General features: G+C 36.1%; 1 non-coding gene across 1 annotated transcript; it reads left to right on the forward strand.

Moving 5' to 3' along the window:
• The first annotated feature begins 37,458 nt into the window (after positions 1–37,458).
• Positions 37,459–37,565, forward strand: LOC147388066 (small nucleolar RNA R71). Its single transcript, XR_015171624.1, has one exon. It is a non-coding gene; the product is annotated as a small nucleolar RNA R71 (small nucleolar RNA).
• Positions 37,566–72,089: the final 34,524 nt, after the last annotated feature.

The following is a 72,089-nucleotide window of genomic DNA, read 5'->3' on the forward strand; positions in this document are numbered from 1 at the left end:
TACTTACTCTTTCCCCTTCTCAATATGATTAACAACAGCGAATTGATAAGAGTGGTACATTGCCTTATCCTTCGTCATCTCAATGTCGATGAATGGCACATCTGGAGCTCTCCCAGCTGGGATAAGATTTTCTACCAGTACCGATATCATTCTCTGTCCCATAATGAATTTGAGTCTTTTGTGCAACGAAGACGGTACAGCCCCTGCTATATGGATCCATGGCCTGCCCAGTAATAAATTGAAGGTTGTCGGTATCTCCATGACCTCAAATGTTACTTCAAAGGTACAAGGACCTATTGTGATGGTAAATCCACTTCTCCCAAGGAATCTCTTCTTGAACTGTCGAAGCCTCAGACAACCTTATTGTTTGGCTTGACATGTGACCAATCAGCGTTGAGTTTCCGGAAGGTCTCAAGCGGACAAACATTAAGTGCTAAGCCATTATCAATCAGCACCCTGGTAATCATCATGCCCTTGCATATGACCATGATGTTTAGTGGTTCGACGTGTCCCGTTCCTTCCGGCACAAATTCATTTTCAATGAAAATAATGGGATTGGGGGCCATTATATGGCCAACTGTCTGTTCTATCTGTGCTGGCGAAGTGGTTACAGGTACATGCGATTTTTCCAAAACTCTCAGTAATACCTCTTGGTGTTCTTCTGACTTTTGCATCAAACCCAGAATACTGATTTGAGCTGGCTGTTTGTTTAATTGGTCCACTATATTATGTTTACTCTTGTGAACGAGCTTAATGAAATCTGCAGCCTCCTTATCTGACACCTTCACCTTATCTTCTTTCTGGTCACTCTCGCTCATTTTGTCATTTCCTTTTACTTTTCTTTTCTCTTCATCTGTCATGCCTTTTGTTGTTTCTTCAATCTCTTCCCTGATGCTTACCCCCTTTTTTGATATTTTTTTGTATTGTCCTGCCCTTGTCATATGACCGATATCAGCCACCATCACTTTCTTCATGGTCTCAATTCCTGAGGTTGTGGTGATGGTGGTCTCGTAGCTCCAAGGAATTGCTTGGTCAGAGCTATGGGGAATGGTTTAGGTGAGTGGATGGTCATTGGAGGTGGGTCAGGTTTTACACTGAGAATGAGGGGTGGTGGTGATGATTTGGATATGGTGATGATAAGAGGAGTTGTGTGAGGAGTTGATGACGTGTATGGAATGACGAGCAGTAGACGTGAGGGTGAAGTATATGGTATATGAAAGGGGGTCGGGTTGATCCCTGAGAAGTTGATAGTGTGTAAGGTATAATAAGAGGAGGTCGGGTCGAATTTTGATGGCTTGGTGGTCCATAAGGTATAACAAAAGGTGGTCGGGTAGTAGTATTTTGATGAGTCGGGTGGATGGTGAGGTCAGACAATCTGAGAGGTGGTAGTAAATTTTGGGATGAGTTTGTTGTGTGGTGGTTGACTGTGTTAACCGCAGGTGCTTTTGATTCCTTTGTTAAGTGGACCCTGATTTTTGCTCCGATAGGCGCTATCAAATCCGAGGGATTGAAGTCGAGTTCTCCGTAGATGACATTTACCTTATGCCCACTCCCCTCTCTATTGTGAGTAGGTAGGGGGTTTTGATTGATATTCTGTTGTTGGGGTGGGTTGGCAGGCCCTTCTAGGATGAGGACCTTTTTATCGATCAAGTTCTGTACTTGATGCTTGAGCTGCCAGCATTCATCTGTGGAGTGCCCTGGTGCACCCATGTGGAATTCACAAAACAGGTTAGGGTTGTACCCTGGCCCTTTTGCAGCCTCAGGATTTGGTGGACGTTTTACCAGATATTCGTCTCTGAGTAAGAGTGACAGTAATTCTGAGAGTGTCATGGGCAATCTGGTAAATACTCTGTTTATCCTATTAGGTCGTGCCTACTGGTTCTGTCCATATAGTGGTGCCTGCTGTGCAACCGGTGGGGGGTTAGCCCTGAATTGGTTTTGGGGTGGAGGATTCTAAGCTGGTGGTACTGGTGCCCATGAAGTTGATGGTGCTGGTGAAGGAATGAAGAGGGGTCGATTCGGCTGTACGTTGTTGACCTGTGTTTCTTCCCTCTTCTTTCTTGGAGGCACAGGCTTTCTCTGTGAAGGGATTCCTGTTGTTGTCCCTAAACTCGTGAAATCAAAGATCAGGCCACTTGTACTAGATTCGAGAATGTGCCTGTGGTGTGTCCCACCAGATGAGTATAGAAGGCATGCCCTAGTGTTGAGATAAACGTGGTGTTCATCTCTTGTTCGGTCATTGCGGGCCTTACTTGTGAGGCAGACTCTCACCACCTCTGTGCATACTCTTTCACCGTTTCCCATTGCTTTCTTGTCATCTTGGCCGTATCATTTCGATCCAGACCCGCATCTGTGTTGAATCGATAATTATGCCAGAATATTTCAGCCAAGTCTTGCCAACTTTTGATAAGCATATGATCCAATCCGGAGAACCATTTGAGTGCTGGCCCTGTCAAGCTTCTTTGAAACAACTTCACCAATAGCCTGTCATCTTCGCCGTATTGGCACATGGATCCGCAGTATAGTTTTAGAGTGACATAGGACACCCCACCCCATTGTACTTCTCAAATTCTAGACATTTCAACTTGGCCGGCAACTATGCATTTGGGTAAAAGTAGAGGTCCTTAAACCGTGTCCCACTCATAGTGTTGAGGCCTTTCATCTTCCTCATTTCTTCTTGCAAAGACTTAATTTGCTGAGCCAATTTTTCGTCTGTTGCGCTCTTATCCTCTATGGCCTGTACTCACATTCGTCATCAGGAATGACCACAGGGGGTGGTCGATTCTGTGGAATATAGAGTGGGGGCCCCTGGTATTCAGGCACTACAGGAGGCATTGTGGTCTGTGGTCCCTGTGGAGGTTGCTCGGGTAAATCCTGATTCGACCCGGATGCATGCTGCTGTATCGTTTGGGCTTGTAGGATGCTGGCGTTGGCTAACACGGTACTTACTATCTTTTCTTGCCTTTCGATTATTTTCAATAGTGCTGTTATTTGTGGATCGATACCTGATGTTTCGGTTATTGGGGGTTATACGGGTTCAGAAGAACTCATGGTGACTGTAGATGATCTCAGAAAGTATGGAAGTACCTTTGGTTGCTCGTATTTCTTTCGCTTGGCCATCTTTGGGTACAGAAGACCAAGCATTACTATCTTGTTTACAAAAAGAAAAATGCATGACGTTTTATTTGTTCGGGTAAAGTTATTTATTTTAAAGTAAACGAGTTTAAAGAAAAGAGTTCTTCGGCTCAGAGCTGACATTAATGTGAAGTTGGCATCAACACGGGACTGGCAAACATTTTGAGAAAATAATTACATCAGTCGGAGCTGGCATCGACACGGAGTCGGTAAAATTAAAAAGATTTCATCAGCACGGAGCTAACATCGACACGGAGCCGGTAAATTTAAAAAAATTTCATCAACACAGAGCTGGCATCGACATGGAGTCGGTAAAACAGATTTCATCAGCATAGAGTTGGCATCGACACAGAGTTAAAAAGATTTCATCAGCACGGAGCAGGCATCGACACGGAGTCAGTAAAATTAAAAAGATTTCATCAGCACGGAGCTGGCATCGACATTGAGTCGGTAAAATCTGAAAATGATTTCATCAGCACGGAGCCAGCATCGACACGGAGCCGGAAAAACAAATGGATAAATGGATAAAATGATACATCAGTACGGAGCTGGCATTGACATGAAGTCGGTAAAATTTAAAAACGATTTCATCAGCACGGGACTGGCATCGACACGGAGTCGGTAAAATTTAAAAATGATTACATCAGCACGGAGCTGGCATCGACACGGAGTCGGTAAAATTAAAAAGATTTCATCAGCACGGAGCTAGTATCGACATTGAGTCGATAAAATATTTTGAAAAAAAATTTCATCAGCACGGGACTGGCATCGACATGGAGTCGGTAAGACATTTTGAAAAGGAAGATTACATTTTGAATTTTGCACACCAACCCATTAAACAATTCATTTATGCTATGATTATCCACAAAGAAACTAAAAGAAATTTTATTGATTTATTGAAAATTACTTGACAAAGAAGATTTTCCTTGAATAACAATTTTCAATAACTCTGTCTTACATTCTTTTATATGGATGCTTGGATTTATATTGATCGTCATCAGGATTGCTAGGACAATTAGGCTTGCTTCTCTTGGTTCTAACAACTAGCTCCTTGAACTCTACTGGTCCATCTGGATACCCTAAGGTGGGCTTGTTCCAAGCCTTCTCAATAAGATGCATTAACTTTTCAGTCAATGGTTCGGGAGAAAAGAATTGTTTGTGTTGAGGTAGTGAAAACTCTATAGATACTCCGTACTGTTCTGGGATCAAGGCAGGTTGGTAAAAAGATGTCTCCTCCAGTCCAATCAAACGGACATAATAGGATCCTTTAGTACCTAAAACAGGGTAGTCCGTCATCCACCAAGGGCATCTCAAACCAATATGATGGGCAAGGCGAGAATCCAACCATTTGTTCCAAGCCTTAACTGAGTTGTGACGTACTAACATGTCTCTATTGGAAAAGTGCTCTGGCCTATACTCGAGGGTTGAAGGAATGTCCACAATTTTAAGACGATCGTAAAGCCACATATAAAATAGGTGAGGGCTTCTTTTGAAATCCCTTCCCTCTCCATTTTTTATGGCATCCAAACCTGAGAAGGTTTCAGCTAGAATGAGAGGTACATGATTGGCTTTTCTAGAGAGTTGGGAAGCTATGTCTATGAAAGACTTAGGAACAGTTTGACCCTCACTTTTTGAGGTCAGTATGTATTGGGCTAAGATTCCTAAACACAATCGATAGTCTCTAGTGGCTCTTTAAGCTACTGGCTTTACATTGATGGAATGACTGCGGGAGTGGTATGGACTCAATAAGGGTACTAAATCCAATCTCCCGTTACGGACTAAGGCCTTGACTTCTTCTTTTGAAATATTTAGGCCTGTGACGAGGTCACCAGAATATCCTGTCTTCAATGAAGGCCTGACTAGAGGACCTGAAGTAGATATCCCCATGATGCCACAATAGTCTTCATGAGTAGGACACAAGTGCATATGTCCAATGTGGAAGATGTGAAGATAGGGGTTCCAACGCTTAGCCATAGCGCGCAAAAGGTTCCAATCTATCTCAACCTCGTGGAAGTACAGGGCGCACCTCAACATGAATTTTTCAAAGTTGAATTTCTCTACGGTGTACATCCCCGTGATGGTTGTTTTGACCAACTGGTCGATTAGGTTATTGCCTGCTGCTAGCATCCTGAGTTGACACAAAAGAATAGTTCAGTACATTTCCAAGGTCCATGTAAAATTACTTTTCTTTGAAAAAATTTTGTTCTTATGGAAAACACCTTCTTGAAAACACTTTTCTTTTTTGAAAATATTTTTTTCTAGAGAACACTCCTTTTGAAAAACCTACTTTCTGGAAAATATTTTTCTTTTGTAAACCACTTTTCGTTTTTGAAAATTTGATTTCCATTTTGATTTAAATGGCCCAGCCTATCATGATTATTGGATCGAGATGAACTAGGTCATTATTGAATTTTTGCAAGAAATGGATTCTTTATTGGGTCGGTGCACTCATTTTAATTTTTGAAAATAAAATTTTGATCCTTGAGGACAATCATAAACTCTGATCTCATCATTCACATCATTCACATACATTAATCATCAGGTTCCATTCAATGAACAACCCGAGAACACCCACGATAAGTTCGAGTCGTGACCTACAGGGAAGGTTTCTAGTCTCTAAGCTTACTACGTGCAATGCATTTTTATCTGGCCACCTTGCCCAAGCATACCTATGTACCTCTCAAGCGTACTCAATCAGACGGTATGTGGTGACTTGGTTTGATATACCGTATAGGTGATAATCTAAAACTTCAACCCATTTCTCTGAAGTCAAAAACAGCCAGTTTGATCCCTAGTTGAGAGGTGGTGCACGATGCTGAGCAAGGGCCCACTTAAATACCTCTCGTCTAGAATACATGTAGTCTATCCCCATCGTACAGTAGGGTACAGCGGGGCAGGATCTCGTTTAGGCACTGGTTTTGACCAAGAAGTGCAATTGATGTACTTGGATTATCTTTTATATACCTACGGGTACGAGTCAAGAGTTGTAGCTTTCACAGATGGTTTTCGCATCCCGCGAGGGGACCGACCACGTACTAGTACTACGTTGGCAATCGGGACATATGACCGTGTGGCTTACAATAGGACAAAGGCTCAGGTCGTTCCAACATGGGTGTATCAATATACCTTTCAGAATCACCCGATCAAACGGTATTGATGCCCCAGTTTTATATACCTCACGGTACGTGATTGGAGTTGTGGTTTTCATGAATGACGTCGTATCTCCGAAGAGACCGGGCCACTTACTAGTGCCACGTTGGCTATTAAGGACATGCAAGCGTGCAATGCAGTAAAGTAAACGTGCTAGTGGTCTGTGCAAATAGGATAGGGTGTGCCCGGGGCATTTTCCAGATGAGTGGGCCCGTTGGCCAAATCAAATCATTTCTACATGGATACCACATAGCTCAAAGAGTACCAAATCTATTACATCCACATTACAATCATGTAAGCACATTAAAATATACCTATAGAGACCATGACCTTTTAGATAATCAGTCCACAAGGATAGCACATTCATGGTTACGCATCAACCAATCGATTTTTTTTTTCAATTTTTTTTAACGAATGAACTAATAACAAAAGGACTTCTCTTTTTATTTTTATATTTTTTAATGATCCAATCGATGATCGCTTTGAATTTTCATTTTGATCAATCAAATAGTGGCGAGAGGAAAGTTTCCAAGCCTGATGTAAGGAACAAGCTGAGCAAAAAAAAAAAAATTTTATTTTTTTTTAATTAATCTTTTTTTTGTGCTCATTTTGAGGCACATTGCCTCTAGTTTTTAGCTTGGGCCAATTTTTTTTTTATGCTCTTTTTTCCAACTCACTTTGTATCGCGACGAGTCGTCAAACAGAAATGCTAGCGTAAACGATAGTAAACGAGCTCCAAAATCGATTCTGACTTGACAAAATGTTGCTGAGTATGTCACATTTGGAAGAAATTTTGTTCTACCCCAAATTGATATGCACTAATAGCTAATCGGAGATCGGACGAGAAAGTTACAATCAGTTTAAGTTCGACCGTCCATTCGGCCAAAAAAAAGAAAATCGACTTTTTTTTTATTTTTTTATTTTTTTATTTTTTATTTTTTTATACCCATTTTGAGGCACATTGCCTCTGGTTTTTGGCTTGGGCCAAAAAAAAATAAATTTATTTTCATTTTTTGATAATATGCATGCTTAAAAGACATATAATCGGATAAATAAAGTAAAAATCGGTTTTTTTTTATTTTTTTTTTTTTTTCAAGTGAGTAAATAAAAAGAAACCTACCTAAAAAATAAATACAACAAGTAATATTAGCTTGCAAATAAAAAAAAAATTGAAACCTTTCTTTTTTTTTTCAAAATGATCGAGTTGACACGAGGGTAGAGTCTTTACACCCCAGTGGAGTCACCAAGCTGTAGACACGTGATTTAGTCATTACGATGACCACATCTACTAAGGTTAGGAGTCACCACCATTCATATTGTAAGTAGGTGTGAATGGTCACCCAATGTGCATTTTTTGAAAAAATGACATTTTTGGCGTTTAGTGACTCTTGGTGGATAAGAACTAATCGAACCTTGAGATTCAGGGTAAGCGGTTCGGTTGGAGAAAAGGGAAGGTATTAGACACCCTTTTCTCCCCACTAAATGGTGGTAACCTCAACTCAACTCGGTCATTTGATTTAAGAAAATGCGAAAAATAAAGTACCACGTGTGTGTATTTGTACCCTAAATAGGGATTTATTTTTGGCTTGATTATAGGATCATCCCATTAAAGGGGATGATCCTTATAAACCTATGCCTTGAGGACCATTCATCCCAAAAATAAAATTAAAGAAAATGAGGGGGATAATAGAAGAGGGAGGAGGAGAGGGTAAAGAAGAAGAAAGGGGGGTGGTATACTTTGAACCCACCTTGATGCTTCGATATTTTCTTTTCTTTTCTTTTCTTTTTTTCCTTCTTCTTCTTTGAATCTTCTTGAGTTCTTAGTGATTTAGGAAAATATAACTTTTTGTATGATTGAAGGAGTAGATAAGAGATGATGAAAGAGATGAGTGGAGTATAATAATTTTTTTGTGAGACTTGGGGGAGAGAATTGATAGTGTTTTTTTTTTTAGTAAGAGTGGGAAGAGAGAATTTTTGTAGTAAAAAGTTGGAGAAATATTTGGAAAGAGGATGAGGGTATTTATAGATGTTGAGGAGTTATTTTAGAGATATAACGGGGTAAAATGAAGATAAGTGATAGAATGGTGTGAGGTTTAAGAGAAAGGTGGGGGTAAATTAGAGATGATTGAAGGGTATTTGTGTAAGAAGGGTAAATGGGTTGGATCTTTCAACTCATTTGGGTTGAGTGTTAGATGAAATAAAATAAATGAGAGTGGTTGAGAGGATGGGATTGTGTAAGAGAGTAATTAATTGGTGAATTGAGTTGAGGAGATGGGATTTTAATTTAAAAAAGGGTTATGTAAGAAGGTGGTTGATGATATTTTGGGAGGGTGTGGGAGATGATGCCATGTGTCAAAATGGGTGGAGATGAAGGGTTGAGATGGGTTGATGGGAGAGGTTGAGTGTTTGACTTGAAAGGATGGGTGTAGGTTTAGGTTGTAGATGTGGGTTTTGTAGGGAATGGTGAGAGTAGATTAGGGAGAGGTATAGGTTAGGGGTGTAGGTAGATTAGATTTTTTTAGAGAAAAGGTGATGGGTTGATGTGGGTAGATTAGGGGAGGTATATATTAGGAGTGTGGGTAGATGTGTTTGATTTGAGAGAAAAGGTGATGGATTAATATGTGGGTAGATGAGGTTTAAAGAAAATTAATGGGGTAGGTAGTTGGGTGAGGGAGGTGAGATGGGGTGATGACATGTGTCATCTTTTGATGATAAAAGAGTGATTGGTTGATGTGGGTTGTGGTTTATGGGTTAGGGTTGTGGGTTGGATAATGAATTGGATATGGTTAATGATTTGTGGGCTTTGTAGTGTTGGGCTTGGGTTTTAGAAATGGTTTTGGATTTTAGGGATTGGTTGAGGGTTATTTTGGAATTCGGAGATGGAGCGGTGAAGGTTGGTTTTAGATTTTAGATTTTAAGTGGTGTGGGATTAGGTTTAGGTTAGGGTTAAGATGAGGAAGATAGCTTTTGAAGAATTGAGGGTTTATGGGCCTTAAGTGGGCTTAGGTTTTTTTCGAATTCGGAGATGGAGCGATGAAGGGATAGGTGTGGTAGGCGTCCCAATTCTCGTTTTTTGATTTTATTTATTTTTTTGTGATTTTTGAAATCATTGGTTTGATCAAAGATGTCACGTGTTGACAAATCGGGCTTTTTAAGGCCCGTCGGTAAATTTTATTGAGAATTCATTATTTTCGATTTTGGGAATGGTGCGGTGAATATTGGGAAAACGTAGGGTAGGCCGAGTCCTTTTGGTGGGCCTCCTAGACCATTGAGAGGTCTTAGGGGCCTCGGTTTGGTCAAAATGTGACTTTTCAATGACTTGGGCTTTTAAGGCCCGTCGGCCCATTTATTTGGAAATCGATATTTTTGAGCCCTTTCGAGAAGTGGCCCGTTCAAATTGAGGTGTCTACACAATGCATTTTTATCTGACCACCCTTGCCTAATTACACCTATATACCTCTCGAGCGTACTCAATCAGACGGTACGTGGTGACTTGGTTTGATATACAATATAAGTCAAAGGCTGTGTGGCAAACGAGACATGTGACTGTGTGGCTTACAATAGGTCAAAGGCTCAGGTAGCTCCAACCTGGCTGCATCGATATTCCTTTCAGAGTCATCTGATCAGACAGTACTGATGCCCCAGTTTGATATATCCCAAGGTACGTGACTGGAGTTGTGGTTTTCATGAATGACGTCACATCTCCGAAGAGACCGGATCACGCACTAGTGCCACGTTGGCAATATGGGACTTGCAAACGTGCAAAACAGTAAATTTGCATGTGGTGTGTGCAAAACAGGGTGGGGTGTGCCTGGGGCCTTTTCTCGAATAAATGGGCCCATGGGCCAGATCAAACCAATCAAACCATCAACATATGGATATCGAATAAATATTGATCAAAAATACAAAAATATCCAAAATATCCAATTCGAAATTAAAGCATGTTTATATCCATTAAGATCATGGCATTTTAGATAATCAATCAATGAACATAACACAGAATAATCGATCAGATCCAATATTGAAACATGCACAAAAAATTCCTTTTTTTTTTTTTTTCTTGGAATTTTAGGAATTTTTTGCATTTTTGAATTTAGGACTCAACAAATTTCTCAATGGGAACTTGGGTTATCTCGACTAACACATTAAGATTTCAAAATTTACAAAGAGTCATTGGGCCCACGTGATTGATAATCCAATGCCAGACTTTCTAAATTTTAAGAAAAATACTTGGATCCAAAAATAATATTAAAAAATAATAGTCTTAGATCCAAGTATATAGAGTCCTAATATTCTACATTAAAAGAGAGAAAATATATTGAAAATTTTTCTTTCAAAATTCATTGCATTGATGACATTAGTTCATGCTACGTGCGAGCTCAATGACCCATAGTAAAAATAAAATCTTACTAAGTGAGTTACGTTATACCGTTGCGGTAAAAAAATCCTTAGTAAAAAATTTTATTTCCAAAATTTGGCGTGGGACCCTCTCATGATTCGTCAAAAAAACTTTATGAAACAATTTTTCTTTGGCAGCAAACACAACACTCACAACCATTTTTGTGTTGTTGCCAGCACATATGAAACACCAACTCTTTTTATTTATTTATTATTATGTTGCTGCTGTCATACACAACATCACACATCTACACACCACTCAATCTCCCCCCTTACTCTCAGCACAACAAACATCGCCCTTTCTCCTTTCTCAGATTTATTCTTCTCAACATAACAGCTGATCTTATATGGCCGCTGCCTTGTTTGCGACTAAAAAGTCAATTCGGAAAATCTGCTCCCAACGACCATCAACCCCCATTGCTTCTCTTTATGTGATCTCTATTACCGAAGAACCCCTCTTCTTCTCCATTTTAGGATTTTCCAACTAAAGATCTCTTCCTCGTATGCTTCTCGTTTCGAGGCAGACTACTAGGAACAAATATGAACAAGTTTGGTCGAATGATCAGTGATGCAATGGGGTCTACAGGAGAAATTCCTACTATAATTGAGAGAACTCCAATCGAGGAAGATGATTCAAAAGCTTAGTCGTAGATTAAAGAGAGATGACTATGGAAGAAGAAGAATGACATTGGCGACTCCCAAACCTCAAGGAAGAAAATCCCATTCGATAATTTTTCATCCTTGAAGCATTCCAATTGAGAAGTTCTGTCAGTGCTATTCAACTTAATGTTTGCCCAACTTAGGATATCAGCATCCATCATTTCCTTTCCTTGGGAATGGAATCTCAAGTTTTTCAAGAGTTGAAGCATATTTAACCTCATCAGCTGCCATAAAAAGGCTGAAAACAGAACTAAGATAAAGTGTACAGGTATCTTGATTTCTAAACAAAACCAAATGAACCTGTAGCCAAATGAAGGAGGCCATCTTTGGCCGAACCAATTTTTCGATTACCCGTCTTAATATCTCCTTCTTCAGCCCTTTTGTAGCTTTTTCTTAAAAAAAGTTGCCTGTTTTCTTTCTCAACCTGATCATCCAACCTAGGGGAGGGAATGTGTTCGAACTACGTTTTGGTTTGATCCCAAAATTCTGGGGTATGTAGGCAAACTAAGAAGTTACTTCAGGCCCAACCACACTAAAAAAATATTCCCTAGAAAAAGATTAAAAAAGAAAAAGAAAATAAAAAATACTGTCAAAATAAAGAAGAAAATCCAAAGAAAAGAATTAAAAAAAATGCCACACAAGGGGCATTTAGGTTTTTGAGCCTCAAGTCTCTTTTCTTTCTTAGCAAACTCCTAAGCCTACCTATGGAAGTCTTCCTAAGTACCACATGGAAAGGTTGAGGAAAATGGCAAGTAAAATCAAGCAGTCACTCTAGAAGTTCAAAAGGGAAGAAAGAAAGAAAAAAACAATTTGCTAGGTTGAAAACCCGAAAGGGCGACTTAGGCAAAAATTAATGCAAGCTCGCAAGGTTGGAAATCTGAAAAGACAATAGGGGCATTCTTTTCCAAATGTGTTCAATCATTGTCAGTGTAAGGTCCTATCGAACTACGAGCATTTTTTGTTTTTAAGCCAGATAAATTCCAGTCCCAAAGGATAAGGAAAATCCAGAATTAAAGGTTACCCTTTCAATAGCTTTTTTTGAAAACCCCTAAGGTTCAAAAAGAAAAAAAGAGTTAAAATGTTGACCTGACCTTCATAAATAATAATGTTTCCTATGGAATGAGATTTTACTCCAATCTTTTTCTCAGACTTACCGAGATTCTTTATCGAATTTTGCTCAGACCCATCGAGATTCGTCTCGGATTATACTCAGACCTGCTCAGATTTTGCTCAGACCCTCCAAGATTCGTCTCGGATTATACTCAGACTTGTTCAGATTTTGCTCAGACCTACCAAGATTCTTTCTCGGATTTTACTCAGACCCGTCGAGATTCGTCTCGGATTATACTCAGACCTGCTTTGATTTTGCTCAGACCTGCCGAGATTCTTTCTCAGACTCGTCATGGTTTGTCTTGAATTATACTTAGACCTGCTCAAATTTTACTCAGACCCACCGAGATTCATCTCAAATTATACTCAGACCTGCTCTGATTTTGCTAAAACCTGACAAGATTCTTTCTCAGATTTTACTCAGAGTCGCCGAGATTTGTCTCGGATTATACTCAGACCTACTCAGACCCATCGAGATTCATCTCGTGCTATACTCAGATCTGCTTAGATTTTGCTTAGACCTACCAAGATTCTTTCTCAGATTTTACTTAGACCCGCTGAGATTATTCTCGGATTTTTGTTTAAACCTTATGCTTAGTTTTTCTCAGATTATGCTCAGACCTTACGCTCAATTTTTCTTAGATTATGTTAAAATTTTTCTCTGTTTTATCTAATTTTAAAAAAAAAAAAACCGTTTCTCGAATTTTATATTGACCTTACACAGTTTTTCATTATTAAGTTTGCTATCCTCCTAGCATGAATGTTCAGAATGGAGATGCGCATTTTCGAAATCATTACTACACAATGGCACACACGTGCACTCACATTACATTTGCATTAGTCAAGGAGAATTTTCCAAAATTCAAAGATCTGGCATTTTTCCAAGGAGAGGTTACCATCAAAGATCAGGACGCTTCGACAAATTGTCGAATCAGGCTACAAAATGGACTGTCACTAGCTTTGGCATTCGAATGTCGCACTATCTAACACAATAGATTGGGCATCTAGTTTGCTTCCACCCTCTGTAAAAGAGGGGCATCTGTAGGTACCCCATTTTTTGCATCTGCCTAATTCGACAATTCGTCATCCGGTTGTTGTAGATTCCTAATGATGAGCATAAAGAACTCGAAGGCTTGTGAGTACTGCTTGATTTCTTCTGTTTCTAATTTCTTTTCATCCCCCTACTCGTTATGACTCGACATAGAAATTTACGCACGTTTAGGATCTCTACATCTTACGCCTAACTTAGCAAGTACATACGCTTAGATTCAATACATTGTTCGATAACTTAGAGACTTCGCTACGCCAGGAAAATATGACATTGAGACTTAGAAATAATCACATAGGGACAGAAAGAAACCTCACGCTAAAATTTTGTAAAAATCTATAAAATCATCAAAATGACTAAAATACCCCTCATAAATTTTGGACCACCGAAAAATCTAGAAAGTACCACCATTGCACTTAGAATGTGATTTCGAGTCTAACGAGACCCAAATCAATAAAAACAAAGAAATTTGTAAAAATCACCAAAATGACGAAAATACCCCTCATAAATTTTAAACATCCGAAAAATCTCAAAAGTACCTCCATTACACTTATAATGTGATTTTGAGTCTAACAAGACCCAAATCGATGAAAAAAGAGAAATTTTAGAAAAATCATCAAATCATAAAATTGACCAAAATGACCCTCAATATCCAACTCTAACATAGTGACCCTGATCCCTAGGAAAATCAAATTCAAACCGAAAATAAAAATAAAATTCAAATAAAAAATCAAGCAAAAATTCAACCAAGAAACCAATTTAAAATTAAATCGAAAATAAAATTAAAAATGTAATAAAAATCACTCAACCAATTAAAATGTAAAAATAAAATTAAAATCCAATCGATTAACCAATCAAAATAAAATCAAATTTCAAATTAAATTTTAATCGAGCAATCAAAATTTAATTTAATTCAAATCAAAATGTCGACTCGAATAAAAAAAATCGAAATCGATTAATCGAAATCAAATTATCTACCAATCAAGACGTATTAGCGAGAAACTACCGTAGTACGAGTAACATGGGATTTCCACCCCATTCTTTAAAAAAAATATAATATAAAAAAAAATTAAAAAAAAGGGAAGAAAAAATAAAAAGAACGTGGGCACGTTTTCTTTCCTTTTCTTCTTCTTTAACACCCTCTTCTCCAATGCCTCTTCTAGCCTACTTCTTCTCCAAGCGTTGCCCTCTCTCCCATCTCTCCATAACTGCACACTCTCTCCATCTCTCCCTCTCTCACGATTTATAGAGAAACCACCATAAAATAGGGGGAGGACGTTTTGATTGGAGGGGCCTTTGATCCAAAGAAAAAACTGCAACCACCAAAAAAACATTTTCTTTTTGTTAGCTGCTATTAAAAACCAGCAACACCTCTATCTAGATCACCACTTCATAGCCCTCTCTTCCTCTCTTCATCTTGCTGCACATAACCCATTCCATTACAGCCCCTTGCTGCCCCTTTTTAGTGGTCCATTAAAAACCATTACAGCCCCTTTGTTGGCTGCCATTAAAAACCAGCAACTTCTCTCTAGATCACACCTTCACAACCCTCTCTTCCTCTCTTTATCTTGCTGCACATAGCCCATTCCATTATAGCCCCTTCCTGCCCCTTTTTAGTTGTCCATTAAACCAGCAACACCTCTCTCTAGATTACCCATTCACAACCCTCTCTTCCTCTCTTCATCTTGTTGCATATAACCCATTCCATTAGAGCCTCTTCCTGCCCCTTTTTCGTTGTCCATTAAACCAACAACACCTCTCTCTAGATCACCCCTTCACATCTCTCTCTTCATCTCTTCATCTTGCTGCACATAACCCACTCCATTACAACCCCTTGCTGCCCCTTTTTAGTTATCCATTAAACCAGCAACACCTCTCTTTAGATCACCCATTCACAGCCTTCTTTTCTGCTCTTCATCTTGCTGCACATAACCCACTCCATTACAGCCCCATTGTTGCCCCCCTTTTTGTTGTCCACTAAACTAACAACACCTCTTTCTAGATCACCCATCCACAACCCCATCTTCATTTTTTTGTCTTGCTGCACTCATGTTCTACCTAACCAACATTCTTCATTGCCTTCATCATCTCCATTACAGCACCTGTAACTTCTCTAGAACGTCTCCTCACAGCCCCATTTTTTCTCCCTTGCTATAACGATTTTTGTTGTGCTTCATCTTCTTCACAACACAACATAGCCCTTCTTTTCCCAACCAGTATCTTCAAGTCACTGCTGCAGCGTAGTTACAGCACCTATAAGCACCACTCTTTACCCTTGTCTCTCGCATCTCCATTGCAACGAGTATTCACAGGTCTTTGAGTCCTACCTGAAGGAGTCAACCTGTTGTTCTCGATTCAATAAGTAAGTTTAATTTTATCGAACAGGATCTGATAGTTCTTTTTATTATGTATTTTTATATTTTTTATAGCAGTAGGACTAGGAGGCTTTTTTATTATTATTTAGGTTCTTACGGTTTTTTACGTCGATAAGGTTAGGATAATTTTTTTTTTGTGTAATCTTTTCTATGTTTTATTTTTATTTCTAATTTTTTTTTATTTTCTTGATTTCGTATGCATTTGAACTAACTCACCCGATTTTGGGGTTTACGTGGTACTAATGGCAATCTTTACGATTCCGAAATATTAGTGGATTGATTTGCCCATTTTTTTGTGGATAAATTGATTCGTTAACTCGCTAATATTAAGTTGGTGGACCGGCTTATTGGGTGTTGATATTTATCAGGTCGATTCGTCGATTTTTAATGTTATCGGACCAAATCATTAATGTTGATATTAATCTACTCATAAGCTTTTTGGTGTACACGAAAAATTAAAAAAAAAATCGATTTTCTCAATAAAAATCCACGAGTCGACTCACTGATTTTTGTGTGCATTTGAAATTCCAAATCGAAATTTGATATGAAATTAGACACGTAAGTCGACTCACTGATTTTGGATGCACGTGACGATTTAAAAAATTGAATTTTATTGATTAAAATTGTTGAGTTGACTTACTGATTTTTTGAACATTGAAAGTTTTAAAACAAAATTTTCTATGAAATTGGGCATGTAACTTACTAATTTTAATACACATGGCAATTAAAAAAATCAAGATTTCTTTGACTAATAACTTGTGGGTTAACTCACTGATTTTAATACATGTGGCAATTCAAAAAATCAAGATTTCATTGATTAAAATTGTTGAGTCGACTCACTGATTTTAATACACGTGACAATTCTTTAGTTAAAAATGTGTGAGTTGACTCACTAATTTTAATACACGTAGCAATTCATAGAATCAAGATTTTTTTGATTAATAATTCGTGAGTTAACTCATTGATTTTAGTATACGTGATAATTCAAAAATCAAATTTCTTTGGTTAAAAATGTGTAAGTCGACTCACTGATTTTAATGCACGTGACGATTCAAAAATCGAATTTATTTAATAACAAACGTGTGGGTCAACTCACTAATTTAGTGCACGTGACGATTCAAAAATTGAATTTTCTTTGATAAAATATTGTCAATGAGCCAATTAATTAATTTTATGTACAAGGCATTAAAAATTGATTTCACATTCCTCCAAAAGTGACTGAATCGATTTACTAAATTTTGGTACCACATAAATCCTATTAAATTATAGGATTCCACTACATAATATTCAAGAAATCATATAATTATTTTAGCCATAGGATTTGTTTAGTAAATCCGATGCAATTTGATGATGATTGGATCCTAATTTAACCTTTAGTCTTTGAATGTTGATCATAAGATACATTTTGGATCGTAGTAGAGACTAATCATCTTTATCAGGCGGGTACGGTGCCTAACACCTTCCGAAATTCCATAATCTAACCTTACCCATTATTCGTGGACCAACCCGATCTATGTTGAAGTTATCTATGGTTCTTATACCTAAACTAGGTGGCGACTTCCTATTCTTTAAAAATCCCTGATTTACGTAATCGGACCTATGGACACGTGATTTATTCAATTTTGAATATATCAACTACTTTTTGGGGGATTTGGAGTCGCCACCATTCATATTTGAAATGGGTGTGAATGGTCATCCAGATTGCATTTTTTTGAAAAATCATATTTTATGGCATTTGATGACTCTCGTACAGATATGGCTCATTTAGTCCAACTTTTGATTCAAGGTAAGGGGGTATATTTAAAGAGTAGGGAAGGTGTTAGGCACCCTACTCCATCCACCATGGTGGTAACATCGGATTCGATCTATTCTTGAAAATAAAAATAAAATAAAAGGAAATCGAAAAATCTAATATATGCCTAAAAGCGCCCTCGATCCGCAGGGTGCGCGGATCCGCTTTTGACCCTTGAGGTTTGAGAGTCGCCACCTAGTTATTACGGTCTAGGAACCGAATATAGACTCGAAACGGATAAAAACGACTAATCTACTAAAGAAAAACTAAGTCCGGGGATCATATTACGGGGTTGGAAGGTGTTAGGCACCAACCCCGTCCGACCAATGTCGGTCTCTACTTATCCCAAATAAGACTACATTGCTAACAAAAAATCTAGATAAAAAAGTAAAAGAAATTTTACCTTCGAACGCAACGATTCGATTCCCTCAGATTTGATAAAACCGCTCCTTGTACCGTTCTCCTTGCTTCGTTCTGTCTCAAGATCTGATTTTTGATCTCCGAGGCAAGGTATCTCTTTCTTAGATCTGGATTCTTCGAATTTTTTTATGGATTTTGGGGTGTTTTTGAAGGGTTTCTACGTATTTTTCAGGCTAAAATCAATGTATGGGTGTTAGGTAAGGAGTTGGGACTTCAAAATTAGGGTTTATGGGAGGCTAGGGAAGTTTTTTGACCTACTTCTCTTAGGATTTATTATTTAATACGAAAATAAGGTGTGAGGACCCCTATTTATAGATTTTTTTAAGGGTTGGTTTAGATAGAATTCGTGTTTAATTATAATTTTTTAGTTAGAGTTATATTTTAATTAGAATTGTTTTAAGTAGAGTTATATTTTTATTAGAATTGTTTTAGGTAGAGGTATATTTTAGTTAGAATTCTATTAAATAGAGTTATTATTTAATTAGAACTCTATTAGGGTTTTGACTTTTGGTCTTATTTGATTGACTTTAAGATTTTGACTTTAGTCTTACTTGATTGACTTTAATATCTTGACTTTTGGTCTTATTTGATTGACTTTAATTTTGACTTTAGTCTTACTTGATTGACTTTAATTTTGACTTTAGTCTTACTTGATTGACTTTAATTTTTTGGAGAACCCCCCTCTATTATATATCTAATTCTTTGGACCCCCAAATGGAGGGGTCCTTGAAAAAATATCTTGGCAACCCTCAACAATTTTGCCTAAGAGCCTGATTGATCAATTTTTTTAGTTTAAAATTTTAAATTAATTTTATTAATGTTCAACTTTAATTATTTAATGTTTTATTTATTAATTTCAAAATTTTTAATTATAAAAATTGTAAAATTATCGTTTTACCCTCGAAAAGGACTTTTTGCGTTTCAAGTCGGTTTTTGATGTTCTAGGATGTTTTAGAATCAATTTTTTGTAAGGAATTCAATGGAAATATTGGTTTGTGTCATTTATAAAATTTTTGTGTGGAATGGTTGTGAACTTTATGAGGGGTATTTTCGTAATTTTGTCGAATTTTGTGAAAATTGACGAAATGATTTATTTAGTTTCAATTTATTGTTTTATGTGTTCGAAAGGGTTTTCCTAAGCATAATGTAGGCTCTAGGGTTGTTTTGATGTTAGGGGTATTTTGGTAATTTGGTCATTTTTTAGTGATTTTTATCGTAAAGCTTCTTTTTTGTCTGCAAGATGATGATTTCTATGTTTCTAGGGTCATATTTTCCTTGCGTAGCGTGGTTTCTACAATTTTGTCAGTTCAAGATACCTCATTCGGATTTCTGAAACACATTTGGTAACGAAATAAAGCAATAGAATAAGGTGTTGTTTGTTAAACTGAAAAAAAATAAGTGTTGAATAGCATTAAGCGCTGAAACTTATAAGCGCTGAATTTAAGTACTGAAAAATTTGTTTGTTTAGATGCTGAATCATGTTTGTTACACATTGTTGAAACTGGTAAATTGTCTTTGTTACCCTTCCAATCATATTATACGTTGTTTGCATGTTTCAAATGCCTATTTCTAATCAAACACAATAAAATATATTATTTCTTATAAAATTAAAATACAATTCATTTTTAAATAATAAATAATACTCAAATCTTCAAATTTTAAATAATAATATCTATTTATAAAAGCCCACAAATTTCAAATTAAAAATAATAATGTCCTATAAGTCACTAAAATTTGAAATCAACATTAGAAGAACTTAATTTTGGATGAATAATTTTCGATGGAAATGAAGGATGTGTAATTATAAAAGCACCCTATGAATTAATAAGGGCAACTCACACCATAGCCAATTTTTTTTGTTTTATATGGTTAAAGTTTTTGGAATGAGTAAATTTTTAGTGAGGATGATCTCTATATCATAGAGATCATCCTCACCAAAAATCAGTCCATTTTGAAACTTCTAACTCGTCAAAAATAATTTACAAAAAAAAAAGGGACGATTTACGGTTCTTGAACTTGTTTTGATAGAGTTAGAAGTTTCAGGATGTGTTGATTTTTGGTGAGGATGATCTTCTCATTGTAGAGATCATTCTCATAAAAAACCTACTTATTCCAAAACTTTTAACCCGTATAAAACAAAATAATTTAGTCATGGTGTGGGTTTATTAATTTGTGGGGTGCTTATATACTAATGAAGAGATTTTCCTCACCAAAAATCAACTCATTCCAAAAAATTTAACCCATATAAGACAAAATAATTTAGTCATGGTGTGAGTTTTTTAATTTGTGGGGTGCTTATATACTTATCCATGGGATATAAGATGTAATATCCTTTTAAGAATAAGGGCATACTTGTCCATGCTTAAAAAAACGAAGGGCATACTTGTCCGTGTTGAAAAAAGCGAAGTGCTTACCACTTCAGCACTTTTTTTCAGCATCAAAATAGTGCTGAATTTTTTTCACTTATTTTCAGCAATAAGCGCTGAAAATATAGAGTAAACAAACGCGATATTTTGACAAAAAGTGCTGAATTTAATTTTTTTCAGCAACAAGCGCTGAAAGATAACGCAAACAAACACTGCCTAAACTTCCATCATTGGGAATCGTTGCGATCGGGTTGATGAGTTGATTAATCAGGCAGTGTAAAAATGGGGTGTCTACAGATGCCCCTCTTTGGTAAAGGGTTGAAACAAACTAGATAGCTAATCTATTTTGGTAGATAGTGCGATATCCGAATGCCAAAGCTAGTGACAGTTCATTTTGCAGCCTGATTTAGCAATTCCTCGGGGGGTTCGGATCCTCGAGGGTAAAACTCTCCCCGAACTAAAAAAATTCAGGTCCTTGAACGCGAGCTCTCTCTGACGGCGTCAGATCCTTGAATTTTAGAAAATTCTCATTGACTAATGTAACAACTGTGTAAGTGTGTGACTTAAAATTTGAGATAAATTTCAAAGACTTTAAGTTGGAACTGAGTAATATCTGAACATAAAATGAATATAAATTGAGCATAAACTGAGCATAATTTGAGCATAATCTGAGCATAGACTAAGCATAAACTGAGCATAACTGAGCATAATTTGAGCATAATTTGAGCATAAACTGAGCATAATTCTAAGAAAACCGTCGGCGATAACTGAGCATAATTCTAAGAAACCCTCGGCGGTAACTAAGCATAATTCAGAGAAAGCCCTCGGCGGCATCTGAGCTTAGTTCCGAGAAAACCCTCGACGGCAACTGAGCATAATTCCGAAAAAGCCCTCGGCGACATCTAAGCATAGTTTCGAGAAAACCCTCGATGATAACTGAGCATAATTTCAAGAAAACCCTCGGCGGTAACTGAGCATAGTTCCGAGAAAACCCTCGGCGGTATCTGAGCATAGTTCTGAGAAAACTCTCGGCGATAACTGAGCATAGTTCCTAGAAAACCCTCGGCGGCATCTGAGCATAATTTCGAGAAACCCTTGGCGATAATTGAGCATAATTCCTAGAAAACCCTCGACGGTAACTAAGCATAATTTTGAAAAACCCTCGGTGGTAACTGAGCATAGTTCCAAGAAAACCCTCGACGGTAACTGAGCATAGTTCGAGAAAACCCTCGATGATAACTGAGCATAATTTCAAGAAAACCCTCGACGGTAACTGAGCATAGTTCCGAGAAAACCCTCGGCGGTATCTGAGCATAGTTCCGAGAAAACCCTCGGCAGTAACTGAGCATAGTTCATAGAAAACCCTCGGCGGCATCTGAGCATAATTTTGAGAAACCCTTGGTGATAATTGAGCATAATTCCTAGAAAACCCTCGATGGTAACTAAGCATAATTCTGAGAAACCCTCGGTGGTAACTGAGCATAGTTCCAAGAAAACCCTCGACGGTAACTGAGCATAGTTCGGAGAAAACCCTCGGCGGTATCTGACTGAGTAAAAATGAGAATGAAGGAATAAATCTAGGAAAGAACGATTGAAAATGAATCTGGAAAAGAGGGGTTGAATCTGGGAATGAATAGATCTGGGACAGAATGAATGCCCTATCTCCTATGTGAGATCCAAAATGCATTTGTTTGAACCTCTAAGTTTTATCCAAAAGTTTTATTAATTTAAAACCAGAGTTTTTATTTCTTTTGAACATGAAGAGTTTTTCGAAAAATTGTTATCAAGAGGGTAACCTTAAGTTTGGGGTTCCCATTATCTTTTAGGATTAATTTTGCTCAAAATAAAATGCCCCTAATTTGACAATAAACATGGCATTGGAGATAATTGAACTCATCATGTAATAAAAAAAATGCCCCTAGTATAAGCGGGAAAAGTTACATATTAAAGAAGAAAGAAAATGCCCTTGTATGAAGGTTTGAAATATTTGATTACCACAAGCGCAATAAATACTCAACTTTTAATTTTGATTAATTTTTATTGAAGGCTTTGAGTCAGACTCAAGAGAACAAAATTATTTCCTTTTGAGACTCATCATAGAATTCACCCTTCTCTCCCTTGGTTCACTTGGGGAAGTAAAAAATTTCAGATCGATCGTAGACGAGATACTTGTGGCTTCTGAGTCTGTGCCTGGTTTAAGCTAAGTATTGAACTGGATTATTCGGACTTCTGATGTTTCAGCTCGGACTGCTCTTAGTTTTTCTTCTGTTTTGTTTTGTTGCTCTAACTTTTTCCTAGATCGCCTTTTCAGGTTTTCAATCTAGCGAGTTTGCTCTAACTTTTTCCTAGATTGCCTTTTCAGGTTTTCAAACTAGCGAGCTTTTTTTTTTCCTTTGCTCTGATTGTTACCAAAGTTGTCCTTTCGGATTTTCAACCTTGCGAGCTTGCCTTAATTTTTGCCTAAGTTGCCCTTTTTGAGTTTTCAACCTAGCAGGCATTTTTTCTATTTTTTTTATTTTCTTCCTTATGGAATTGCTGTCTGATCATGCTTTGTTATCTTCCTTGACTTTTCGCACGGTACATAGGAGGACTTTTATAGGTAAGCTTAGGACTGCGCATAAAAAGAAAGGGATTTTGAGGCTCAAAAACCCGAATGCCCCTTGTGTGGCATTTCTTTTATTTTGCCTTGAATTTTCTTCCCCATTTTAAAGAATTTTTTTTATTTTTTTTATTTTTTATTGTATGGGAAAATAGATTTTTTTTTTTATTTTGATGTGGTCGGGCCTGAAGTAACTTCTCAAGTTGCCTACGTACCTCAGAACTTTGGGATCAGACCAAAACGTAGTTCGAATCTTCCCTCCCCTAGGTTAGGTGATCGGGCTGAGAAAGAAAAAGGCATAACTTTCTTTTTGAAAAGGCTTCAAAGGGGTTGAGAAAGGATATATTGAACTGGGTAATAGGAGAATTGATTCGGCCAAAAATGGTCTCCTTAAATGTAGTACCGTTTGATTTGGTCAAGGTTGGTTGGTTTTGGTAATTCGATTCCATCATGATCTTGAAGCCTGACAGCTTTTCCTAGTAATATTTCTTTGATAACGAACGAACCTCCCCAATTTGGTTTGAACGTCCCTTTAGGGTCGACTATAGGTACCCGATTCTCTTTGAGTACTAAATCCCCAACTTGTAAATGACAGGCCTTGATCTTTTTGTCAAACGCACGGGCGACTCTTCTTTGATAAGCTTGCACATGATACAAAGCTCTTAGTCATTTTTCTTCGATCAAATTTAATTCTTCATACCGTTGACAAACCCAATATGCTTCTGACAACTTTCCAACAAGACCCTGAGAGACGGAATTTCCATTTCAACTAGCAAGATTGCTTCCATGCCATACACTAAGGAGTAGGAAGTAGCTCTAGTAGAGGATCGAATTGAAGTTCGATATGCCCATAGTACAAATGGTAATTTTTCTGATCAATCTCGATGTGATTGACACATTTTCCTGATGATAGTCTTAAGATTCTTATAAGCTGTTTCGACTACTCCATTAGTCAGAGGACGGTAAGGAGATGATTTGTGGTGTGAGATTTTGAACTTTGAACACAATGTAATAACCTCAGCTTTGAAGTGTGACCCGTTACCAGAAATCAACTCCGAAGGTACCCCGTATCGACTGATGATGTTTGTTTGGATAAACTTTGCAACTCGAGATGCAGAGAGGACAACATAAGAGGCAGCTTCGACCTACATAGTAAAATTATCAATAGCAACTAGAATGTATTCATGCCCGTTTGATGCCTTAGGCGATATTTTCCCAATAATGTCAATTCTCCAAACTGAGAATGGCCAATGGTGGCACATGTATGAGATTTGCATGTATTTGGCATTTGTGGTAGGTTTTGACCATGTGATGACAATCTGTTTCCAACGTGGGTCAGTAATACCCTTGTCTACTAATTTTCTTAGCTAACATTTTCCCACTCATGTGAGGGCCACATTCTCTTGAATGTAGTTCAACCATTATCTGTTCAGCTTGATCTTCATCACCACACGACAAATGAATCTCATCATAAGACCTTTTGTATAAACTTCCTGTGCACAGGATGAATTGAGATGCTAATCTTAGTAGGGTTTGTCGTTCCTTCATCGATGCTTCTTCCGAGAATTCTTATTTTTTCAACACTCTCTTTATATCTGTGTACCATGGCTTTTCATCGGGTAGTCGAGTAGCAATGTTGATCTGATGGTAGTATGCGGGTTTCTTTGACTTTGACAGTGATCGGCCTCAATTCCATAGTAGGGGGTAAATGGATCATCGAAGATAGGGTGGCTAAAGAGTCAGCAAATTTGTTATCTTCCCTTGACAAATGTTAGAACATGATAGCTTTAAACTTACTCACTAAGTTTAATAGATACTCATGATAAGGCTTCAACTTTTTGTCCCTAGTCTTCCATTTTTCCAATGACTGAATCCCCAAAAAACTTTAATTTCTGTAATGCCCAGGTTCAAAGCAGCTTTGAGCCCCACGATGCATGCCTCATCGTGTTATTGATGTTCAAAAAGGCTAATTTAATAGCGACAGGAATGTGGCATCCTTCCGAAGAAAACAGGACTGCCCCTATTCCATACCCAATTTGATTGGCGGCTCCATCAAAGTACAACTGCCATGTTTGGTTCTACGATTCTTTTTTAACACGCAAGATGTTCTCATCTGGGAATTGATCAACAGGCCTTATTCCTTCTACTACAGGGTGATCTGTCAACTATTCTGCTACAGCTCTCCCCTTGATAGATTTCTATGTAACATGCGTGATGTCAAACTCTGATATCAACAATAACCATCGCGCGATTCTCCCTGTCAACGTCAATTTTTCGAAGAGATACTTGAGAGGATCTATCCGAGATAATAGGATAATTGAATGAGATAGCATATAGTGCTGGAGTCTCTGAGTAACCCATACCAATGCTAAGAAAGTTTTTTCGAGGGCCAAATACTTTCGTTCATACTCTAACATCTTTTTGTTGATGTAGTATATAGCGTTTTCTTTGCGAGTATCTTTGTCATACTGTGCAAGCATGTATCCCATAGCTTCTTCTGTGACTGACAGATAAAGAAAAAGTGGTTCACCCGGTGTAGGTGGAACCAAAATAGGTGGGTTTAAGAGATACTCCTTGACTTGATCAAAAGCCTTTTGACATTGCTCATTCCAAACTGTTGGTTCATTCTTCTTGAAAAGCTTGAAAATAGGTTCGCAGACGTTGGTGAGTTGAGCGATGAATCTGCTAACATACTGGATTCTGCCCAGAAAATCTCGAATTTGCTTTTCAGTCTTAGGTGGTGGCATCTCTTAGATAGCTTTAATCTTCACAGGGTCTACTTCGATCCCTCTTTGACTGACTACAAATCCTAATAATTTTTCAGAAGTTACTCCAAATACGCATTTCTGCGGGTTGAGGCGGAGTTGGTACTTTTGAATCCTTGTGAGAAATTTTTCTAACGCAACAACGTGCCCTAGTCGTTCCTTGGATTTGACTATCATATCGTCTACATAGACTTCGACTTCCTTGTGTATCATGTCGTGCAGTAAAGTTGTAGTTACTTTTTGATAGGTGGCTCCAATGTTTTTCAAACCAAAAGGCATAACCTTATAGCAAAAGGTTTCCCACTGTGTGATGAACGATATTTTTTGCATATCTCGAGGATTCATTTTTATCTGATTGTACCCTGAAAAACCATCCATGAAGGACAACAAAGCGTGCCCTGCTGTACTGTCTACTAGAACATCTATGTGTGGTAAAGGAAAACTGTCTTTTGGACTTGCTTTGTTCAGGTCTTTAAAGTCCACACACATTTTGACTTTTCCATCATTTTTCGGTCCCGGAACGACATTGGCAATTCACTCAGAGTATTCTACTACTTCCAAGAATCTAGCGTTAATCTGCTTCGTAACTTCTTCTTTAATTTTCAGAGTCCATTCTGGCTTCATACGTCGAAGTTTCTGCTTGATTGGTCGAACATCAGGATATAATGGATTCCGATGTTGAACAATGTTTGTGCTTCGGCATATCCTCATAAAACCAAGCAAACACGTCTTTGAACTTTTTGAGCAAATCTACTATCCATTTGCGTTCATAGGGAGATAAAGTGACCCCTATCCGAATTTCTTGGGGACTTTCTTTTGTTCCGAGGTTGATAACCTCTACTTCGTCTATTAGAGGTTGAGCCCGACGTTCCTCTTCTTGTTCAAGTAACTTGATTATTTCAGGGGGAGGTTCTTCGTCAGAAGACTCTCCCTCCGAAGCCAGATTATTAGTTAAATTATTATTGTGCTCGGGGTAATAAAAAATTTCTTTCATTTCATTAAAAGAGATGAGGTAACAGGACTCATTGCAGACTTGACAGACTCACTTGACTCAGCAGGAAAAACATACTCACTAGAAATAACAGACTCAGTAGAAATAACTAATTTATTCAACTCAACAGAAATAAAGGACTCAACTGGCATGTCAGACTGAACAGGACTAATTAGACTGACAGACCCAATCTTGACGTGCAACACAGGACTAATTACATGATAGTTAGAGAGACACCCAACAACGGGTTTGATTACAGACTGAGGATTTGGGATCCCCTTCTCAACTGACAACACTAGGATACTGTGATCTTCAATGAATAGCTGATCAATGTTGAGGGAGTCCAGATCGAGTTGTCAGTCTTCAATTTTCTTCTCTTTAACTTCTGTGCTTGCTTCCTTTTCAGGCCATTCCATGCCAAAGAAGATTTCAAACCCTAGTAGATGAGTACCTGTGATGTGATCAATGAACAGCTCTGGGAACCCACAGTAACGGAAGTCTTCTCCTTCTTTCACAAAATAGTCATTGAGGGTCTTTCGATAAGGTTTCATTTTAATGAGATCCGTGGCGTGCTTTTGCCTTTTTGTAATTGCCTTGTCCCACTTTTTCTTCCAGTATTGGGCCCAATCTTCCTTAGTAGGCTTATATCCTAGCCCGAATATGCCAACGACTTCTTTAATCACTGGTGCATCTTTGATACCTTGTTGCTTGCGATTAGGCCATACCCAGGAAAAATCTCATTTTTTTGAACATATTAGCCATATAACAGTTAGAGGTGTTCTCAATAGGAAAATATTATTTAACCGAGTGATCCCATTGAATTGAGCAGATCTTCTCGAATTTGAACCCGCTAAGTTCTATTCCCTGTTATTCTGGTTGAATCTCAAACAGTGGCTCATTCTTGGCCTCAGTATTATTTACGATTCCTACAATTTCAGCATCTCCATGAAGAGTAATCACTAGCCCATCCTTGATAAACTTGACCTTTTGGTGTAGCGTGGAAGGGATGGCTTTGATTTGGTGTAACCATCGTCTCCTTAACAGTAAATTGAAAGAAGACTGGATATCAATAACTTGAAATTCCATAGGAAATTTTACTATGCCTATGGACAATCGAAGGTGCAAAATTCCTAGTACATCCCTCTTGGTACTACCATAGGCCCTAATGATGTGTATGATTTATGCTAGCAAGTGCACTAATCGTTTCAAGTAATAATATAAGATATCGTTCCCATGAGGATTAAGTTACTAAGTACCAAAAATAATCACTTAAATTACTATTTGATGAATCGTGAATTGTAGAATTGCAAATTAAAATAACAATGAAACAAGAAAGAATGGATTCTTATGGATTAAAAACCTAGGGTTTTCGACTTCACTATAGATACTCCTATGTAATTGATATTCAAAGTAATTCTTATTTTGCCTTATTTGGAAGTTTAATTCCCCATACTAACTAGTGTTTTCTCTCGAAATACACTAGATTACTCATTTAAATATTAACTCAACACATCTCTATGTGAATTTAAATACCAAATAGTCATAAAATCTGTGGAATTATTATAAATTGAATTACTTACCTCTTAGAACATGCTAAAGTACCTCTACCGTTCATTCATTCTAATGTGTTCTATTTTATTGATCTAACCTAGATTCTAATTCTCATTATAAACCTAGATCAATAAATCAATCAAAACTTTGGCCTTCAGCATTAAACTCAAAATAGACACACAAATAAGTAATTGCAAAACAAGAAATTGAATTTGAATAAAACAACTACGAAATTGTATCTGAGTTATATCTCAACCCTAGAAACGAAATTTAGTTCATAATGAAATACGAAACAGACATCTTGAAATTAAACATAGAAGAAAGGAAGAATAAATCAGTAAAATTTGAGATTGCGGTAGCAATCACTTGATCTCTCCTCCCTCTTCTTCTCTAGCCTCCAAGATATCCATAAATCCTAAAAAATCAACTACTTATATCCTCCATACGTTCTGAATACAATTAGGGTTAAATCCCCTTTAAATCGAATCTAAACGATATGATAACAACATGATACAAAGTGCAGAAAAGGAATCGCGCCGCGCGCCACAGTAGGAATGTACCCACCGCTGCGGCGGCTATCTTTTCTCTTGGGGCCTTTGTTGATTTAAATACGAGCACCGCGGCGGACATGTATCCACTGCTGCGGCGGCCTCTGCCTCTTGTACGCCATTCTTCGAAACTTCATCTTTTCTTTCGATTTCACCCCGAATTGCTTCCTTTTCATATTATTGGCCATTTATTACCTAAAACAATAAAAAGAATGATTACTAAATAAAATCACTCTCAAATTAACAAAATGTCAAGTAAAATTACATAGAATAAGTCGTTACAAACCGACTTATCAAATTCTCCGAAACTTAACATTTGCTAGTCCTCGAGCAAAAACAGAAATAAACCTAAACTAGAATGAATTGAATCAAAACTAACTTCAGATTCTTTAACTTTCAAGAATAAGTTTCATTTAACAAGTACAATTCATAATAGTGTCTCAAAAATCACTGATAACATAAAGCGTCAAGAATTTATTGGACATTACAAAAGCTAGAAAAATCACCCAAACTTTCATCATATTCAAATCATCAATTCTCTGAAAAATCCAAGTAAGCAATCTCTAAAACAATCAATTCTACCACCCGGATAATTTTATAAAAACAATGCAAACAAATTTGACCTCTAAATAGTAATGAAACATCAAATCTCATAAGCTTGGCTTTCTTATCACTCTCCACTAATGTAAACTCATCATGCCACCTCGGATCAAAAGGTCTTAATTAAGCTTGTAATGTCAGGTTTAGGTATTGGCTCAAAAAGAAGGGATAGGATAATTCAAAGAATGAGAATACTCACAATCGAACAAAATGTAACATTCTAAAGAGCTTAAGAATACTAACATCAATATCACAACTTCACTTTTCATACTTTCCTTCTTTCTTCTGTGCTATAACACTTTTCGCACACTTTCACCACTACTACCATCAAATTCTTTTTTTTTTGCAAACAAAATAAATAAATACAGAACACTTTTCTTCAAACTTGTATTGCTCCTTCATTTTTTTTCAAGACCCCCTAACTTATCTTTGATTATCACCGGGGTAAACAACATTTTTTTCTATCCTTTTCTCCCTTAACAATAGATTTTTGCTCTTCAATCTCAACAAATCACACACAAGTGAATATTCTCATTAAAGGTAAGGATAAGTGTTTAGGCTCAAAACCAGGTAAGAAAATAAGTTTAAAGAAAGAAAATTAAAGTAGGCAAGAAAAGCTCAAACGGTCCAAAGATAGCCTAAATCATTTCCTAAGCAACATGAAAGTCTAGGATTTCGCCTCGAGCGACAATCAGCCAAGTTCTAAAATCTGTTGAGGCCTATTTTTCATTCACAATTGTCTAAATAAAATGTCTCTAAGTAGCAAAACAAGATCATTATTCAAAATTACCATACTAGACCAACATTTAATATTCAATTCAAACAAAACAAATGTCTAAGTTATCCTCAAAGTCTAAGTAATATCGAATTCCAACTCAACAGCCACATATCACAGTAATCAAGTTATCATCATTGACTTTATGAATTAACTCGAAAACAAAAGAAATGCTCAAAAGTTGAAAATTTATTGCAAAAATTTTAATACAGAAAACAAATAAAAGAATAGAAAAGAATAAAAAATTTGAAAAATAGAATAATGAAAAGAATGATAGTATGACTTTAATGCAGCTAACAACTCAAAGAATAAAATAATCAAATTATTTGCTCCCCCCAAACTTAAGTATCTTCATTGCCCTCAATGAACAAAAGCAAACAAACTAAAGTAAGGAAATTAAGGGATAGAATAACTCCCTTCTCGATTTATCTCAGGTACAACGACATTTTCTCCTTTCTTTTCAAGCAGTATCCTAAAAAGAAAAAGAAAAGGCCACACTTGCAACCAATGTTAAGTAGTTAACTCACACAAAGAAAACTGATACTTAGTTCAAATATCCAAAATAAAACAAAACATAACTAATAAATCCAGAAAATAAAACTGAAATCTAAAACAGAAAAATAGATAGAAAAGTAAACGAAATAAAAATAGAGACTACATCTCCTCCTCCTCAGCTGCTCTATCACCCTCATCTCCATCTAAGTCCTCTGCTCGAGAAGACTCCAGTCCCTCTCCATGTGACTTTCCTGGATAAACTGGCATGTTAGGAAACTGTGACATGTCCAATGCTATCCCCACTACTAACTGCCTCATCATCAACTCAAGAGTGTTGTTGCAAGCATACTGATACTCTGTAAACTGCTGGAGTTGCTCGCCTTGCTGATTAACCCTTTCTTCCAACCTCTACATCCGCTCAGCCATAGTGAGAGATCTGGAGGAGTGTGGTCTTGCTTGTTGACTCTGAACAACTGGTGCCATTCTATCAACCCCTTTCATACCTTGCACTTTACTGTCAGAAAGTGCAGTCATAGAAGCTAAAGTCTCCTCATTTGCCCCAAATTGGACCCCAACAGCAACACACAAAGCAATGATCAAAGAAGGATAAAATAATGACATGGAAATGTGCTTATAACACTATATAATATGAGAATATATGAATTTCCCCACATCAATAGATTTTCCAGTCGCAATGCAGTACAAGAGAATTGCCCTTTCCTTATTAATATCACTAAAATGCTTTACTAGCATCATTCTAGCCGCCAGAAAATAGTACGAAGCCTTACAGTCCTTAGTGAGTCCAATGCTCGGAAATGTCACTAGTTTTTCTTCTGCTAGCTTCTATTGGGTACCTGGTACAACAATCTCTTGCAATATCTCTTGATAATCTATTTGTCTCCTAATGAATCTATTATAATCATTTTGTAATATCAGGTAATTTGAAAATTTTGTTGATAGCCTCCCCACTAAAATCGACCTGTTTTCCTCTAACAAACATCTTCCTATGGTCATGTTCAGGAACATTGGCATAGAATTCCCTCACAACTGGTACTATTACAGGCTTAGGTTGTGCACAAAACGTTTCCCATTTCCTCTCTTCTAGAATCCCCCTAATACGAGGATATCCTACAGCTGTGACAGTTAATCCCCTTTCTGCTATGGGATTTCTACCAGTTACCGATTCATAGAACCTATTCTGTGCATCTTCACTAACAAATTTTTTTTATCATAAACAACCTTAGATTTCCTCTTCTTAGAAGTACTTGATGAAGTCATTATATCCCAAATAAAATTCTTCTAATCAGAAATCAACCAAACACAACTTAAATCAAGAGAGAAGAAAACCCTTACCACTTTTGCAAACCTCAAACCTCTTCTTTAAATATCGAATCCAAACTTCAATGCAATCACCTTCCTTTCCCCAAACTTAGTAGCAATCTTTCATTTTTCTGAAAAAAAAACAAGAATAGTGAGAGTGATATGAAAAAATAAAAGAAATTTTTTGGATTTAAATAGAGTTAGGGGAGGTAGAAAGTTGAGGAAGATGAAGAGGTGAAGGAAAATGAGAGGTTTTTGGAGAAAATGAGAGAAAGAAGCAGAGATAATGTGAGAGATTTGAACCAAATGACGGGTTTAATCTCTTAAAATTCCAATTTCGTAACTCGCGCCGCGGCTGGTAAGTCATTTCCGTCGCGGCTTCTGCCCTAATTCCTTCAATTTGGACTTGGCTTCTTTTCTAATTTTGAGAAACCGTCGCAGCGCACATGTACCCACCGTTGCGGCGGAATTGACTGGACAGCACTGAAATCGTTTATTCACCTGAAAAATAAAACCAACATAATTAAAATCAAAACAAATAACATAAAATAAATCCTAAACTACCCAATAAAATAAAATAACAACTAAAACTAAAATAAAATAAACTAATGAAATCCTAAATCCTTGAAATTTTAATTTTGGAAATAAATCGGGTTGCCTCCCGAGAAGCGCTAAAATTTAAGTCTTTAGCTAGACTTTCTTGAATCTTCACTTCAGAATTGAGAGTAAAATGGACACCCTCTCAGTATTAAAGTTCCCTCTAAAGTACTGCTTCAATCGCTGCCCGTTTACTATAAAAATCCCTTTCAACGGATGCTTGACTTCTATTGCCCCCGATGGTAAGACCTTGTTGACAGTGAAAGGACCGGACCATCGTGATCTTAATTTTCTCTAAAAAAGTTTAAGTCTTGAATTGAAGAGGAGCACTTGGTGTCCTTCTTTGAATTCCCATTTGTGAATGTGCCTATCATGCCATATCTTCGTCTTTTCCTTATAGATCCTAGCATTCTCATAAGCCTCGTTCCGGAACTCTTCCATCTCATTTAGTTGTAACAGTCTCTTCTCCCCTGCAGCCTGTAAATTGAAATTCAAGAACTTAACAGCCCAATATGATCTATGTTCCAACTCAACTGGGAGACGACAAGATTTTTCATAAACCAATTGATATGGAGACATTCCAATAGGTGTCTTGAACGCTGTCCGGTAGGCCCATAAAGCATCATCCAATTTGCTTGACCAATCCATCCTTGAAGAATTGATTGTCTTCTCTAGAATCCTCTTTAGCTCACGGTTGGATACCTCAACTTGACCACTTGTCTACGGATGATAAGGTGTAGCCACCCTATGTGTCACTCAATATTTGCTTAGAAGTGAATCAAATTGTTTGTTACTGAAGTGTGATCCTCCATCACTTATGATAACTCTTGGTGTTCCAAATCTTACAAAAATATACTTCTTCAAAAATCTCACCCCCACCCGAGCATCATTGGTTGGCAATGCTACAGCTTCAACCCATTTGGACACATAATCTACAGCAACCAAAATAAAACGATTAGAGAAAGAAGATGGAAAAGGACCCATAAAATCAATACTCTAAACATCAAACAATTCAATTTCCAAAATATTTGTTAGAGGCATCTCATTTTTCCTAGATATATTCCCAACCCTTTGACATTTATCACAATTGGCAACAAAATTATATGAATCTTTAAAAAGAGTAGGCCAATAAAATCCTGATTGTAAAATTTTTGCTGCTATCTTGGTTGCTCCAAAGTGTCCTCCAACTTCGCGAGAATGACAATGTTGAAGAATACTTTCCATCTCCTCTTCCGGCACACATCTTCTAGTTATACGATCACCACACATCTTGTAAAGGAATGGATCATCCCATATGAAATACTTAATATCTGAAAAGAACTTCTTCCTCCTTTGGTGGGTGAGTTCGGTAGGCACAATCCCCCTAGCCAAATAGTTGACAAAATCAACATACCATGGGACTTCTCCAACTACAAACAGCTGCTCATCCAGAAATTTATCATTAATATCCCTATCAACTTCTTCATTTGGCTGCACATGGTCCATCCTAGAAGGATGATCTGTAACTACATTTTCGATTCCTTTCTTGTCCTTGATTTCCAAGTCAAATTCCTGCAAAAGTAAAATCCATTTTAGCAACCTTGGCTTTGCATCTTTTTTAGCAAATAAATACCTCAAAGCCGAATGATCGATGTAGACAATCACTTTAGAACCTATTAAATAAGATCAAAATTTGTCAAAAGCATAAACAACTGCTAAAAGCTCTTTTTCGGTAGTTGCATAATTCAATTGAGCCTCATTAAAAACTTTGCTAGCATAGTAAATCACATGAAAGACTTATCTTTTTGCTGTCCTAAAACAGCACCTATAGCATATTCACTAGCATCACACATCAAAGTAAAAGACAATTCCCAATCGGGTGTAGCAATAACAGGAGAAGATATCAATTTCACTTTAAGAGTTTCAAAAGCATCTAAACATTCTTTGGAAAAATCAAAAACTGCATCTTTTAGCAACAATTCACAAAGAGGTTTAGCAATTTTAGAAAAATCTTTAATAAATCTCCTGTAAAATCCTGCATGTCCAAGAAAACTTCTAACTCCCTTAACATTGGTAGGAGGTGGAAGCTTATCAATTACATCAATTTTTGCTCGGTCCACCTCAATTCCTTTAACAGAATTCGATGTCCCAACACAATTCCTTCTTTTACCACAAAATGGCATTTTTCCCAATTCAAGACCAAGTTTGTGTCAACACATCGCTGCAAAACCAAAGAGAAATTAGAAAGACAATTATCAAAAGAAGAACCAAAAATAGAAAAATCATCCATGAACACTTCAATGTATTTTTCAACCATATCGAAAAAAATTGATATCATGCAACGTTGAAAAGTAGTAGGGGCGTTGCACAATCCAAATGGCATTCTTCTATAAGCAAAGGTTCCATATGGACATGTAAAAGTGGTCTTCTCTTGATCCTCCGGTGCTATTGAAATTTGATTATAGCCTGAATATTCATCTAAGAAACAATAATAGTCATGCCCGGAAAGTCTCTCCACCATTTGGTCAATGAAGGGCAAAGGAAAGTGATCTTTTCTTGTGGCATCATTGAGTTTTCGATAATCTATACAAACTCTCCATCCGGTCACCGTTCTTGTGGGTATAAACTCATTGTTGTCATTCTTCACTACGGTTATACCACCTTTCTTAGGAACCACTTGGACCGGATTTACCCATGAACTATCCGAGATTGGATAAATTATACCTGCATCCATAAGCTTCACAGCCTCCTTTTTCACCACTTCTTGCATGAAAGGATTTAATCTTCTTTGAGGTTGCACCAATGGCTTGTAGCTCTCTTCCATCAAAATCTTGTGCATACAAATAGATGGGTTAATTCCCTTGATATCATCAATAGTCCATCCAATAGCTTTCCTATGCTCCCTTAAAACCCTCAATAACTTTTCCTCCTCCAAATCATTCAAAAAAAAGTTAATAATAACAGAATAATAACAAGACTCTTCTAAGAAAGCATACCTAAGATGTGATGGCAATTGATTAAGTTCAAGTTTAGGAGGTTCCTTTTTAGCTGATGGTTCATTAAAATGCACAGCTCCCAACTCTTTAAATTTAAGCCTTTTTGGAAACTCACAAGGTGGCAAAGCATCCAGATTATTCACACATTCAATTATATCTTTATCATCACTTAGAGTTCCTAAAGTTCTACCATTTAATATGCAATTTTCCAAAGGTAAGGGAGGAAAAAATTCATTAAAATTTTCAGCTACTACCCTATCCAAAACACTTATTGCAAAACATGCATCAACATCGGAAGAAAATTTTATAGCCTCAAAAATATTAAAAGTTACTTGTTCATCTTGAACCCTTAAAATCAACTTACCTTAATGAACATCTATGAGAGTTCTACCTGTAGTGAGAAAAGGTCTTCCCAATATGAGTGGAACATCCTTGTCTTCTTCCATATCCAAAACGATAAAATCAACAGGAAATATGAATTTGTCCACTTTTACCAAAACATCCTCAATAATGCCTCTAGGATGCTTGATAGATCTATCTGCAAGCTGCAAGGATACCGTAGTAGGCTTCACTTCTCCTAAACCGAGTTTCCTGAAAATAGAGAGAGGCATCAAATTAATACTTGCACCAAGATCACATAAACTCTATCAAAATTAAAATCACCAATAGTGCAAGGAATAGTGAAACTCCTGGATCTTTTAGCTTTTGGGGAAGCTTTCTTTGAAGAATAGCACTACATTCTTCCGTGAGCATAACCTTCTCATTATCCACCAATTTCCTCTTGTTTGATAGAATTTCCTTCAAGAACTTAGCATATTTCGGCATTTGCTCCAGCATATCTACAAAAGGAAGATTAAATGTAAGCTTTTAAAAATATCAATAAATTTAGAAAATTACTTATCTAAATTTTGCTTTCGCAATTTTTAAGGAAAAGGAATGGGATTAGAAGATGGTTGTGGAATAGGTTGTTGAATAGGAGCGGTAGCATCTTGATCTTTAGGAAGAGCAGTTTTATCCTTATTTGCTTGCTTGCTACCCCTCTTTGATTGTTCTAACTCCTTCCCACTTCTAAGAGTTATAGCTTTCACATGCTCCTTGGGATTCTTCTCAGTATTACTTGGGAGTGCTCCTTGAGCTCTTTCCGTCAATAGCTTGGAAATCTCTCCAACTTGATGTTCAAGGTTGCGAATACTTGCACCTTGATTTCTGAAATTGGCTTGGGTATCATCAATGAATGCATTGGTCTTTTGCATGAATTGGGTGAAGACCTCTTCCATGGTTGGTTTTCTCTCTGAGATTGAAAAGAAGGAGGCGGTTTTTGCATATTCGCATTGTTGCTCCATGAGAAGTTAGGATGATTCCTCCACCCTTGATTGTAGTAATTGGAGTTAGGATTGTATTGTCTTTGATTGTTGGCCACATAATTCACTTGTTCAAAGAATTTGCTTCATATGGGCCTTGACACTCCAAAGTAGGATGATTCCCTGCACAATTATCACAAACTACATTAGAAACTGCAGCAGCAACATTCATTTCTTTAAATTATTATTTAAAATAGCAACTTGAGCAGCCAAATTAGTAAAAGCATCAATGTCATGAACTCTGGCTGTCCTTTTCTGTGCATTCCTATCAGATTTCAGGAAGTTGTTACTAGCCATGACTTCAATAAGTTCATATCCTTCATCCAGTGTCTTGTTGAAGAATGCTCATCCACTTGCTGCATCCACCATGGTTTGAGTGTTTGAGAGCAAACCGTAATAAAATGTTTGCACTTGCATCCATAACAGTAGTCCATGGTGCGGGCACTTCCTTAAGAGATCTTTAAACCTCTCCCAAGCTTCATAGAGTGATTCTTGATCTTGCTGTAGAAAATTGGTTATATCGTTCCTCATCTTCGTAGATTTTGCTGGTAGAAAGTACTTAGTCAGAAAGGCATTAACCAGCCCATCTCATGTAGTAATGGTTCATGAAGGTAGCGAGGTCAACTATGCCTTAGCCTTGTTGTTCAATGAGAACGGAAACAAACGCCATCTTATGGCATCATCGGTCACCCCATTGTGCTTGAATGTATCACAAATTTCCAAAAAATTTGCAATATGCAGATTTGGATCATCATTAGCCACCCCCCAAACTGAACCGAAGATTGTATCATCTGAATGATGGCAGGCTTGATCTCAAAATGTTTGCTTGAATAGGTGGCCTTCGAATGCTAGAGACACCCCATTAGGAATAGAGTAATCCTTTAGTGCTCTATTCGGGACTGCATCTCCACCACCACCATTATTCTCTTCTTCCGCCATTGCTAAAACTCCTTGTTTAGTTCTTTGCTTGCGCTCCCTATTTAGCCTTCTAAGTGTCTTATTGATATCAAGGTCGATTGGCACTAATCAAAGCTACTTGTTCATCTCATACACTAAAAAAACTAAAAAAAGAAAAACGAATAAAGTAAGAATAATAAATAAAAATCAAATTAATAAAAGCAATTGGTATTAATATTAGTAATCTTTAATCCCGGCAGCGGCGCCAAAAACTTGATGCGTATGATTTATGCTAGAAAGTGCACTAATCGTTTCAAGTAATATATAAGATATCGTTCCCACGAGGATTAAGTTACTAAGTACAAAAAATAATCACTTAAATTACTATTTGATGAATCGAGAATTGTAGAATACAAATTAAAATAACAATGAAACAAGAAAGAATGAATTCTTATGGATTAAAAACCTAGGGCTTTCGACTTCACTACAGATACTCCTACGTAATTGATATTCAAAGTAATTCCTGCTTTGCCATATTTGGAAGTTTAATTCCCTATACTAACTAGTGTTTTCTCTTGAAATATACTAGATTACTCCTTTAAATATTAACTCAGCACATTTCTATGTGAATTTAAATACCAAATAGTCATAACATCTGTGGAATTATTGTAAATTGAATTACTAACCTCTTAGAACATGCTAAAGTACCTCTACCGTTCATTCATTCTAATGTGATCTATTTTATTGATCTAACCTAGATTGTAATTCTCATTATAAACCTAGATCAATAAATCAATCAAAACTTTGGCCTTCAGCATTAAACTCAAAATAGACACACAAATAAGTAATTGCAAAACAAGAAATTGAATTTGAATAAAACAACTACGAAATTGTATCTGAGTTACATCTCAACCCTAGAATCGAAATTTAGTTCATAACGAAATACGAAACAAACATCTTGAAATTAAACATAGAAGAAAGGAAGAATAAACCAGTAAAATTTGAGATTGCCGTAACAATCACTTGATCTCTTCTCCCCCTTCTTCTCTAGCCTCCAAGATATCCATAAACCCTAAAAAATCAACTACTTATAGCCTCCATACGTTCTGAATACAATTAGGGTTAAATCCCTTTTAAATTGAATCTAAACGATATGATAACAACACGAGACGAAGTGCAGAAAAGGAATTGCGCCGCGCGCCGCGACAGGAATGTACCCACCGCTGCGGCTAGCTTTTGTCTTGGGGCCTTTGTTGATTTAAATACGAGCACCGCGGCGGACATGTATCCACTACTGCAGTGGCCTTTGCCTCTTGTACTCCATTATCCAAAACTTCATCTTTTCTTTCGATTTCACCCCGAATTACTTTCTTTTTGTATTCTTGGCCATTTATTACCTAAAATAATAAAAAGAACGATTACTAAATAAAATCACTCTTAAATTAATAAAATATCAAGTAAAATTACATAGAATAAGTCGTTACAAACCGACTTATCACCTAACCATTGATTAGTGGGTTTGAGGTCTTCAGCCTTAAACCAAAGACAAGTAGCCATCTTCAAAGGGCAAACATTCAGTGCGTTCCCGTTATCAATTAAAACCAGAGGTACCCTCATCCTATTACAGTCAACTATGATGTGCAACGGCTTAGTGTGGCTTGCCCCTTCTTTTAGGAGATCTGAGTCAGAAAAAGATATGATATTCTCCACGTAAGTTGTCCCTACTATACTAGCCTGCTGATCTGGAGAAGTATCAAGGGAGACTTGGGCTGAGTTTAGTACTTTGAGAACAGCCTCCCTATGAGTAGTAAAAGCCATAAGTAAATCCCATACTAAGATATTGGCCCCTGATTTCTTCAACTGCTTGATCATGGCGTTATCTTCTTTGATATTTTCTTTGATGGGATCTTCTCCTTCTTCCCTTGCCAAGGCTGCAGGATTATCAACGCAAAGTTCTTGTGGTTTAAAAACTCTTTCTCCTCGAGTCATATGTCTAACTTCATCACAGGAGAGGGAGAAAGGCTTATCTTCTTCAGTCAACAAGTATGGATCTTTATCTGTCAAAGATATAGGGCTTTTCAAGTTCATTTGAGCCAACAGATAACTAGTGAATGCGGGACTACTGTAGCGAGGCGGGGATAAATAATACGTATCATCCGAGGTTAGATCAAATGGTTCACAGTTCGTAGTAAAAACCTCATCAGTAAAAGCTATCCCGACAAGGGGGTGACTAGGCAGTTTGAGTTGGATTGGATGGATAAGAGAGACAGGATCGAATGAAAATGGGGTACGGAAAATCATACTCAGGGTTGGTGAAGGTTGATAAGTAGGTAGTAGATTAGTGGTGACATTTGGTGGGCTAGGAATTGTGACCTTTTTGTTGTCAATAAGGTTTTGAATGGCATGGCGCAAGGTGATACATCGATCCGTGTGATGGCCAGAATTTTGATGGAACTCGCAGAACAAGTTAGAATTGTGTCCAGCTGGCAAGGGATTAGGTAAAGTTTGGGGTTGGATAGGGGTAAGAAGCCCTTTTTTCATCAATTTACGAAGAGCTACAGTAAGACTCATCCTTAGCTTGGTAAACTGCCACTGAGTTCAAGGTTGACTAGGGTGAACCTGATTATTAAACCGGGGCGGGGGTTGAGCTGGGGTGGCTGACGTGTTGGCTATGTAGACATGGTTGGTACTAGGTTTGGGAACATAGGGTTTCTTAGATTTGTTATCCGAGGGGTTAGAAAGAATCCCATGGAAAAAGCATCCTCGAGTTGGCTTCCGACTTGTAACAAAGACTCAAAAGTAGGGAGATATTGGGCCACTAGGTGTTGAGCATATCCTTATGAGTGGTTGTCTAGGATAATCGCTACTTGTTCTTTCTTCCGAAGGTCTATCCCACATTTGGATAGCCTTGGCCCTCTAGCGACCAATGAAATCAGTGAATGTCTCCCCATTTTTCTGTTTAGTTGCCTCCAAATCCCTTCTTGAAGTCTCAATCTTGGTACTGTACTTATACTGGTGCTAGAAGGCCTTTGACATGTTCTCCCATGTACCCACAGTAACTGGGTCTTGAGACATCAGCCAACGTAGTGATCCTGATAGAGTTCTTTGAAACAATAACATTATCTGTTCGTCGCTGAGCCCCATAGTGCGCATGTTGGTAACATACACCTTAAGATGTGTTTTCGCACACCCTATCCCACTAAACTTGTCAATTTCCGACATCACAAATTTCTCTGGCAAATGGATTCTAGGGATGCAGTTTAGAGCTTCAATGCCTGCTGCAATCTCATCGATACCCTTTATACTCTTCATAGTTGACTCCAATTGAGACATTCTATTAGATAACGCCGAATTTTCATCAATATACTCTTCGTCTCCGTCAAGTTCGAAGACTTCACATGGGCGTTTCTTTTCTACCTTTTTTCCCTTTGGGTCATCTAGGGGGATTGCTCGTTGATTCCGAGGTCTATTCTAACACTTTCACTTTACCTTTTATACTGTTGATATCATTGGCAAAGGCTGTCAAGATCTTACGGATCTCTTTGAGTTCAGATTCTGAAGCCATCTTTGCTCGTTGACTTGGTACTGTAGCTCGTTTTAACCGACTGGACTTACGACTCCAACTAGGAGGTAGATGCTTGAGTTTGGGTGCAATGATAATCCTATATTACCCCATCAAAGGTAGATTTAGTCAATTTCAGTATTACCTCCTTGATAACATTTTAAGGAATCATTTTATTGAGGTTTGTGCACTAATCCATTAATTAATCCATTCACACAATGAACATTTAAAAAGGAAATAAATATTTATTCAAAAGAAAAATAGTTTTATTGAAAATGATTGACAAAGACATGTTCTTATTAAAACATCTTTCAACAAATTAGACTTGAACCATTTTTACATGGACGCTTGGCTTTGTTTTGATGGTCATCAGGATTGCTGTCAGGCTTGATCCTCTTAGCTCTAACAACTGGCTCTTTGAATTCTGCTGGTCCATTTGGATACCCTAAGGTGCATTTGTTCCAAGCCTTCTCAATGAGTTGCACTAACTTTTCAGTCAAAGGCTCGGGGGGAAAGAAAGCTTTGTGCTGAGGTAAAGATAACTCTATGGGTACATCGTACTGTTCTAGGATCAAATTAGGATGGTAAAAATATGTTTCTTCTAAATCGATCAGACGGACATTGTAGGATCCTTTGGTTCCTAGAACAGGGGGATCAGTCATCCACCAAGGGCATCTTAAACCGATATGACGGGCAAGGCGGGAGTCTAACCATTTGCTCTAAGCCTTGACTGAGTTGTGACGCACTAACAGGTTTCTTTTAGAAAAGTGCTCTGGTCCATACTCGAGGTTTGAAGGAACATCTACAATTTTGAGACGATCACATAGTCACATATAGAGTAGGTGTGGGCTTCCTTTAAAGCTTTCCCTCTCAGTGTTCTTTATGGCATTTAGACCTGAGAAAGTTTCTGCTAGGATAAGAGGTACAGGATTGGCTTTCTCTGAAAGTTGAGAGGCTATATCAATGAAGGACTTAGGGATAGTTTGGCCATCACTCTCGGAGGTCAATATATATTGGACTAGGATTCCTAGGCACAATCGATAGTCTCTAGTGGCTCACCAGGCTTCTGGTTTCACATTGACGGGATGACTGCGGGAATGATATGGGCCCAATAAAGGTACTAAGGCCAACCTCCCGTTATGGACTAGGGCCTTGGCTTCCTCTTTAGAAATGTTCAGTCTTGTGGCGAGGGTACCAGAATATCCTGTCTTCAATGAGGTCCTGAAGTAGATATCCCCATGATGCCACAATAATCTTCGTGAGTGGGGCACAAGTGCATATGTCCAATATGGAATATGTGAAGGTAGGGGTTCCAACGCTTAGCCATAGCACGTAAGAGGTTCCAGTCTATCTCAAACTCGTGGAAGTAGAGAGCACTCCTCAACATGAATCTCCCAAAATTGATCTTCTCTACAGGGTGCATCCCTATGACGGTTGTTTTGACTAACTGATTGATTAGGCTAGCATCCTGGTTTGACACAAAAAGATATTTTAATACTCTTCCAAGGTCCATGTAAAATATCAATTTTCTTTTTATTTTCTTTTAGAATATATTTTCCTTTTGGAAAATCTTGTTCTTATGGAAAATATTTTTTCTAAAGAACACTTCTTTTGGAAAATATTTTTTTCTGAAAAATACTTTCCCTTCGTAAACCATTTTTCTTCTTTGAAAATTTGATTTCTATTTTGATTTAAATAGTCTGGCCCATCATGATTGTTGGATCAAGATGGACTGGGTCATTATTGTAAAATGATGGATTCTTTATTGGATCGGTACACCCATTTTAATTTCTAAAAACAAAATTTTTGATTCTTGAGAAAAATCATACACTCTGATCTCATCATTCACATACACTCATCAATCATACGGTTCCATTCAATGAACAACCCGGGAACACCCAATAATTTCGAGTAGTGACCTATAGGGAAGGTTTCTAGACTCTAAGCTTACTACGTGCAATGCATTTTTACCTGACTACCCTTGCCCAAATACACCTATATACCTTTCGATACGTGGTGACTTGGTTCGATATACTGTATAGGTGATAATCTAAAACTTCAACTTACTTCTCTGAAGTCAAAAATAGCCAGTTTGATCCCCAGTTGAGAGGTGGCACACGATGCTGAGCAAGGGCTCACTTAAATACCTCTCGTATAGAATAGACATAGTCTATCCCCCTCGTACAATAGGACACAGCGGGGCAGGATCTCGCTAAGGCACTGGTTTTGACTAAGAAGTACAATTGATGTACTTGGATTATCTTTTATATACCTACGGGTGCGAGTCAAGAGTTGTAGTTTTCATAAATGGTTTGGCATCCCACGAGGGGACCGACCACGTACTGGTACTACGTTGACAATTGGGACATGTGACTGTGTGGCTCACAATAGGTCAAAGGCTCAGGTCGCTCTAGCCTGGGTGCATCAATATACCTTTCAGAGTCACCTGATCAGACGGTACTGATGTCCCAGTTTGATATACCCTAAGGTATGTGACTGGAGTTGTGATTTTCATGAATGACGTCTCATCTCCGAAGAGATCGGGCCACGCACTAGTGCCACGTTGGCTATATGGGACGTGTAAGTGTGCAAAATAGTAAACGTGCATGTGGTGTGTGCAAAACAGGGTGGGGTGTGCCCGGGGCCTTTTTAAACAAATCAATTCATGGGTCCATACAAGCAAAGGTATTAAATCATACAAATAAATGAATATAATAAACAAGAAAAACCATCCATATGGTTCAATTCGAGACAAAGCGCACATCTCCTGTATATATCAATTTAGAATTATGGCAAATCAATAATGAATATTGCATAGAATAGTTGATCAGATCCCAATATTGCAATAGGCACAATTTTGTTTACAACTTTTATGGTTCAATCAAAGGTTACTTTGGGTGACCCTAAGCAAATTGAGATTCCAAATAATATTGAACTAAGAATGGGGATGATAATTGTTGAAATAGAAAACCATGATCATCCTTAAACAAATTGAAATTATATATATATTTTTTTTAAATCAATTTTTTTTAAGAACAAAAGGAAACTTACACAAAAAAAAAATTTGAAAAAAAAACTATTACTAAAAAAAATTATTAAGAATTACCCAAAAAAAAAAAAAAAACTGTTGCTTTGCTATCATTGAAAGAATTTACGAATATTAGTCATTTAAAACAAATGGGACAAAAATTGATATTACTAGCAACCCAATGTTTACTTATAACACACCAATTCTTTTTGGGGAATAAATAATCGTTCTTATGGATTGGTGTGTCACAAATGAACATTGGTGTGTTAATAATAGCTTGAGATGAACCGGATAGCCACGATTTTCACTAATTAAGTTAAGTAAATATTATTTAAAAATGTACTTACTTAATCGTGATTTCTCGTATGATTCCATGATTTTTACCCTTAGAAATTTCGAAACATAAAACAAATGAGAAGAGTCCAAACTCCAAAGTCTCCCTATTCAAGTGATCCTTAAATCAAACCAACGTCGAATGGTTTACAAATCTGATATCTGATATAAGAGACTCAAGAAAAAATGTCTGTGAAGGTTCAACTGATCGAAGGGTGGGAACAAGAAAATATAAAGGTCTTGATGGACAAGATATCATCATCGTCGATTTTCAATCACCAAATCAACCGGATTGATTTTGATGATGCTGAATTAGCGACAAGAAATATTTCTACCATCCTCTCCATCGTCAACACCTTCAACAACAGATCGAGATTCTTTGCAAATTCTAAGAGTTCAAAAATTCCAGAATCTCATTCCGTGAAAACAGATCCATCAAGATCAATCTATTTCATATCCAATAAATTTCCTTCGCCTCTCCAAACAATTGTTTAAAAACAACCAAAAGAAAAACAAAACCCAAAAATTCAACACTTCTATGTGTGGCGCTGGGTTCATGTTCGAATGTTCCATATACGTTATGATTCTGACAAAATCGATGAACCAAGATCCTGGTTTTTGGTTTTAAATTAATCTACCCATCTTTAAATCAAAAGAAATCGAGACTCTCACGAAAAATCGGAAGATTTTTAAGATTATCTTATCAGAGAACAAAAAACTTGAAAATTTCTATTAAAAAAAAAACTCCTTTTAAAGAGAAAATCGATCTACATGTCTCGATCTTACAAGATCCAGTCATGTCCTTAAGAATTCTTGCCAATCCAAATCAGCACAAACTCTACACTCTACAGCCGAGAACAACGTCGATTTTCATGGGAACAAAGCCGATTAGATTTCGAGATGGTCGTTGATTTGCAGCTCCATACTTCTCCATTAGAGGAAACCGATCGAGTTGATCACTATCGACTGGATTGAAAGGCCAAAATTGATCGGTCTTTGATTCGGTTTGGTTGAAGAAGATGAGTTTAACAAAGGAAAAGTAAAACAAAAAAAAGGCTTATTTTAAAATGGGGTTTAAGATAAAAGAAATGTTTTTTACTCAATGCACCCCACTTCCATTGTTTTAACCATTACTGTTGCCAATAGCACAACGGATTTTTTTTATTTAAAAAAAAATAAAAATTTCTTGCTGTCAACGGACAGCACAATTCTTTTGTCAAAACAAATTGATTATAAAAAATAAAAATAAAGGTCACACACCTACAAAAATAAAAATAAAAATTTTAAAAAAGAAAAATCGTCCATGGATAGATCATCGCAAAAAAATGGCAATCTCCCTACTTCAACAATCATTAATCCGTTCTTAATAACACCAACTTTTTAAATTTTGCGTCATTAGGATCACCCTAAACAAACCTCGTTTGAACCACAAAGATAATGTTTGATAGAACCATAAGAATAATATGCCAAAATATCAGATATTCAAAGTCCAAACGCACAATCAATAATCAAACAATAAAAAATAAATAAACAAATAAACAAACAACATAAACTGAACTAAAAAAAAACAAAACTAGGTGTAGACACCCCATTTTTTGCACTCGCCTGATTAATCAACTCATCAACCCGATCGCAACGGTTCCCAATGGTGGATGTTTATTCCAATACTTTATTTTGTTACCAGATATATTTCAGAAATTCGGATGAGGTATCTCGAACTGACAAAACCTTAGAAATCACGCAACGTCAGGAAAATACGACCCCAGAAACATAGGAATCATCATCTTGCAGACCAAAAAGAAGCTTTACGATAAAAATCACAAAAAAATAACCAAATTACCAAAATACCCCTAACATCAAAACAACCCTAAAGCCTACGTTACGCTTAGGAAAATTCATTCAAACATATAAAACAACAAATCGAAATCAAATAAATCATTTCGCCAATTTTCACAAAATTTGACAAAATTATGAAAATGCCCCTCATAAAGTTTACGACCATTCCGCACAAAAAATTTTATAAATGACACAAACCAATATTTCCATTGAATTCCTTACGTAAAATTGATTCTAAAACATCCTAGAACATAAAAAATTGACTTAAAACACAAAAAGTCCTCTCCGAGGGTAAAACGGTAATTTTACAATTTTTATAATTAAAAATTTTAAAATTAATAAATAAAAATTAAATAATTAAATTAAAATATTAATAAAATTATTTTAAAATTTTGAACAAAAAAATCGATCAATTAGGCTCTCAGACAAAATTGTTGACGGTTGGCAAGATATTTATTCAAGGACCCCTCCATTTGGGGGTCCAAAGAATTAATATATAATAGAGGGGGATTCTCCTAAAAAATCAAAGTCAATTAAGTAAAACTAAAGTCAAGATATTAATGCCAATCAAGTAAGACTATAGTCAAAATTAAGTCAATCAAGTAAGACTAAAGTCAAGATATTAAAGTCAATCAAGTAATACTAAAGTCAAAATCTTAAAGTCAATCAAATAAGACCAAAAGTCAAAATCCTAATAGAGTTCTAATTAAATAATAACTCTATTTAATAGAATTCTACCTAAAATATAACTCTACCTAAAACAATTCTAATTAAAATATAACTCTACCTAAAATAATTCTAATTAAAATACAACTCTACCTAAAATAATTCTAATTAAAATATAACTCTAACTAAAAGAATTATAATTGAATACTAATTCTATCTAAACAAACCCTTAAAAAAATCTATAAATAGGGGTCCTCACACCCTATTTTCGTATCAAATAAAAAATCCTAAGAGAAGTAGGTCAAATAGCTTCCCTAGCCTCTCATAAACCCTAATTTTGAAGCCCCAACTCCTTACTTAGCACCCATACTTCGATTTTAGCTTGAAAAACACCTAGAAACCTTTCAAAAATACCCCAAAATCTATAAAAAAATCTGAAGAATCCAGATCTAAGGAAGACATACCTCGCCTCAGAGATCAGAAATCAAATCCGGAGACTGAACGAAGCGAGGAATACTATACAAAGAGTTACTCTGTCAGATCTGAGGGAACGAGAACGTTGTCTTCGGGAAGGTATAAATTTCTTAATTTTATTTATTTATTATTACTTAGGTCTTTTAGCGATGTAGTTTATTTAGAAATTAGTAGAGACCGGCGTTTACCGTGCGGGGTTGGTGCCTAACACCTTCCAACCCCGTAACGTGACCCTGGACCTGTATTTTCTTTCGTAGATTAGTTTATTTGTCTTTTAGAGTCAAAGTTCGGTTCCTAAACCGTAATAACTAGGTGGCGACTCCCAAACCTCAAGGGTCAAAAGTGGATCTGCGCACCCCGCGGATTGAGGACGCTTTCAGTGGCGACTCCATTAGGGATTATTGAGGATCAGACTTGAAAAGTCCCAAGTATGGGAGCATTGCCAGTAGGACCTAGTTTTTTATTTTATTTTTAGTTATTTATTTTTTTATTTTTTTTATCATTCTTTTGGATTTATTGGTGATCATTGATTGGGATGTTGAATATTTTTGTTTGGCACATCTTTGTTATGGTTCAATTTGGGGTCATTCAGAATGACTCTAAATAATGCAGGATATTAAAGGTTAATGACATAGGGAATGACCCATTTTTTTATTTGAATTATTTTTGGTCTGTATTATCCTTTATTAGTATCTTTTAGTTCAATTTTGGATACTTTGTTTTGGCACTTTTTTTTATATGGTTTAATTAAGGGTTACCTTTTGATGATTCCTAAATAATGAAAGATTCAAATTGACATAAATTGAGGATGGAATGATGGTGGTTGAGATGAGAGTTTTTTTATTTTTTTAGATAATAATAATTTTGGATGATTTTTTAGCATGTTACTAGGCATAGGCAGCGAGTTGTGAAAAATATTATTTGTGAGTGATGCACTAAGAAATGAAAAAATTGCTGTTTTTAATGTTGTTCATGATGAGGAGAGAATTCCAAGAAAAAAAATCAGAAAAAAAATCGCAAAAAAAAAAAACTTTTACCCGTGGTGTGCCATTAGTAGAAATCTATTTTTACTGTTGTTTATCTCCTTCTCCAAAATAAAAAAATGAAAAACAGCAAGAAAAGAAAGGGACTTCTCTCTCTCTCTCTCTCTCTCTGCAAATCCGAGCCATCTCAGAACGACAGAGAGACTCCTCCTTAATGTTTTTAAAACTCTAGGGTTTCCCTCAACCTCATCCACTTCGATTTCTAACTTTCATTCGGTTTCTAAAACCCTCAATCACTGGAACCGAATCCCAACCAAGATTTATCGATATGAACTTATTCGATCTGCAAATGGATTTACAAGAATCATTGTTGTTAATGTTTGCAAGTAGAGATGGTTCCTCGGGTGATGAAGATGGGGTTCTATCTGTTATAACTGGACTCGCTAAAGATGTTGTTTTGTTATCCCAGCCAAGGAGGTTGGCGGAATGTGTTGATGCCTTGATTCAACTATTGCAAAAAAGGAAGATGATCCAAAGGTTCTTCATAACATTACTGTTGTAAAGTACTTTCGTGATGGTTGTTCTGACCCAAAAAAGCTACTTGAAGTGCTCAATAATGTTAAGAAAAGAAGTGAAGATCTTGCTCGTGCATCTGCAGAAGAGTTGGAGTTAATTAACAACATTGCAAATAGTGTTGGTTTAGGATCTAACGGGGGGAATCCTTGCTGCCCTCTCTGTTGCGATGAGGTGAAGGGGAGAATACATTTTGTTTTCTTTATGGCCACACCAATTTTGACTAAGCGCTACATGGTTTTTTTTTTTTTTAAAAGAAAAAAAAGAGTATTGTGAAAATGTTGGCAGCAACACATAAAAGGGAAAAAAATGTTTTTATTTTTGTTTGTGGGTGTTGTGCTGGCAGCAAGAAATTTTTGTTTTATAATATTTAAAAAATAAAAAAATAAAATAAAATGCTTGGGCTAGTCTTACTAGTTTAGTAAGGTTTCTTTCTTACTAAGGATCATTGACTTCGCCACGTGACACTCAAAAAAGTGATCCAATGCCACATGTTTGTGATGAATGAAATTCTAAGAACCTTTAAAAGAACATTTTCATTTTTTTTTTTAATTTCATTTTTAATTTTGATTTTAAATTTGAGATTTCATCACCATCCATTTTCAAGAACTTGGATTTAAGACTATTATTTTTTAATATTATTCTTTGAACTAAACATTTTTCTTTCGAAATCTAGAAGACCATGGCATTGGATTATCAATCACGTTGGCTTAATGCCACTTAGTAAAATTTGAAACCTTATGAGTTATTCATGTTAGACTATGTTCACAAAAGATTTGCCATACATGTCTTTCAAAAAAAAAAAAAATGGTTATCACTTTTAATCTCCGCAATTATCATTTTATACTCAACTCGATATTCTTTGAAATCTCAATTTGTTTTGGGTTGCCCAAAGCGATCCTTGATTGGACCGTAAATATATAAAAAAAAATTCTTTCGTGTGCCTGTTTTAATATTGGATCTAATTGATTATTCCTTGTGCTATATTGATTGACTGTTCATCTAATATGCCATGATCCTGATTGTTATACCTTTTGATAAACATGCCTTGATCTTAATTTTGATATAATGGTTTTGATTAATATTTGAGTGATAGTCCTATGATTTGATCATGCCCATGGGCCCATTTGTTTGAAAAAGGTCCCGGGTGCACCCCACCCTGTTTGCACACACCACTAGCATGTTTATTTTGTTGCATTGCACGATTGCATATCCCTAATAGCCAACGTGGCACTAGTAGGTGGTTCGGTCTCTTCGGAGATGCGACGTCATTCATGACAACCACAACTCCAGTCATGTACCTTAGGGTATATTAAACTGGGGCATTAGTACCGTCTGATCATGTGACTCTGAAAGGTATATCGATGCACCCAGGCTAGAGCGACCTGAGCCTTTGACCTATTGTAAGCCACAAAGTCACATGTCCCGATTGCTAACGTAGTACTAGTACGTGGTCGGTCCCCTCGTGGGATGCCAAACCATTTATGAAAGCTACAACTCTTGACTCATACACATAGGTATATCAAAGATAATCCAAGTACATCAATTGCACTTCTTAGTCAAAATCGGTGCTTAAGGGAGATCTTGCCTTGCTGTACCCTACTGTACGAGGGAGATAGACTACGTGTATTCTAGACGAGAGGTATTTAAGTGGGCCCTTGCTCAGCATCGTGCGCCACCTCTCAACTAGGAATCAAACTGATTGTTTTTTACTCTAGAAAAGTGAGTTGGAGTTTTAGATTATCACTTATACGGTATATCAAGCCAAGTCACCACGTATCGTCCGATTGAGTACGCTCGAGAGATATATAGGTGTACTTGAGCAAGGGTGGCCAGATAAAAATGCATTGCACGTAGTAAGCCTAGAGTCTAGAAACCTTCCCTGTAAGACACGACTCGAACTTATCGTGGGTGTTCCCGGGTTGTTCATTGAATGGGACCTTGTGATTAATGAATGTATGTGATGATGTGAATGATGAGATCAAAATGTACGTATGAGATCAAAATATTTTGTTGTCCTCGATGATTAAGGTTTTGTTTTACCTGATTAAAATGGGTGCACCGACCCAATAAAGAATCAATTTTTTGTAATAATTCATAATGACCCAATCCATCTCGATCCAACAATCATGATGGGTCGGACCATTCAAATCAAAATGGTATTCAACCTTTTTATTGAATTCGGGCTTCCATCCATTTTTAAAAAAAGATGTTCTCAAAAAAGAAAAATATTTTCCAAATGAAAAATATTTTCTAGAGAAAAAATGATTTTCCAAAAGAGAATATTTTCCAAAAGAAAAGAAAATGAAGGAAAAATGACTTACAAAACATCTAGTTTTTTCAAGGAAAAATGATTTACAAGAGATCTATTTTTTTCAAGGAAAAATGATTTACAAAAAAATCTATTTTTTTGCATGGACCTTGAAAAATTACTAAAATATGTTTTCCTAAAAAATGATTGTAAAAAATAATCAAATTTGTGCAATAAAATTATTTTCCTTCTGAATAATCATTACATGAATGAATTGTTCAATGGATTGGTGCACATAATTCGATAAAATCTTAGGGTTCATTTAAAATGTTATTAAGGGGGTAACACTGAAATTGATCATATTCATATTTGATGGGGTCTCAAGGTTATCATTGTACCTAAGCTCAATCGTCCATCGTCTAGCTAGGGTTATAAATCTGGTCAGTTAGAACAAACGTCAATATCAAGCCAACAGTCATAAATGACCTTAGGATTTCTCAACATCGCCCAGTTATTCCCTAAAGATCATAGTGCTTCAATCCTACCGGTTGTAAGCAATATCTCAGTCCTCAGTCCTAATCAAACTCGTGTGGGTACTTGTCTTAGTTTTCATGAGTCATTTGGGTTAGTTCGAGTCTTTTTTTTCAGCAAGGTCATGTCTTCTTTAGATTGAGTTTACTCTTTTTCTGTTAAGTCGAGTTAGTTTATCGAGTTTATATAAGTGTCTGTCGCCCCATCTAAAATTGATCAGATAAAGGAAATTTTTGAATACCTCGAGCGCATTAATGAATTAACTAATAATCTGATAGATTTCTTTCTTGAACAAGAAGATAAGATTCGGGATCAACCTTTAATCGAGAAAACACAGGTCTTTGACCTCGAAACAAAAAATAATTCCTAAAGAGATTCAAATAGAAACCATCTTATCCCTAGAGGAACACAAGGGGATAATGAATTTTCTCAGAAATTTCAAAAGACTTGTTCTTGTGGGCCTATGAGGATATGTTAAGTGAAAGCTTGGGTATTGTCTAACACAGAATAGATACTAGCTTGAGAAAATGAGATCAAGGAAGATGTTACAAAATGTATTAGTGCTACACTTCTCAAAATGGTAGAGCTCCCAGAATAGATTACCATTCTCAGATTAATGAAATAGTTGAAACGGTATTGATCTCTGATAATGGGTTATACATCAAAGCTTAGGTTATCACTTTGTGTTTAAAGTTCGAGATTCGACATCACATTATCTCTCTACCGTCCTCAGATTAATGGAAAGGTTGAAGCAGCCAATAAAATATTTCAAAACAATCATCAAAGACATGTGTCAATCACACCAGGATTAGTTAGAGAAGTTACCATTCATACTAGGGACACATCATACTTCAATACAGTCTTCCACTGGAGCTATTCCCTACTTTCTAGAGTATGACATGGAAGAAATCTTATCAGTTGAAATGGAAATCCCATACCTCAAGGCCTTCAAGGAAAGTCAATTGTTAAAAATGGATTGGGTTAGTCAATGGTATAAAAAATTAAACTTGATCAGAGAAAAATGACTAAGAGCTTTGTACCACTTGCAAGTTTATCAAAGAAGAATCGCCCGTGCGTTTGACAAAAATATCAATGCCTGTAAAACCCCAAGTTTTCAATTCGTATCTCGAGGAAAAATAAATAGTGGAATTTTAACAAAGTCTTGAAAGTGAGACTTTGGGGTAAAACTTTAGGATTTTTCTGATCATTTTTAATAGAATCTGACCTTACCATTGGATTCAAAATGATCGAAAAACATATTTTAACCAGTAAGCACGCTTAAATGCGAGTCCGAATATAAAAATTGTAAAATCCTCGATTATCGAGTCGGACCAGGTCAAAATAGTGAATTTTTACTAGAGCAAGAATTATTAACATTAGATTACACCATTGGATTCATAACAAAAAATTATTGAAGATGGACTATTTATTTATCATTTTTCGAGATCAGAAAGTCGAATTATCGTCAAAAATGAAAACGACATCAATTTTAGGGGTCACCTCAGGATAAAAATGTAAATTTTTGTTAGAGATAGAATTTGTAGAAATTGACTACACCATTAGATCCAGAATGAAAAATTAGGCAAATTGACTATTTATTTGTCATTTTTGGAGTCCGGACGGTCAAGTTATTGTCGATCGAAACAATAGCCAAAATACCAATTTCGTCCCGAGACCTTATATAAATAAATTTTTTACTTTCTTTTCACTATTTATCTTCTCCAACCCGTTCAAAAACCAGCTACGTTTTTCTTAAAAAAGTATTTGTTTTTCTCCTGATCTTCTAACGTCGATTCGTCGCGAACCGTTCACCATCGACTCCGACGCAGAAGGGAAAAACGTCCGCAGCCTCATTATCTACAAAACCCACCAAAATTCCTTTCGTTTTCTTGTCTTTCTCACCCTGTATCGTCAAAAATCAGTCGTATTTTTATACGGAGATTTCGTAACTTCGACCTCGGATTTCATCCGTTTCGGGGTCAAACCGTCCTCCATCACGGAAGGGAGAAATGACGATCACATCGAGATCTTCAAAACCACCGGGCCGATTTTGAAAATCAGCGGCTTCGAAGTTTGATCCATCTTGATTTTCGTGTCAATCGCCTCAGTTTTTGTGCTCATGCTTCGATCCTTTCGCCTAGAGATTGTAAGGAACTCTCAATTTCTATTAGTAATCGTAGATTGTGAAAATTGCATTTAGGATTTTATCGGAAAAATTTTAGATGTATTTCCAAAATATAGAATTATTTTGTTATTTCAAAAATTCACGCTAGAAATTGCATGTTTGATATGTTTAATTGTATTTTTAACAAATTATACATGAGTAGGGTACTTTAACGGGTTATTTCCATAAATTGGGTCTTGTGCACTGTTCGGACCCCGTTTTGATATAAAATTTGTATTCTTTTTCAATATTATTAATAAAAATAAATTCTATAGTTGGAAAATGTGATTTAATATTCAATGAACTCATATTGAGTTGATGAATATCAGAAAATGGATATTTTATTGAAGAGATTAAAAACTGGAAAAATCGAAAAAAGGGAAAAAGGGTATGAAAAGATAAAATGTCAGAGTCACACTCGAGGGGTGATGTCTGCATTTTACGTTGTTGTGTTGTGTGTAGGTTGGTGAACAGATATCCAAGGATAATATTGTTGGTTACATATTTATTTAAATTTCTATTAACGCGAGGCGCTGTTTACCTTTCCGCTATGTTATTTATTTTAGGTCGGGTGGCCATACTTGCATGATAGGAAACTGGATATCCATTCTCAACCTCGTATTATTAATTTCTCTTTTATTTTCAAATGAAAGTAATATATATATATATGTAGCTATTTTGTGAGTTGTTAAAGAGTCTGTAAATGCCTGAAGGGATAGTGCGTCATATCATCCGGAGTGGTGTACTATCCTGGGATGTACGGTAGGGACCACCAAGCTCATACGTGGTATGGGACGCGTATGAGAGTGGAGTCACAATTGGAATCCGGGTTTATTCCTCTTTATCTTTACCAGTGAACTTGTAATGTAAAGGTGGTCATATACAAATGGTTTGTATATTTGAGAATCACATGCACGCCTGATAGGCATAGACAAAGATGATTAGTCAGTGATCACTAACAATCTATAGTAGTCGAACGTTTTGATACATCGAAAAGAGACCCAGTGCTCAAACGGCCAGCCTGAGCAGGATAAATGGTCAACCAAGTGTGGTAAGTGCAGCGACCAGCCACAAAATCAAGAACTAAAAGCCAGAGAAGAATTGTAACATTATGTCCCGACTGGGAGCGATCCAGTCGTGAATCCCAACTCTCTAATTCCAATACTCCACCATAGTGTATAATGTAGCTGTTGCCTTATTTTGATATATAAAATGAAATGCATGTTTAAGGTTTCTATTTGGTAAATTAGATTTGTTTAAAAAGAGAATATTATAGTAAGTACTGCTGATCGATATAATATGAGTTTTAAAATATTTAATTGCTCATCCCTGGTTATATGTACTAGTTAATCGTAATTTCTTTTGTAAAATTTTGCAGATTTTAAAATGATTTAGTATGATATTCATTCATGTTAGAAGATATTATTGGCAAAAATTGTGTTCTTCCTTACTGGGTAACCATTGTTACTCACCCTTTCCTTCTCCATTTTTTTAGTTTCAAATCCGGAGCTTGGCGAAGCAGGTGTAGATCACGAGTGAGAATCATTTGGTGGGTCAAATAGACAACCAGAGTTCGTCGCTTGGTGAGTATTGGGATTATAGCCCTAGTGGTGTCGATTGTCCAAAAGTAATAGATTTTGTTCTAAGCGTTAGAACTTTTGTTAGAGTGAGAAATATTTGTATAATCCTGTATTCTGGTTATTCTTCTACACTCTGATATTTCGTACGTTATTAGATATATATAGGCTTCCGCTAGTATTATATTTTGTATATATATATGCAGGATTGTATGCTGTTTATTAGGTGCAGGTTGAATCGTCTTGAAATGCTAACATAAATAGAAGAGACCATGCTGAAATTTCGAGGTGCCACCTAGTACCTCGAGATCTGACATGGGGATTTGTGTTAGCGTTTGGCGGGACGCCACAAGGCTTGTCACTTACAAGTCGGGGATTTCGTACTCAAAAAAAATCGGGCACCTATTTTTGACCCTAGAGAGAAGTTCAAACCAAATTGGGGTGGATCGTTCATCATCAAAGAAATATTACCCGAAAAAACTGTCAAACTTTAAGATCATGATGGAATTGAATTACCAGAACCAACCAATCTTGACCAGATCAAATGGTACTACTGTAGACACGGGATTTCGTCATTATGACGGTCACATCTACGATGGTTTGGAGTCGCCACCATTCATTTTTGTAAGTGGGTGTGAATGGTCACCCGATGTACATTTTTTGAAAAAGTGACATTTTGGCGTTTAGTGACTCTCGATGGATAAGGTACGGATCAAATCTTTGAGATACGGTGTAAGCGACTCGGTTGGAGAAGAGGGAAGGTGTTAGGCACCCTTTTCTCCCCACTAAATAGTGGTAACCTCAACTCAACTCGGTCCTTTTTTATTTAAAAAGATGTGAAAAAAAAATGTGCCACGTGGGTGCATTTGTACCCTAGATAAGGGTTCATTTTCGGCTTGATCATAGGGTCATTCCATTGATGGAAATGACCCTTATAGACCTTTAGCCTTGGGGTCCATTCATCCTAAAAAATAAAATGAAGGGGAGAGGGGTGATAGAAGAGGGAGGAGGAGAGGGTGTAGAAGAGAGGGGGGGATTGCCTTGAACCCACCTTGTATCTTCTTTCTTCTTTTCTTCTTCTTGAGTCCTTAGTATTTTATGAAAATACAATTCTTGTATGGTTGAAGGAGTAGAGAAGAGATGATGAGAGAGATGATTGGAGTATAATAAAAAAAAAATTTGTGTGACTTGGCGGAGAGAATTGGTAGTATTTTTTTTTTAAGAGTGGGAGGGGAGAATTTTTGTAGTGAAAGTTGGGGGCCATTTTTGAGAAGAGGAGGAGGGTATTTATAGATGTTGAGGAGTTATTTTAGGGATATAATAGGGTGAAGTGAAGAAAAAGGATAGAATGGTTAGCAGTTTGAGAGAGAAGTGGGTGTAATTTAGAGGAGATTGGAGGGTATTTAGGGAAGGGGGGTTAAATGGGTGAGTTTTGACCCAAATGGTTTGGATCCTACCCAACCCATTTGGGTGGAGTGTTTGGTGAGGTGAGTTTAAGATGATGGTTGAGATTAAATGGTATTTGATTTAAGAGAATGGACAATTTAAAGAGGTGGTTGATGATATTTTGGGAGGGTGAGGGAGATGATGCCATGTGTCAAAGTGGTTGGAAATGAAGGGTTGAGATAGGTTGATGAGAGAGGTTGAGTGCTTGACTTGAGAGGATGGTGTAGGTTTAGGTTGTAGATGTAGGTTTTGTAGGGAATGATGAGGGTAGATTAGGGGAGGTATAGGTTAGAGGTGTGGGTTGATGTGTTTGATTTGAGAGAAAAGGTGATGGGTTGATGTGTGGGTAGATGAGGTTTAAAGAGAATTAATGGGGTAGGTGATTGGATGAGGGAGGTGAGATGGGGTGATGACATGTGTCATCTTTTGATGATAAAAGAGTGATTGGTTGATGAGGGTTGTGGTTTATGGGTTTGGGTTGTGGGTTGGATAATGAATTGGATATGGTTAATGATTTGTGGGCTTTGTAGTGTTGGGCTTGGGTTTTAGAAATGGTTTTGGGTTTTAAGGATTAGTTGAGGGTTATTTTGGAATGGATTTTGAGGGTATAGGTTGGTTTTAGATTTTAGGCTAGGGGTAAGGTGAGAAATCGATTTAGGAAAGTGTTGAGGGCTTGTGGGCCTTAGGTGGGCCTATGATTTTTACAGATTTGGAGGCAGAGCGGTGGTAGTAGAGAAGGGGTAGGCATCCCAAGTCTCACATTTTTAATTTTTTAATTTTTTTTAGATTTTTGCAATCATTAGATTGATCAAAAATGTCACGTGTTGGCGAATCGGGCTTTTTAGGCCCGTTGGTGAAATTTATCAAAAATTTAGTGTTTTTTATTTTGGAAGCGGAGCGGTGAATATTGGGAACGCGTAAGGTAGGCCGAGTTCTTTTGGTGGGCCTCCTAAACCATTGAGAGGTCTTAGGGGCCTCGGTTTGGTAAAAATGTCACTTTTCAATGACTTGGGCCCTTAAGGCCCGTTGGCCCATTTATTTGGAAAATCGATATTTTTGGGTCCTTTCGAGAAGTGGCCCGTTCAAATTGAGGTGTCTACAACTACATTTAAGGAGGCCATCTTTGACCGAATCAATTTCCTGTTACCTAGTTTAAAAGTACAATATCTCCTTTCTCAGCCCTTTGTAGTCTTTTTTCAAAAAAATAAAGTAAAAAAAAAACCTTTTTATTCCTCAGCCCTATTACCTAACCCAGGGGAGGGAAAAATTCGAACTACGTCTTGGTCTGATCCCAAAATTGTGGGGTACGTAGGCAACCTGAGAAGTTACTTCAGACCCGACCACATCAAAATAAAAAAATAGATTTCCCAACAAAGAAAAAATCTAAAAAGAAAAAAAATTCAAAAGAAAAAGAAATATTGTCAGAGTGGGAAGAAAATTCAAGGAAAAAGAAAATAATTTAAAAAGAAATGCCACACAAGGGGCATTCGAGTTTTGAGCCTCAAAATTCCTTTCTTTTTATATCCAGCCTACCCATAAAAGTCCTCATAAGTACTGTGCGAAAAAGTCAAGGAAGATAGCAAAGCATGATCAGACAATAACTCCAGAAGTTTAAAATGGAAGAAAAAAAAATGAAGCCTACTAGATTGAAAATCCAAAAGGGCAACTTAAGCAAAAATTAGGGCAAAGCTCGCAAGGTTGAAAATCTGAAAGGACGACCTTGGTAACAATCAGAGCAAAGAAAAGAGAAAAAATTGTAAGCTCGCTAAATCGAAAATCTAAAAAGGCGATCTAGGCAAAAGCTAGAGCATGCTCGCTAGATTGAAAATCTTAAAAAAGCAATCTAAGTAAAACTTAGAGCAACCAAAAAATAAAAGAAAAGGCGGTCCAAGCCGAAACATCAGAAGTCCGAATGATCAATTTTTAATACCCAGTTTGAACCAAATATAGACTCAGTGGATATAAGTATCTCGTCTATGATTGATCTGAAGAGTTTCATGTCCCTAAGCAAACTGACTCAAAATCTTCAATATAATTAATCAAAATTAAAAGTTGGATCTTTATTGAGCTTGTAGTAATCAAATATTTCAAAGCTTCATACAAGGGGCATTTTCTTTTTCCTCTAAATATGTAGTTTCTCCCATATACTAGGGGCATTTTTTTGCATGATGTATTAAATTATCTCCAATGCCATGTTTATTGTCAAACTAGGGGCATTTTATTTTTGAGCAATGTTAATCCTAAAAGATAATGGGGACTCCAAACTTAAGGTTACCCTCTTGATAACAGTTTTTCGAAAAACCCTAGAGGTTCAAAAGAAATAAAAATTCTGGTTTTAAATTCATAAAACTTTTTGATAAAACCCTTAAGGGTCAAACAAAAGCGTTCCTGATCTCATATTTTGGTTTTTGCCCAGAGAATAACTTATTTACCTTGAGTAGGAGGTATGTGTTAGTACCATGTTTTGTCAATTCCAAGATTAGTCTTGTGTTGTCATGTTGTAATTACTGGAAAACATTATTCGTATGCATTGCTCAACGACAAATCCATAATATATCAAAACCAATCAAGGACAAGGGACATCTTCACCCATGGAGCATCAGAACAGATCTATCTCAAGGGAAACAGAAGCTGTCGGCAGGAGTGAAGGATCCACCGCCAGCCACCGACTGAACAAAATGGGATATCTTTTATCTGTGGCAGAAGCACAATCTTGTCGGTCCCACCGATAGAATAGTCATCGATTCCACCAATGAACATCTGGTCGGTCCCACTGCCATCCACCGTCAGAACTAATTGAGAAATCATTGTTCGGTGGAAGAAGCATAGTTCTGCCGGTTCCACCGTTACAATGCTCATCGGTCCCACCGATGACTCTTGGAGGTTCCACTGACAAAGCTGCCGAAAATGTTCAACGGTATGATTTTCGATGGTTATGTTTGGTTGGTGCCACCGAAAAGATTCAGGTGCCACCGACAGAAAGCTGTTGAGAGCTGTTCCTATAAAAGAAAAGCTCTAGACTTCATCTTGGTTGATCAACATCTTCTAAATTCAACCCAAGCAAATAAGCACACTTCAAAAGGCTTAACGAAGTAAGAAAAATCGTGAGGTGAAGTCGAAACCATGCATATCAAGCTACCTCATCTGAGTTGATCAAGCTTCACTTACTCCATCTTTCAAGAGTTTACATTCTAACATTGAGCTAGACAAGGAGCCATTGATGAAGGAAGTAATGAAGAATTGAAGAATAACAAACTCACCTCAATCGTCATAACTGTGAGTTTGATTGTTTGTATTTTAAATTTCAAAAATACTCTTGTAATAGTTTACTTGATTTCTTCTTTAAAATCAAGCACTTAATTGAGTTGCGGACTCAAGTTGAGTGATAAAGGTTACTGAGTTCCCGAAGTATAAAACTCAGGCATTTTAAGTGGATATGGTCCACTCAATCTTAGGGTTGCAGAATTACCCCGAAAAATTCTATGTGTGGTTTAAGGTGAACCAAAAACCTCAGTTTTAGTAAACACCAAAAGAACCATCAATTTGGGTTCTCTTGGAGTGGACGTAGGCACAATTTTTGAACCACTATAAATCGCGTGTCTCATATTTTTGTCTCAAATTTCCTTATCTTCATGCTAATCTGAACGCATATAATGACTGATCATAACTTGCATAAATATCTTGTTTCATGAATGATTTGGTGAATGCATCCTAATTAACAAACTCATTAAAAATTCAGTCACTCTTAAGTGTTCACATTTAGAAGAATTTTTAAATAGTCTTATTCACCCCCCCTTTAGGTCTCTACATTGTTAAAGCCTGTAATTTCAATTGGTATCAGAGCGGGTTACTCTAGAAAGGTCTAACCACCTTGAGTGATCTGTGACTTTGCATTATGTCTAGAGCTGATAAATGGTCCTCGGCTCGTCCACCTATGTTCGAAGGCATCAAGTATGCTTTTTGGAAGAATAAAATGATGATATACCTCCCGTTTACATCATCGAGGTAGATGGTGTAACTACCTCCGTTCCGAGACCATCAAGAAAATGGACAGAACAGGACAAAATAGACAGTAGCAACAATTACGAGGCTCTTAATGCCATTACGAGTGCCATTGCCGATGATGAGTATCAACGGATATGCACATATCAGTCGGCCAAGCAAGCATGGAAAATTCTAGAAGCCGCTCATGAAGGCACGAGTATAGTGAAAAAATCTAAACTTCAACTCCTTCGCACCCAATTTGAAAATATTAAAATTGAGAAAAGTGAAAGGGTCCAAGAGTTATACGCATGTCTAAGTGACATTTGCAACTCTATGTTTTATGTATGGGAGACTGTCCCTCAAGGTAGGATTTGTGCAAAAATCCTAAGATCCCTGCCTAAGAGATTTGCCTCTAAGGTCACCTCAATTGAGGAATACCGAGATGTGGAAATAATGACCGTTGAGAAACTTATGGGGTCTCTCACTACCTTCGAACTCCATCTCGAAGGCCGTCCCTCAAAAGGAAAGACGCAGGTCCTGAAGACTTCCTTTTCAAAGTCCATGTCCAAGCGACCATCTCGTATCGGGTCTCAATCCTCTTCCCATGATCATAAGAAGATATTGATTGAAGAGGATAAGGAGACTGAATCGGATGAGGAAGACATAGCCTTGTTAGCTTCAAAGTTTCAAAAGTTCTTCAAAAGAAGAGGACCTGGTAACACTAGTAAACGTAATCATCCGATAGATAGACATGCGCCTATAGGTAGAACCGTGTCGAAACCAAGGGAAGACACTGAGTGTTACACATGTGGTGGTCGTGGTCACTACTCAAATGTGTGCCCCACTAAACCCAAATCCAAAGGTCTCTCTAGACCTAAGACTAAAGGCACAACAATGGCTGCTAAGGCTACTTGGGATGACTTTGAGGAGTCAGAAGAGCTAGGTTCTCTTTCAGATATTGAAGACCAAGACACTCTTCGGATTCTTATGGCTGCCACCACGGTCTGTATTCCGGATGGGGATAAAATTGAAGGAGGACTGGACTGTGAAAGTCAAAATCACTCCCTAGTCAACTCTTCCTTTGATGAAGAAAGAGAAGATGAGGACAGTGATGAACTTGAGCTTCAATCTGCATTTGACCAACTATTCGTTAGTCATGTAAAACTAACCAAAAATCACAGTCAAGAGAAACTCCAAAAGGAACAGTGGCATGCCCAATATGAGCAAATCAGCAAGGAAAAACACTCCATAGGCCTTGAATTAGAAGATATTAAGATTCAACTCTCTACTGTCTTAGAAAGACAGTCTAGCTTGCTCTCTACATCTGAGACAGTCCTGATTGAGAAAGGTGAGATGGTAAAAAATCTTCAACAACTCAAGAATCTCCTTTCGATGGCCAACTCCACAATAGCTCGTCAAAACTTAGAATTAGTAAATCTCCGTGATGAAAACAAAGTTCTTAAGTTTGATGTCAATGAACTGCAAAAACAAAAGACTAGACTTGAGTATAACTACACTCATGGAAGCTTGGAGTTACAAAAAGTTCTAGGGGTGCAAAAATCCTATAGAGATAAAGGAGGACTAGGCTATGATAGGTATACTTCCGTATCACCTCCATCTCCTTCTGTGTTTGTGCATGGAAAGTCATCAACCACTAAGAAAGACTCCAAGAAAGTTATCACATGCAATTTCTGTGGTGGAACTGTAGACACCCCATTTTTGCACTCGCCTGATTAATCAACTCGTCAACCCGATCGCAAAGATTCCAGATGATGGATGTTTATTCCATTATTTTATTTCGTTACCAGAAATGTTTCAGAAATCCAGATGAGGTATCTCGAACTGACAAAACTGTAGAAATCACGCTACGCTAGGAAAATACGACTCTAGAAACATAGAAATCATCATTTTACAGACAAAAAGAAGTTTCACGATAAAAATCATTAAAAAATGACCAAATTACCAAAATACCCCTAACATCAAAATATCCTTAGAGCCTACATTACGCTTAGGAAAACCCATTCAAATACATAAAACAACAAATCGAAATCAAATAAATCATTTCGCCAATTTTAACGGAATTTGACAAAATTACGAAAATGCCCCTCATAAAGTTCATGACCATTTCATACAAAAAATTTCATAAATAACACAAACTAATATTTCCATTGAATTCCTTATGAAAAATCGATTCTAAAACATCTTAGAACATTAAAAACCGACTTAAAACGTGAAAAGTCCTTTTCGAGGGTAAAACGGTAATTTCACAATTTTCATAATTAAAAATTTCGAAATTAATAAATAAAATATTAAATAATTAAAGTGAAACATTAATGAAATTAATTTAAAATTTTGAACTAAAAAAATTGATCAATCGGGCTCTCATGGAAAATTATTTAGGGTTCGTGAGATATTTCTTTAAGGACCCCTCCATTTGGGGGTCTAAAGAATTAAAGATATAATAGAGGAAGGTTCTCCAAAAAATTAAAGTCAATCAAGCAAAACTAAAGTCAAGATATTAAAGTCAATCAAGTAAGACTAAAGTCAATTAAGCAAGACTAAAGTCAAGATATTAAAAGTCAATCAAGTAAGACTAAAGTCAAAATATTAAAAGTCAATCAAATAAGACCAAAAGTCAAAACCCTAATAGAGTTCTAATTAAAACACAACTCTACCTAAAACAATTCTAACTAAAACACAACTCTAACTAAAAAAACTCTAATTAAACACTAACTCTATCTAAATCTACCTTTAAAAAAATCTATAAATAGTGGTCCTCACACCCTATTTTCAGATCAAATCATAAACCCTAGGAAAAGTAGGTCAAGAAGCCTCCCCAACCTTCCAAAAATCCTAATTTTGAAGCCCCAACTTTTTACCTAACACCCATACTTCGATTTTAGCTTGAAAAATACCTAGAAACCCTTCAAAAACACTCCAAAACCCATAAACAAATCCGAAGAATTTAGATCTAAGAAAGAGATACTTCAACTTGGAGATCAGAAATCAGATCCGGTGACAGAACGAAGCGAGGAATACTGTACAAGAAGTTGTTCTATCAGATCTGAGGGAAAAAAAATCATTGCGTTCGAAAAAGATAAGTATTTTTTTATTTTTTGTATTGATTAGGTCTTTTTAGCAATGTAGTTCTATTTGGGAATTAGTAGAGACTGGCGTTTGTTGGGCGGGGTTGCTGCCTAACACCTTTCAACTCCACAATGTGATCCTCGAACTTAGTTTCTTATTTTTCGTAGGTTAGTTTATTTTGCCTTTTAGAGTCAATGTTCGGTTCCTAGACCGTAATAACTAGTGGCGACTCCCAAATCTCAAGGGTCAAAAGCGGATCCGCACACCCCGCGGATCGAGGGCGCTTTCAGTGGCGACTCTGCTGGGGATTATTGAGGATCAAATTTGAAAAGCCCCCAGTATGGGAGCATTGTCCAGTAGGACCTAGTTTTTTATTTTATTTTATTTTATTTTTAGTTATTTATTTTTTTATTTTGATTTTTATCATTCTTTTGGCTCTATTAGTTATCATTGATTGGCATGTTAAATATTTTTGTTTGGCACATTTTTGTTATGCTTCAATTTGAGGACATTCAGAATAATCCTAAATAATGCAAGATATCAAAGGTTAATGGCATAAGGAATGACCCATTTTTTTATTTGAATTATTTTTAAGTCTGTATTATCCTTTATTAGTATCTTTTGGTTTAATTTCGAATACTTTGTTTTGGTACTTTTTTTTATGGTTCAATTTCGGATACTTTGTTTTGGCACTTTTTTTTATGGTTCAATTAAGGGTCACTTTTTGATAACCCTAAATAATGAAAGATTTAAATCGACATATAAATTTAGGATTAGATAATGTTAACAGTAAATTGATGAGATATGAGGTGATAGTTTTTTTATTAATAAAAAAAAGAAAATAAAAACAAAACGTTTTGAAAAAAAAAAAACAATTAAAAAAAAAAATTAAAAAAAATTTAAGGAAAAAAAAAGAAGAAAACATTTTTCAAAATTTTTTTAAAAAAGAAAACATTTAAAAAAACAAATAAATAAATAAATGTTTTAAAAAAACAACTGTTTTTAAAAAAAAACCATTCAAAAAAAAGAAGAAAACGTTTTTAAAAAAAATTAAAAAAATTTAAAAAAAATTAAATATAACGTTTAAAAAAAATAATAAATAATAATAAATGAACGTTAAAAAAAACAAAAACTGTTTAAAAAAAAAAAAAAACTTGAAAAAATAAAAAATGAACTTTTAAAAAAATAAAAAAATAAAAACGTTAAAATAAAAAAAACAGTTAAAAAAACAAAAAATAAAAAAAAAATAAAAAAATAAAAACGTTAAAAAACAACAAAAAAAAGTTTAAAAAAAAAACATTAAAAAAAAATAAAAATGCTTAAACAAAAAAATAAAAAAATAAAAACGTTAAAATAAAAAAATAAAAAAAACAATAAAAAAAATAACAAAAAAAAAACATTAAACAAAAGTAAAAAAATAAAAACGTTAAAAAAAAAAACTTAAAAAAATTTAAAAAAAACAATGTTTTTAAAAAAATTTAAAAAATTTAAAAAAAAGTTAAAAACAATTAAAAAAAAAAAACAAAAAACAAAAAACAAAAAACGTTAAAAAAAATAGTTAGAAAAAATTAAAAATTAAAATTTTTAAAAAAATGTTAAAAACAAATTAAAAAATAAAAACGTTAAAAAAAATAAAAAAAGAAAAACAAATAACGTTTTTAAAAAATAAAAAAATAAAACGTTTAAAAAAAATTTAAAAAAAAATGTTAAAAAAAATAAACAATAAAAAACGTAAAAAAAAATTAAAAAAACGTTAAAAAATTAAAAAAAAAACATTTTAAGAAAATATAAATAAATAAATAAATAAATAAAGACATATTTACAAAAAAACATTGAAATAAATAAATAAATAAATAAAAAACGTTAAAAAAAGTTAAAAAAAATAAAAAAAACTTTAAAAAAAATTTTAAATTAAAAATTAAAATTTAAAAAAAAAACATTTAAAAAGGAAAATTTTAAAAAAATAAAACTTAAAAAGATTGTTTAAAAAATTAAAAAGAAAAACTTTAAAAAAAATTTAAAAAAAAAATTTGAAGGAAAATTAAAAAATTATTAAAAAAATAAAAATACTATTTTTTAAAAAAATATATTAAAAAAATCAAAAATCAAAAACAAATAAACGTTAAAAAAAAACTTTTGAAAAAAAAAAAAAACATTAAAAAAAATTAAAAAAAAAAAACGTTTTAAAGAAAAAAAGTGTTAAAATAATCAAAAAAAATTAAAAATTTTTTTTAATTATAACTCTTAATCTCAACAATTATCAATATACCGTCAATTTAATATTCACAGAAATCTCAAATTATTTTGAATCGCCTAAAAGGGACCCTTGATTGGACTATGATAAAAAAAAATTATTTTGATTAAAAAAAAATAAAAAATTCACTTCCATGCTTATTCCAATGTTGGATCATATAGATTATTTTTGTGCTATAAGTTTTTGCCTATCTAACATGCTATGATCTTGATATACATATCCTTGATGTACATGCCTTGATTCGATCTTGATGTTATGAATATCGTGTGTATTTTTTGATCAATAATTGGAATTCACACTCTTGTGATTGGGTCTGGCCATAGGCCCATTTATCTAAAAAAAAACCCCGGACACACCCCACCCTACCTTGCACATGCCACATGCACGTTTACTGTTTTGCACACTTACACGTCCTATATAGCCAACGTGACACTAGTGCGTGGCCCGGTCTCTTCGGAGATGCGACGTCATTCATGAAAACCACAACTCCAGTCACGTACCTTAGGGTATATCAAACTGGGGCATCAATACTATCTGATAAGGTGATTCTGAGAAGTATATTGGTGCACCCAGGCTGGAGCGACCTGAGCCTTTGACCTATTGTGAGCCACACAGTCACATGTCCCGATTGCCAACGTAGTAGTACGTGGTCGGTCCCCTCGTGGGATGCCAAACCATTTATGAAAGCTACAACTCTTGACTCGTACCCATAGGTATGTAAAAGATAATCTAAGTATATTAATTGCACTTCTTAGTCAAAACCGGTGCCTAAGCAAGATCTTGCCCCGTTGTACCCTACTGTACGAGGGGGATAGACTACCTCTATTCTAGACGAGAGGTATTTAAGTGGGCCCTTGCTCAGCATCGTGCGTCACCTCTCAACTGGAGATCAAACTGGCTGTTTTTGACTTTAGAGAAGTGAGTTGAAGTTTTAGATTATCACCTATACGATATATCAAACCAAGTCACCACGTATCGAGAGGTATATAGGTGTATTTGGGCAAGGGTGGCCAGATAAAATGAATTGCACGTAGTAAGCTTAGAGTCTAGAAACCTTCCTTGTAGGTCACGACCCGAACTGGCTATGGGTGTTCCCGGGTTACTTTATTCAATCCAACCAACAGGTAAGTGGGCGGACCGATCCAGAATAATCAAACAGAACCCGTAATATCGGTCCGACCCAATCGGTGAAATGTACCGATTAATTTGAACCACGTAAACCAGTTGGCCCAATTGACAAATGGATCAAACTGATCAATACCAAATCAGTTGGATTAATTGGTTTCACCTTTAAAGATCCAGACCACTTTGTATAGAAAGATTCGATCTTAGGATCAAATTAATTTGTCTGATCAAAGGTTTAATCCCAATCAGGGGTAGACTCGCGTCTAACCTTTCTCATTTTCTTGGTCACTATAACTTATAGTGTATTTGGATTCGGTATTTCCCACCAGAGGACTAATTTATATCAAAATTTTAATCATGTGGTTAAGAGTGAAACCTTCAGAATCAATGGTTAATCTTAGGTGCCCCTAAATGTTCTAAACCCTCATCTGTGTTATTTTGAATCCGTTAAAAGAGTCGTCTAGTCAAAGTACCAATGTTAAGTCCAAGTAGTCCATCCACCCAGAAGGACCTTCTCTCTTTGTAGATAATTGTTCCTGAGTTTTCTTTGAGTTTCAATCCATTTTTTGTCAGTCTTTAAATCTAGTAGTCGAGTTTATCAATCTATGTTTTTCAATTCCAATAAAATATAGAAGCTTCTGATTATCATGCGTGTAATAATGATTTGAGCATAATATCTAACATGAGAAATGACTTAAAGCTCACTAACTGAACTTAATAAATATTAGAATTAATGAGTACACTCAAGAAGTGCAAATTGGTGATACATTATCCTCAAGAGAACATGAGAGAATAGTAAACTTATTTGAGAAATTCAATAATATTTCTTGCATGATTTCATAAGATATATGGATAAATTACACAAAAACATAGATCAAGTCAAGAGTGATTTCAAAGTCAGAGATTATCGGTCAAAAATGATATAGTTGAAAGCATCGACAAAGATGCTAAGACTTATAAGTGGATCTACCATGTTTCTCACTCAAAAGAGGAGAGTTTCATTCATAAGAGAATAAAAGATTTTCTCGAAGTTTTAGAAGAGTTGAATAGTCAGAAAACTCAAAAGAAGACTGAAGAATATTCATTCTCAAAAGAAGACCTTACTCGACAAAGCAATCCAGATATCAAATTCTTGAAACTTTGACCCAGTCGAGCAGCATTCATCAAAGGAGGCCTCCTTTGGTCGAATCATTTTCCTATCTTACCAAAAAAAAAATATAACCTTCCTTAGCCCCTCGCAGCTTTTAAAAAAAAAATCAATCAATAACATTTTCTTTCTAAACCACACCGACCAACCTTGGGAGGGAATCTTAGTATGAACTACGTTTTGACCTGATCCCAAAAGAGAAAAAAAATATTTGGGGTACGTAGGCAACCTGAGAAGTTACTTCAAGCCCGGTCACGCAAAAAAAAAAGTGTATTCTCTTAAGAAAAGTGTCATCACATATGGAAATGTTCGAAAGAAAAGAATGCCGAACTAGGGGTATTTGAAAAAGAGAATCTACATAATTGACCAAAAGAGAGTAATGTCGAACTAGGTGAGTTAAAAAAAGAGTCAAAAAAATTGACAAAAAAGAAAAAGAATGCAAAACTAGGGGCATTAGAAAAAAAAAAGAATAACGAAAAAAGAAAATATTAGACTAGGGGCATTTTGGGAAGTTGAGCCTTATATCTTTTCTTTCTAAACCATATCCTAAGCCCACCTATTAAGTCCTCCTGAATGCTAATTGACTCGGTTAAGGTACAGGGAACTGAGAAGTTGTCGAGTTGGTTATACAAGATCATCAAGAAAAAAAAGAGAAGCCCGCTAAGTCGAAAACTCGAAAAGGCGATTTAGGCAAAATATAGGGCATAACCATAAAAAAGAAAGTCTGCTAGGTTGAAAACCTGAAAAGACGACCTAGGCAAAAATCAAGGCATCATCAGAAAAAGAAAAACAATACCCGCTAGATTAAAAACCTGAAGAGACGATCTAGACAAAAATTAGGGCTTCATCAAATGGGAGGAAAGGTCCCATCAAGAAGAAAAATTCAAAAGGAAGCTTGTGCAGAAACTAGAAAATGCAGAATCATTCAAGCCACAATATTCGTTTTTCAGCTAAGAACTCACATCCAACGAAGACAATGTTGAAGTCAAAAAAATCAGAAATCATCTTGAACATTGTACGATCTTCAAAAGTATGTTTACTTGTTCAAGTGTTCGCTAATGGAAGATGTAGAATCATCAACCACTTTGAAGAGGAAGATCTTCTATTCTAATATTTATCAAGATTTTTTAAGTCCAGCTCAAGCATTTTTCAAAAGAAATTCGAAAGAAAATGATCAATTCTTTATTGCACATATGATAATCTTAGGAGTCTTAAATTTAAGAGAATGTCAGTTTTTCTATCTGTCATACATTAGAGTCCGTATTTTTCAAGCGTAATCCATTACATCAGTCTCGTAGTCAAGTCCCAGTTAAAGCCAACCTTGAAACTAGGGGCATTTTTGAAGGTCACTTAATTCCAAAGTTTTTGTTCTTAATCACATGAAAAAAAGAAAATCTTACACAAACTTAAAAGTTCGGCGAAGCCCAATGATAATTATGAATCCAGATGCATGATAAGCCAATAAAGGCCTGATCTTTCAAACTTTGAGCTCGATTTTGAATCATAGAATGAATTAATAGGATTGTTTAAATTCCTATAAATCTAAGTCCGAGAAACATGGCCTAGTAAGTTCAAGTCCGAGAAACGAGACTCCAACTTTTTGAATCATAGAATGAATAGGCTTTTTGAAATGCCTACAAACCTAAGTTCGAGTCGGAGAAACGAGACTCCAACTTTTTGAATCATAGAATAAATAGGCTTTTTGAAGTGCTTATAAACCTAAGTTCGAGTCCAAGAAACGAGACTCCAACTTTTTGAATCATAGAATGAATAGGCTTTTTGAAGTGCCTATAAACCTAAGTTCGAGTCTGAGAAACGAGACTCCAACTTTTTGAATCATAGAATGAGTAGGCTTTTTGAAGTGCCTACAAACTTAAGTTTGAGTCTGAGAAACAAGACTCCAACTTTTTGAATCATAGAATGAGTAGGCTTTTTGAAGTGCCTATAAACCTAAGTTCGAGTCCGAGAAACGAAACTCCAACTTTTTAAATCATAGAATGAATAAGTTTTTTGAAGTGCCTATAAATCTTAGTTCGAGTCCGAGAAACGAGACTTCAATTTTAATAGGATTGTTTAAGTTCCTGTAAATCTTAGTCAGAGTCTGAGAAACGAGACTCCAGCTTTGTTTGAAATATATTGAATTAACATGATTGTTTAAGTTATTTAGCCCGAGAAACGTGGTTACAATAGGCTCAAGTCCGATAAACGAGACTCAAACTTTTTCGAACTCTAAAAAAGAATTTCAAATAGGATTTAAAGAAGTTCCTACAATGTTATGACTCCAATTACCTTATTTTTCGACCTTGCCATGATTGTTTTCGTTGCATAAGCACATTTCAATTTTGAATCATTATTTCAGTGAGAGAAGATCTCTAGGACCTAACACATTTTTACTCAGTTTCACACAGCATTACACCATTGCACAAACATGCACTTTTGAATTAGTCAGGGAGAATTTTCTAAAATTCAAGGATCTGACACTGTTAGTGAGAGCTCACGCTCGAGGACCTGACAACATTTTTGTTCGTGGAGAGTTTTACCCTCAAGGATTCGAACACTCCGACGAATTGCTAAATCAGGTTGCAAAATGAACTGTCACTAGCTTTGGCATTCGGATATCGCACTATCTACCAAAATAGATTTTGCTATCTAGTTTGCTTCAACCCTCTGACAAAGAGGGGCATCTGTAGACACCCCATTTTTGCACTCGCCTGATTAATCAACTCGTCAACCCGATCGCAAAGATTCCCAATGATGGATGTTTATTCCATTGCTTTATTTCGTTACCAGAAATGTTTCAGAAATTCAGATGAGGTATCTCGAACTGACAAAACTGTAGAAATCACGCTACGCTAGGAAAATACGACTCTAAAAACATAGAAATCATCATTTTACAGATAAAAAGAAGTTTCACGATAAAAATCACTAAAAAATGACCAAATTATCAAAATACCCCTAATATCAAAATATCCTTAGAGCCTACATTACGCTTAGGAAAACCCATTCAAATACATAAAACAACAAATCGAAACCAAATAAATCATTTCGCCAATTTTAACAGAATTTGACAAAATTACGAAAATACCCCTCTTAAAGTTCATGACCATTTCATACAAAAAAATTTTATAAATAACATAAAC

This window comes from Akebia trifoliata, chromosome 13 (assembly GCF_017979445.1).
Source record: "Akebia trifoliata isolate Shusen 1 chromosome 13, ASM1797944v1, whole genome shotgun sequence".
Lineage (NCBI taxonomy): Eukaryota > Viridiplantae > Streptophyta > Magnoliopsida > Ranunculales > Lardizabalaceae > Akebia > Akebia trifoliata.